At 40.0% G+C, this 70,853-nt stretch overlaps 4 protein-coding genes across 11 annotated transcripts in view; 3 read left to right on the forward strand and 1 right to left on the reverse strand.

Annotated features, from left to right (window-relative positions):
* Positions 1-1,251: 1,251 nt before the first annotated feature.
* rap1ab (RAP1A, member of RAS oncogene family b) lies at positions 1,252-17,799 on the reverse strand. The gene is made up of 8 exons (XM_058373885.1): positions 17,564-17,799; positions 10,865-10,953; positions 9,446-9,514; positions 9,270-9,326; positions 7,819-7,959; positions 5,788-5,931; positions 4,814-4,948; positions 1,252-2,258 (listed from the first exon to the last, which is right to left on the reverse strand). The coding sequence occupies exons 2-7, from the start codon at positions 10,919-10,921 to the stop codon at positions 4,859-4,861; spliced, it is 558 nt and encodes a 185-aa protein (XP_058229868.1). The 5' UTR covers positions 10,922-10,953; positions 17,564-17,799; the 3' UTR covers positions 1,252-2,258; positions 4,814-4,858.
* Positions 17,800-19,247: 1,448 nt separating this feature from the next.
* On the forward strand, positions 19,248-36,488 carry pank4 (pantothenate kinase 4 (inactive)). Its single transcript, XM_058373535.1, has 19 exons — positions 19,248-19,407; positions 22,278-22,372; positions 22,492-22,703; positions 22,782-22,965; positions 23,804-23,896; positions 23,975-24,128; positions 25,093-25,274; positions 25,840-25,921; positions 25,998-26,098; positions 27,077-27,232; positions 28,356-28,468; positions 29,032-29,119; positions 29,695-29,846; positions 29,961-30,016; positions 31,091-31,140; positions 32,559-32,663; positions 32,773-32,873; positions 33,027-33,095; positions 33,653-36,488. Exons 1-19 carry the CDS (start codon positions 19,290-19,292, stop codon positions 33,879-33,881), a joined length of 2,340 nt encoding a protein of 779 aa, XP_058229518.1. The 5' UTR covers positions 19,248-19,289; the 3' UTR covers positions 33,882-36,488.
* Positions 36,489-39,270: 2,782 nt separating this feature from the next.
* On the forward strand, positions 39,271-59,928 carry draxina (dorsal inhibitory axon guidance protein a). Of its 7 annotated transcripts, none has more exons than XM_058372910.1 (8): positions 39,271-39,430; positions 50,469-50,582; positions 50,670-50,871; positions 51,246-51,421; positions 56,535-56,655; positions 57,829-57,921; positions 58,034-58,123; positions 58,955-59,928. In XM_058372910.1, exons 2-8 carry the CDS (start codon positions 50,490-50,492, stop codon positions 59,065-59,067), a joined length of 888 nt encoding a protein of 295 aa, XP_058228893.1. In that variant the 5' UTR covers positions 39,271-39,430; positions 50,469-50,489; the 3' UTR covers positions 59,068-59,928. The 7 variants fall into 7 exon arrangements, with proteins under 7 accessions (XP_058228893.1, XP_058228888.1, XP_058228892.1 ...); XM_058372911.1 differs by having other exon boundaries at positions 39,279-39,430; positions 50,472-50,582; XM_058372907.1 differs by adding an exon at positions 47,221-47,344 and having other exon boundaries at positions 39,287-39,430; positions 50,469-50,871.
* Positions 59,929-66,960: 7,032 nt separating this feature from the next.
* Positions 66,961-70,853, forward strand: part of agtrap (angiotensin II receptor-associated protein) — a 12,750-nt gene continuing 8,857 nt past the window's right edge. Inside the window, exons 1-4 of one of the 2 annotated variants that reach the window (XM_058373831.1) lie at positions 66,961-67,117; positions 68,112-68,146; positions 69,190-69,298; positions 70,149-70,344. In XM_058373831.1, coding sequence (XP_058229814.1) covers positions 67,091-67,117; positions 68,112-68,146; positions 69,190-69,298; positions 70,149-70,344 — 367 coding nt within the window. In that variant the 5' untranslated portion in view covers positions 66,961-67,090. The remainder of the gene's footprint in view (positions 67,118-68,111; positions 68,147-69,189; positions 69,299-70,148; positions 70,345-70,853) is intronic. The other variant, XM_058373830.1, reaches the window with a different exon arrangement.

The raw sequence follows: 70,853 nt of genomic DNA on the forward strand, positions 1-70,853 counted from the left end.
GTAAGCGCTCATGAGTAGCTATGGCAGGTTATAAAACTTAATCAAATTCCATAACACATTATAACTGTTCAGAAGAACTTGTATAAACGCTCCTAAGAAGTTCTGTTTCCTTGCAAACTCTTAAGCGTATGAAAATATAATGAATACATAACGCATCACATCTGTTCATAAGTACAATGCAGTCACTGTTGTTATAATGTGCTATAACACAGTGTCTGCATCATAGCCCTCAGTAAAAAAAAAAAAAAATGATGCCAGAACCTGCAAAGCATATTAATATGCATTCTTCATTCATACTGTTCATAAGAACGGACTTTATAATGCATTATGTCACATGACATATGAAGGCATGTACACATGCACTATAATGTAATATTTTATGCATTTTTACTCATGAATATTAATCCAAGTGTATGTAAGGAATGATAAGGTTTTATTTTATGTTTGAAATGTATTTATAATGCATTATGATGCAAGATTTGTCTTTTTTTTGCAAGTTTCCTGGTGATTGCTGTATCAGAGACATGGACATTCTCAAGGAGACTTTCCAGTATTTCTTTCATGCAGACCTGCTCAAGTACACTATGTTCCCAAAAGTTTTGGGACACCCCTCCAAATCATTGAATTCAGGGGTTGGACTCGGCCCCTTAGTTCCAGTGAAAGGAACTCTTAATGCTTCAGCTTCATACCAAGACATTTTGGACAATTTCATGCTCCCAACTCTGTGGGAACAGTTTGGGGATGACCCCTTCCTGTTCCAACATGACTGCACACCAGTGACCAAAGCAAGGTCCATAAAGACATGGATGATTGGTGTGGAGGAACTTGACAAGTCTTGACCTCAACCTGATGAATTAGCGCGGAGACTGTGAGCCAGACCTTCTTGTCCAACATCAGTGCCTGACCTCACAAATGTGCTTCTAGAGGAACGGTCAAAAAATTCCCATAAACACTCTCCTAAACCTTGTGGAAAGCCTTCCCAGAAGAGTTGAAGCTGTTATAGCTGCAAAGGGCCGGACAACTCCATATTACATTCCTGTGCATGTAAAGGCAGGCATAGTGTATAATAACACTATCTCCACGTCATTGATTATTTTCATTATATCAGCACGCCCCCAAGTGTTTCGTTCCGTACATATCACCCAGCTCGAATTATGTTCAAATATTATGTTCATGTTCAATTATGTTCATACGTGCATCTTCAAAAAGACATTTAAGAGACCAGAGATTACAAAAATGAGCAAATTCTGATACAGTGAAAACATACTAAAATTTAATCAACCTTAAAAGCCAGAACACCTTCTGACAGAAATACATGAGAAGGAATAAAGGAGATATAGCACAATATATTTAAAACTCAAAAAAAAGACCTACAAATCCGTCTGGTATTGTACCCATTTTTTCCCCCCAGTCTGTAAAAAAGCCGCAAAAGTCTTACACGTCCGAAAAATAGAATATTAGAATATGTTTATGGAAGGAGCTACGAAAGCCGAGTGACTGGAGTACAAAAACGGTCACAGGTCAGGGTTAGGTCCTTATTGATGAGAAGGGTGTGTAATTACGTACAGCTCACGAACCTTCGTCTATAAACTTGAACATGAATGGCTTTGTGAATGAAAATACTTCGAAAGAGTCAACACTGGAACTTCATTTACAACATCTACATCATTTACTCATGCTGATGCTGAGATTAAAATAATAATATTATTAATAAGAAGAAGAAGAAGAAGAAGAAGAAAAAGAAGAAAGAGGGATAATTAGTTCCTGAAATGCGACTGGAAATCGTTTTAAAAGACAAAAAAAAATAAAGAGTTAAATCTTTAGGTATTGAAATATTAGGAGATCAAATTATGGGTCACAGTTATGCAGTTATTTCCTTCCAAATCCCCCTAAAAATCTTTTCTTTGCCGTCGGAGGATGAAGCCTTTTTCCCCGTATAAAGTCCTTACTTTGATACCAAGTCATTTGTGGGTTCTCTAGTGGTTAAAGTTGGTTTGGTTTCAACGTGAAATGGAAGTGTGTTTATTGTTGGATTTGTATTTTGTACGGAAGATATCATGCTGGGCGTTCCTGAGGAATACTGATGGATGAACGTTTCTCCTCAGACGTTCAGGAATCAAAAAACAAACAAAAAAAAACAAAAACATCGACTCCACATGATTTCTTCGAGTTCAGTTCAGCTGGATCCGTAGATTCGCTCGCTGAGGATGGCAAAACCCTTCCAAACAGGGCAACACGGGGTTCTTCATTACAGCGTTCTGCAGGTGGAGAAAGTACAAAAACATGTGGAATGAGAGTTTATTTGACATCAGTTCTCAAGTCATTTCATACACTTATATTGCCAAAAGTTTTGGGACACCCCTCCAAATCATTGAGTTCAGGTGTTGTTTTTCAGGGGTTGGGCTCAGGCCCTTGGTTCCAGTGAAAGGAACTCTTAATGCTTCAGCTTCATACCAAGACATTTTGGACAATTTCATGCTCCCAACTTTGTGGGAACAGTTTGGGGACGACCCCTACCTGTTCCAACATGACTGCACACCAGTGCACAAAGCAAGGTCCATAAAGACATGGATGAGTGAGTTCGGTGTGGAGGAACTTGACTGGCCTTCACAGAGTCCTGACCTCAACCCCACAGAACACCTTTGGGATGAATTAGAGCGGAGACTGTGAGCCAGGCCAAAACTGTGACGTTTACATGAACTTTGAACATGCCTTTACATGAACATGAATGTAATATGGAGTTTAGGAGTGTGTTTATGGGAATTTTTGACCATTCTTCTAGAAGCAAATTTGTGAGGTCAGGCACTGATGTTGGACGAGAAGGTCTGGCTCGCAGTCTCCACTCTAATTCATCCCAAAGGTGTTCTATGGGGTTGAGGTCTGGAAGGTTCTGAAGTTCCTCCACACCAAACTCACTCATCCATGACCTTGCTTTGTGCACTGGTGGGCAGTGGTGGAACAGGAAGGGGTCATCCCCAAACTGTTCTCACAAAGTTAAAAGCATGAAATTGTCCAAAATGTCTTGCTATGCTGAAGCATTAAGAGTTCCTTTCACTGGATCTAAGGGGCCGAGCCCAACCCCTGAATTCAATGATTTGGAGAGGTGTCCCAAAACTTTTGGCAATATAGTGCATGTTGAATGGTTAACACACATTTTGTTCTATTAATAAGCAACAATCTGGAAGACTGTTTGAAACCGTGATGTGAACATCCTGCATTACACTGTGCATGTGCTGCCATCTTCTGGACATTATAGGAAAATATCTGTTTGCCTGGAGTACAGCACTGACGTTTACAAACCCCACAGTTTCACCAGTTTGTTTGTTTATTTATTTATTTTTCATTTATCTTATGCAGAAGCCCTAAACTGAAGCATCAAATCTTTTTCTGATTGCTATCTTATTGTACGTTATTGTAAGTTATTAGTTTGACTTGGTATCTCATTATTTTCACCTTGTGTCATTTATTCGCACCATTATCTCATTAATTTGACCTAGCAAAGTCATTACTTTGAATTGGTATCCAAAATAATGACATAGCAATATATTCCACCCACACACAAACACCTTGCAGTTCAGGACTTCTGCAATCTAACAACAAAACAATCATAAGGCAGAACGTATTGATTGATTTTAATAATTTTTTGCTCATTTGAATCATGTACCGATTGCAAACTGTAACACTGTGTCAGGAACAGTTCCCTGCCAGGCCCGGAGATGGCGCTGGCAGGTGAAGCTTGCTTCTTCTTGTGTATGTTGTACTACACCCGTCCCATTGTTCCCCTTCCTGCTGTATCACCTGTTCCACATTTACCTTAATGTCTAGGGATCTTTGTGTACCTGTCCTTTGTCTGTCATTGTAATCTGCCCTTTGGTTTTTGTGTTTGTTGTTCGTTTTGTCCATTTTTCTAGTGTTATCGGTCCATATGACGGACCGCTCATATACTGTTTATTATATTTAGTCTTGTTTTACATTTCGTTTTAGTCTTGTCTTACCCCCATTAATAAAGCAGTGCTTTGTTTAATCCTGGGTCTGATTTTTCATGGTGTGCGGGAGCACGCGGTTCGCACGGAGATCCAGGTTCGAGCCCCACGTGGTGCGGGGGACCCGGCTATTACACACTAAATGCCTTGTTAGATTCATGTCATCAGTTTGTGCTCAACTATACACTGAAGTCTGTTATGGCTACAACTGACACCCCCTGAAATTATGCTAATTCTTTTCTCAGAAAATGTTTTTTAGTTGCATCAGATTTGGAGACTAAACTAAAGCTGCTTATTCTTTTAAAAAACTAAATGTAACATTATAATATACACCGATCAGGCATAACGTTGTGAGCAGTGAGAGGTGAAGTGAATAATCGTGGGTGGGATATATTAGGCAGCAAGGGAACATTTTGTCCTCAAAGTTGATGTGTTAGAAGCAGGAAAAATGGACAAGGATTTGAAGCTTTGAGCGAGTTTGATGAAGGGCTAAATTGTGATGGCTAGACGACTGGATCAGAGCATCTCCAAAACTGTTCTGGGTCTGCAGTGGTCAGTATCTATCAAAAGTATCCTTTAAGTCCTGTAAGTATCCTTTAAATCCATGGAGGCCCCACCTCGCAACTTACAGGACTTAAAGGATCTGCTGCTAAAATCTTGGTGCCAGATACCACAGCACACCTTCAGGGATCTAGTGGAGTCCATGCCTCGACGGGTCAGGACTGTTTTGGCAGCAAATATTGGACCAACACAATATTAAGCAGATGGTCATAATGTTACGCCTGATTGGTGTATACGCACAGTATGAAGGACAGCTGAGGTTAATGTACCTGGCTCTGAGGTGCTGTAGGGAGGAGGAGGAGGGGGAGGAGACACTACAGGAGCACACAGTTGGATTTCTTCTTCGCTTTCTTCTTTTCCACTGGCGTTTTTCTATTTATCTGTCTGACCAAGTCATAGAAGATCTACAAGAAGAGGAAATGACACAGTTACGAAGACGCTTAAGCTGATTAAACAGATTAGATGTTGGGTAACACTTCGCTAAAGGGTAGGGTTCATTAGGGATACGTTAAACCTACATAAGCCTTAAGCTGCGCAGTATTCGGATATGTGTCAGCTGCCGTTCGAAATAAACATGACATGCTCGCTCTAACTCAGGGAAATATACATAACCCTGTCGTTACAGTGTCATAGCATTGTTATAAGCATTCATTAAAATCTTAAATGCAGAAATATGAAACATATCTAATATGAAACAAAAATGCACATAACTGTCATTACATAATCATCTCTGAGGCAGCAAAAGATAATATGCAATCTGTCACTTAATGCAGGTGATCAATGGTGCATAAAGGCAAAAGACAACAGGAATAAACCTTTATAACAGTTTATGCCACCATTTCTGCATACTTGAAGGGTGGACATCGCCTCCTAGTGGACGATGTATAGCATAAACTATTTGTTAGCCGATTCCAGACCAATAATTTTGGCCAACGTATTCCAGTCTTTAGTTATCAGTTGATAAATCACTTAATGTGTATATTTTCAACAAATATATGAAACATCCAGAAATGCATTACTTAATGTTCTGCTGACTAGCAAATATCAGCTAGCTAAACTTTTTAAGGTACTATTCGGTTTGTCTAAAGCCCTTAAAATAATATGAGTGACTATGCAGTGAATGTGTGATAAACGAATTCTGCTCTATAGTATTAAGCCTTGTGTAGGCGGCATATGGTTGGTTTCCTTGACTCTCGTCTCTCTTATATAGTCATCACGTTAGCCTATGAACACCAGGGCTTACGTCGAGGACGTTGATCTTCGATTTTGCCGAGGACTCTAAAAAGGCACAGTGGTTCCACTGCCGAGCCAGATTCTGTCCCTGCTCCTTTCCCACCACTCGCTCATCCTCCAGATCGCACTTGTTACCAACCAGAATCATCGGCACCTGCGTAAGAGATGGACAAGGACACATGAATTAGTCGATTCTAATAGTTTATGTTAAAAAAGAATGACACGCAAATGAGTCGATTCCAATTGTTTACGTTAATGTTCTTTCAATCTCTAAGGAACATCTGTAGATCTTTTTTCATTGAATTAAATGTGAATAGTTCTGCGGTTCGGAAACCACGCCTCTGCCATGAGAACTAGTTTCAGCAGCCAAATCTAGATCAGTGTTTATCAGTAACATAATCTGTGTTGCGTTATCTAGCTAAACACACAAGATTGGCAGGCGTGATGTCTTTACACTAAAGCCACGGAGGTTAATCAGAGGCATCACCGACTATCCTCTTTACGGACGGCGCCATAAACGCCTTTGATAATAAACTTTACACAAACATTGGAGTTTTATAATTCAAGGCTCATTTAAGTGAACAAGAATGACATGTCAGGTTCGGGTTGTGTGACAAAATGAAAGGGCTTCCTAGCACTGTCTATACAGGATAAAATCTACTTCCTGTCTGCAAATTTGCGTAATGGCTTCGATATCTGCATACGATGTGCGAGTGTGGGACGATTCAGGATAAATACAGTCATGAAGAATCATCGAGCATACTAGGGATACTCACTTTTATGACTAGGAGGCATTTATTTTACAGGAATGCCACATGAAGGCGCTACTGTAGCTCTGAGTGTCCTCTGAGCTGAGTGAACAGAGCGCCTCTCTTCTCCTCAATAAAAAAGGGTCCTCACCATATTTGGACTGGCTGCATATGAGACTATTTCAAATCCAAACAGTCGGGAAGCACTGTGCCGTTCCCCCGGGGGAAAGCTGACGGGAGCCACATCAGCGAGAGCAGCTCAGGATTTTACACAGGAATTCCCGACTCTGACCGGGTTTCCATCCGCATTCGCACTTTCAGGCTCTCTGGTCATAAAAATTCCAAACCATTTCTAGATTTCGGAGTTTGTTTACCCTATGAAGCTTTTCAGCCTTTCCCTGCTTAATTTTCTTTATTTTTAACAATCTATAACAGTCTTAAAAATGACAAACATATACATTAAGGAGACTGCGATCATGCAGAGAAATACATATTCCACTCATCATAAATTTTTTTTTAAATATTTTCTAGATTGGTGTAAGAACTGTTGATTTTTTTTTAATTATTACAAAATAATAAAATATTATTAAAGAAAATATTTTATCATTTTTTTAAATAATGATTTTTATTTTAAGTCTTTTTTTTTTTTTAAATAAGACTAATTTTTTTGCTCCCTTTTGAAAGGGTTTAACTTGGATTACAGTGGTGAATTTGATTTAAATCAACTCAAATTATTTTAATTAAATTCAATTTTTTGACTGCTAATTGGCTGGAATTCTATCAAGTGAATCGGTGCTGTTTAATCTTCATTCATTTTCTCTGTAGCCTTTATTTATTGACTTTTCTTTTTTTACAATAAATAAATACATTTTCTGTTTCAGTACAAAACAGACTGGACCCAGAGTTAAACCTTACAGTCATGTGTTGCCATGAGAAGGTTTTAACCACAAACAAAACATTAACATATTCTATATAATTTCCACAAAATACACACCCTCATATGAAGGCTATACCACAGGGTTTGCATGAGAAGGAGAGGAATCATTACATACCGCAGCATCTCTAAAGGATCCGGGGCGTTATCCTCGACTCTCGCTACATTCTCGTCACACATGTCCAAAAAAGGGCATCCTTTAACTGCCAAGGCACGAGGACGAGTAAAAGGCTTAGGGGTTTGGCTCGCTCGCTCGCTATACATGCCACTTACCAATCGTTACACATTCTGGGGTCTGATTACGGGGATATTTGAGCAGATGTGTGTTGTTCAAATGCTCCCTGATGAGTTTACTTACGTCTTCCGTATCCTTTACTCGCAGGATCTGTTCTCGGAGATCCTGCAGGTCGTTAAATGTGGACTGCGCTGTGATGGAGTAGACCAGAGCGAAGCCCTGGCCGTTCTTCATGTACAGGTCTCTCATCGCCGTGAACTGCTCCTGTTACAGGAAAAGAAAAAAAAACTGTATATAAACCACTTTGAAAACCTCAGACTAGAACACTCTCCAGTGTAAAGATGACTGATAAATATTAAAATTCCTTTAACACTGCATTCCATTTACAAATGTACATAAACTCTGAAATATTATGAGCCTGAAATGTTTAACTGTCACAGAACAAATAAACGGGAATATTATACTCAATATAAACACTCTGAGATTAGTTTGGATTTATTTATCCGCAGTAATTTCCTGTCGTTTATTCTTTACCCTTTTTAATTCAAGAAGGCTGAATCCAAACTGGCTTCTTGTGCACTACATAATGTATAACATATGTAGTGCATTAAATCCGTAATAAATTGTATACAACCGTTTCAAAAGACTTTGGGCAATGAAAGGAAATGATGGGATGTTCAACTTTTAACTGGTTTCTGATTAGGATCACAAGTTCAAGCTATCCATGCTTAGTCGGGCTTTCCGGGTGGGAGGGGCACGAGCCCTGGCATTGGTCTCTTTCCTGTCAATCACAGTGACTGTAGCTAATGATAGGCTTCTGAGTTCATATAAGCAGAAGATGGGAGATAGCACTTGCTTCAGTCTTGTGACACAACATCTCTGAAAGATGGGCTTGGATGTCTTTAAATGTTTTTGAGGAAATCCAAGTTAATCTCCATGGCTGGTGGCTGCAGTGTGATAGGAGAGAGCTGGACGGTGGGCGGGACTTGGCCAAAAGGCAAAACACTGAAGAAAATCTATAGGCTATAGAAGAATGTGTGTAGATTTGTTACATAACAAATTTGTGTCACCATGATTACAAACTGAAACCTTTAATCTGGCACTGAATTTTACAACGTCAGCAAAAATGATTTCCCCTTTTGTTCCTCTCTACTGTACTGTCTGCAATTTGTTAGATATCCTGGACCCTAGAGTTTCTTTAACCTGAATCTAGAAGCCTCTAAAATGCTGTTTTTATTTTAAATCATTTCCAGTGGTTATTTCCAGCTTATTTTATTATATAAAACTAAGACGGTGAAACACATCTCTTCTACCAGAATCAAGCCTTGGCTGATAAATTACCAGTGTCAGCTCCTTTTAGACGAATACACAGTAAAGGAAGCGATGCTGTATGGATATTCACATGTTTAGCCCTGTTTCCTGCACTAATGTCACCCCAATAGACTTCAGCTCCATGTGGTTGAGAGTCATTACTCTGAGCTAACCACATCCGCTACACACACAAAAAAAAAAACCCTGCTGAAATTAGTTTTCGCCGAAATGAAGAAGCCGGAATGGAGTTCAGTGCCACTTACCGTGCCGGCTGTGTCCAGAATCTCCAGCATGCACTGCTGCCCGTCCACTTCCACTTGCTGAATGGAGAAGAAAGAGAAGAGAAAGTTAATGACACGTTAGAGAGAAAAGAAAATAGTGGGGAAAATAAAAAAATAAAAATCAAGCCTTAAGTAGTGAGCAGAGACGCACAAACTACCTTTCTGTACGAGTCTTCTATTGTGGGATCATACTTCTCGACAAAGATGCCCTGGACAAACTGTACTGTCTGTGAAAAAGAAAGTTAATAAAAAAAAATATGAAACTTGTCATCAATCACAACACAAACCATCTTTCGGTTTTGAATCCCAGGCTGGGAAAGGTCTTCTAAACGGATTAAAAAGTGCTTGCGGATGCGATGTTATAGGAACTCGATCAATAATGGAGTTGAGTGATGAAGCGGGCTTAATGTTCCTACAACGGCACATCCTGAAGTGTTGCTTTCCTCCTACATCACAGCAACTTACTAACAACTTTCCATCCGTTTATCATTACATTTATATATACACTGATCAGGCACAACATTCAAAACACTGATGATCTCCTCACCATGGCACCTGTTAGTGGGTGCGATATATTAGGCAGGAAGTGAACATTTTGTCCTCAGAGTTGATGTGTTAGAAGCAGGAAAAATGGGCAAGAGTAAGGATTTGTTTGAGTTTGATGAAGGGCCAGATTGTAATGGCGGATAGACGACTGGATCAGAGCATCTCCAAAACTGCAGCTCTTGTGGGGTGTTCCCGGACTGCAGTGGTCAGTATCCATCAAAAGTGGTCCAAGGAAGGAAGAGTGGTGAACCGGCGACAGGCTCATGGGCGACCAAGGCTCATTGATGGACGTGGGGAGAGAAGGCTGGCCCGTGTGATCCGAATTGCTGAAGAAGTTAATGCTGGTTCTGATAGAAAGGTGTCAGAATACACAGTGCATGACGGGTCAGGGCTGTTTTGGCAGCAAAAGGGGGACCAACACAATATTAGGCAGGTGGTCATAATGTTATGCCTGATCTGTGGTGAAAAACTTTCCCGTTATCACCGTTATGCTACAGCAGCTACAAATAGTCCCTCCGGGATTTCACGGATTTGCGATCATAGAAATCGGCGTACTTCTGACTGACGAATTACCACTTAGGATGTGATGCAACATTACTATATAGTTTACATAAACGTTTTTTAACGACTTTTCAAACCCGCAATAAGAGACGTTTCCTTGTTACGTGCCGCTCCATGGTGCTACTGTTTAGCTAGCTGTTTTTTTTTTTTATGTAAGGCTATAGGAAGTGTTTATCAGGGTTAGAAGGCTGTGTTTATCCTTCGTATTAGAGAGTCACCTTTTGAATAGCATTAATGGATGTTTTAATGAAAATATGTATCTGTCTCTGTATGCAACTCTCATCTAAATAAAAACAAACACGTACACTCGATTAGCACGCTCTCATTAAAACTTCACTCTAATGACCTGAGTTAATCATTAATCAGCCATGCAGTTCCTGGAAAATAATCAGCTTCATGGTGGGAACAGTAATCCTCAAGCAGCGTTGTTGATTATTTTCCTTTAACAACATGCAGTGTGTTTTACTCACCAGTGCGGACTTGCCCACACCTCCAGAGCCCAACACCACAAGCTTGTATTCACGCATGGCAGGATCACGTCACCAATCAGCTCAGCGGTCTAGAAGAGACGAGAGACAGAGAAGACTGAGATCAGGAAATGTGTGTGTGTGTGTGTGTGTGTGTGTGTGATCACTATGGGATCGTCCTGGAGCAGAGCCCAGGGGTGGGGAAGAGTGTGAGCATGACCTCGCAAACACAAAGCAGCTGTGGATTTGGAGACAGAGTTGTGTGGAGCGGTGCTGTCCCTATGACATCACTTCATTAACAGCTCATAACTGCTCATATCACGCTGACTGGAACGCCAACGTTGACGGCTCAGACCTCTGGCAGTAACGCACAAGTGCAAAAACTCGTACCAGGTTTAACCGGCTGCGCTGAAGGTAGCTCGAAGGTAATATTTAAGCAACCTTCTCTTGAGTTAACAACAATATGAGGATGTGGCCAAAGCTGCAACAGTAAGATTCCATATTTCTGAGATTAATTCTTCCATCTTTGGATGTTTATCAGCAGTTACTTGGTTGCTAATCACATGAGGAATATATTAGAGATTACCTGGTACACATCACTACACGTTTAAAAGGAATGAAACAGGGAAAGTGTGAAGAGGACGACATGGTGACTTTTGACTTCTGTACTCTGGTGGTAACCGCTGGCTCTAATTCATTAATGATATAAGAAGCATAATCATACTCTATATTGCCAAAAGTTTTGGGACGTCTGCCTTTACATGCACATGAATGTAATATGGAGTTGTCCTGCCCTTTACAGCTATAACAGCTTCAACTCTTCTGGGAAGGCTTTCCACAAGGTTTAGGAGTGTGTTTATGGGAATTTTTGACCATTCCTCTAGAAGTGCATTTGTGAGGTCAGGCACTGATGTTGGACGTGAAGGGCCTGGCTCACAGTCTCCGCATTAATTCATCTCAAAGTTGTTGAGGTCAGGACTTTGTGCAGACCAGTCAAGTTCTTTCACACCAAACTCATCATCCATGTCTTTATGGACCTTGCTTTGTGCACTGGTGTGCGGTCATGTTGGAACAAGAAGGGGTCATCCCCAAACTGTTCCCACAAAGTTGGGAGCATGTCTTGGTATGAAGCTGAAGCATTAAGAGTTCCTTTCACTGGAACTAAGTGGCCGAGCCCAACCCCTGAATTCAATGATTTGGAGGGGTGTCCCAAAACTTTTGCTAATATAGTGTATATTTCCTACACAAATCTCTCATAAATCCAGTTTGGATTCTGTAACTGATCTAGTAGATACATGCACAATATTCTTAAATGCAAGCTGAATATAAATCAGAGCAGAGTCCACTCTCTCGCTCACGCCTGTTAAAGCGAGTATGGGTGAGAAATACTTTTTCCATGTAAGGCTGGAGAGCAGGGAGAGGCCGGCTGTTGCGAGGCTCCGTTAACACACAGGATAAAAACTCCCTTTAGGGAGAGCGAAGCTGCTGCTATTCTCACATCTCAATCATTTATTTTAAGGACCATACAATGCACAGTCCTGTAAACTCAGCTAACGGAGTTGATTTGAAATGAGCGGTGATTCTAATAACATCAAGTGTTAGGCTGTATGTGCTTTCCCAAAATAACGCAACTCAACTCAGCAAGAAGGTCAGAGGTCAGCAGAAAGAGCGTGTGTTGAAGCACTGCCAGCTCTGACAGCCAAACCAAACAGCTTTTGTTTTAAACTAATCTTGAGTTTCCTGCCCATTTTCTCCTAAAAACAAGACACTTGGCCACAAATTTTGAAAGACTTTCCAAAGATAATACGATCACCGATGATAGCACTCGGCTCGCAAAATGCTCCGGCACACGAGGGGAAATCATCGGTTCTGCAAAGGAAGGAGGCTGCAACGGAGCTTGACCGTCCACTGACCACCTGGAAATGGCCTTGTGGTTGTTGGTTGCAGGTATGGTTTTCTCAATTAAGTCAAATGAAGTTAAAGTAACGTTGTGAACAAAGACAGGTGATGACGAAGCAGCGTGAGAAATTTATGCTCTGCTGCTCATCATCAGCATCCAGACACTCAAATTTGATCTAGGTTTGTTTGGGGGCGGGACTTAGTAATATCGCAGGTTTGCTATCACGCAGAGTTCATTCTGATCTGCAATTCCATGTGTCAAGATTGTTTGCAAAATGGTGATCTGTTTAAGTGTTTAACATGGATGCAGAACACTGTGTCACTGTGCAGAACATGTCACTAGCCATGCAGAAGCCTCTCAGAACACAGAACGAGAAGTCTGACTTGTTATATCAGTGACCATGACGACTTTTTCTCCGGAATCAAAAAAGCAGAAGCAGTAAAATAACATGACAAATTGAACCAATCAGGTTACACGACATGCAGCACAGAGACCGGTTATCTTCAACACCTGACGCGGATCGTACCACAGCGCACCTGAAGCGAAGTGGGTATGGGTATGTGGTAGCTTAGTGGTTAAGGTGTAGGGCTACTGATCAGAAGGTTGTCAGTTTGAATCCCAGATCCACCAAGCTGCCACTGAGCATGACCTTTAACCCTCAACTGCCCAGTTCTATAAAAATTGTAAGTCGCGCTAGACAAGGGTGTCTTCCAAGCGCCAGAAATGTAAATATGACACCAACAGGAGGACGACGACACATAATGATGGAAAAAACCCACCCTCCTAAGTAAATCTTTATTACCTCAATCTGACTTGTGTCTGTTTAAGAGAGACCGTTTTTTTGCACGAGTCTTCCTGTTTTTGAGGTTTACCTGTTTGACTTGTGGTAAACCCTCAGTATTTACTCTGGTGATATCTTCTCTTGATTGTTGACTTTGACACAGACTTACACCTATAGAGGTTTTCTCCATCTGACCGACTTTTGTGGTCCAACTCACAAGCGTTTGCTGTTCCTGAGCTCATTAGTGTGTTTGTTCTTTATAAGAATGTACCAAATAGTTGATTTGGGCACATTAAATGTTTTTGCCTTCTCTCTCTCTCGGTCTCTCTATGGTTTGTTTTGATTTTTCAGCTTAATTCTGGCTTACGTCCCTGGCAGTGAAAGCTCTGTGGACTTCACGTTGAGAGTTAACAGCAATAAATTCCAAACTCTACGCTTGAAATCAGCTCTGGAACTCGTGAGAGAATTAATGAAGGGACGGTAAAGGAAGTGGACAATTTCTGCTCCCTTAAAAAGGCGAGGACTAGATAGATACACATACTGTTATAATTCCAACACCGTGCCTCGGATATGGATTTATATACACTATATTTCCAAAAGTTTTGGGACACCCCTCCAAATCATTGAATTCAGGTGTTGTTTTTCAGGGGTTGGGCTTGACCCCTTAGTTCCAGTGAAAGGAACTCTTAATGCTTCAGCTTCATACCAAGACATTTTGGACAATTTCATGCTCCCAACTTTGTGGGATGACCCCTTCCTGTTCCAACATGACCGCACACCAGTGCACAAATCAAGGTCCATAAAGACATGGATGAGTGAGTTTGGTGTGGAGGAACTTGACTGGCCTACACAGAGTCCTGACCTCAACACCACAGAACACCTTTGGGATGAATTAGAGTGGAGACTGTGAGCCAGACCTTTTTGTCCTACATCAGTGCCTAACCTCACAAATGCGCTTCTAGTGGAATGGTCAAAAATTCCCATAAACACACTCCTAAACCTTGTGGAAAACATTCCCAGAAGAGTTGAAGCTGTTATAGCTCTATAGGGCGGGACAACTCCATATTACATTACATGTGCATGCAAAGGCAGACGTCCCAAAACTTTTGCCAGTCCACATTAAACCTGAAAGTCATTTTATCTCTAATATACTGTAGTAAAGGTAAAACACTACCTCCATCACCTCACACAACACTAAACCTCAGAACTTCTCCCCTATGAACATTATCTCTATTGTTATCATTTGTTCTCTTTTTGTTTTTATTAACTAAAAACAATCAGTTGAACCGATCGCTGATGGCCGCTAGTCTGCTTCCTCTAAAAATTTCTTCCTCGTAGCATTTCACAGAGTTTGTTCCTACCCCCCACGCACCCACCCACCATCATGACTTTTAGCTGGAATTTATTAATTCTGAGATATGACTGAATGACCAAAGTAAGCGCATCACTGTTCGAAGGCATGCTGGTTTAAAAGGTCAGAAATTCTCAGTAACCTCATCAGCAAAACATTTACTGTAACCTTGCCTACGTGTTAAAGATAACAAATCTATGCTCCTCCCACAACAGAAACAAAAATAAATAAATAAATAAAATAAAATAAAACAAACTTAAAAGGATGAATAATATAAAATAAAATATTATTAAAAATATATTTATATAAATTGTAAAAATAAAAATATACAATAATCCGAAATTTATAGATGATTAAAAGGAAGAAAAAATAGATTAAATAAAAAAATCGAGAGCTGGGAAATCAAGTGTCAATTTTGGATTTCCCCTGAAAAGTTTCCACTGAGTCAGTCCGAATTTGTCCTGATGTGTCAATTAGAGAAACCAAAGCAGCGATTCGTCAGAGTCCTTAAGTCAGCCGAAACCCTGAGGTCTACGTTCTAGAAACGTGGTTGCATTTCCGTTTTTCTTTTTCCTTTTTAAAGTGACAGAAGAGGTGTATTTCATCACCCTGTGACTTGTGTACATGGAATCTCATGCTTTTTGCTCATATCTCAAAATCTTTTCTTATTCTGATGTTAAGACTATCCGGGTCTGCTTATGAGGATCTCGCCCCCTGTACGCCGTAATAATAAATAAAAACTCTTTCCATTCCTGTCAGTAGAAGTGGATCTATATGCAGCCTAAACACTTTCACAAACTGAAACTAAACCACGTGTGGAGCACATTGTATATACACCACTGTGAGAGGTCTGTTCAACAGGTCAGGGGTGCCAATACTTTTGTCAATGAAGCAAGGAAAGCTTATTAATACTGATTATAGTGTAAAGGGTTTTTTTTCCTTCTGGAGATTTCTGGCATTTGGCAGATGCCCTTATTCTGAGTCACAATTCATCTCAATTTATACAAAGCAATTAAGGGCCTTTCTCAGGGGCCCAGCATGGTGGAGCTGAGATTTTACAACCTTCTGATTTCTGTCTTTCTTTCTTTACTCTCGCTCTCTCTTTCCTTCTCTTTCTTTGCTCACTTTCCGTCTTTCCTCTCTCATGTCCTTTCTTTATTCTCTCTCATGTCCTTTCTTTATTCTCTCTCTTTCTTCTGGTGTCCTTTCTTTCTTTCCTTCACACTCTCATGTCCTTTCTTTCTTTCATTCATTCATTCATTCATTCATTCATTCATTCTTTCTTTCACTCTCTAATGTCCTTTCTTTCCTCTCTCATTCTTTCTTTTTTTTTCTTCACTCTCTCATGTCCTTTCTCTCTCTCTCTCTTCTGGTGTCCTTTCTTTCTTTCTTTCTTTCCTTCTTCCTTCACACTCTCATGTCCTTTCTTTCATTCATTCTTTCTTTCTTTCCTCTCTAATGTCCTTTCTTTCCTCTCTCATTCTTTCTTTTTTTTTCTTCACTCTCATGTCCTTTCTCTCTCTCTCTCTCTCTCTCTCTCTCTCTTCTGGTGTCCTTTCTTTCTTTCTTTCTTTCCTTCACACTCATGTCCTTTCTTTCTTTCTTTCTTTCTTTCTTTCTTTCTTCACTCTCTAATGTCTTTTCTTTCTTTCCTCTCTCATTCTTTCTTTTTTCTTCACTCTCTCATGTCCTTTCTCTCTCTCTTTCTCTCTGGTGTCCTTTCTTTCTTTCTTTCCTTCAACTCTCTCATGTCCTTTCTTTCTATACTCTCTAAAGTCCTTTCTTTCTTTCTTTCTTTCTTTCTTTCTTTCCTTCACACTCATGTCCTTTCTTTCACTCTCTCATGTCCTTTCTTTCTTTCTTTCTTTCTTCACTCTCTAATGTCTTTTCTTTCTTTCCTCTCTCATTCTTTCTTTTTTCTTCACTCTCTCATGTCCTTTCTCTCTCTCTTTCTCTCTGGTGTCCTTTCTTTCTTTCCTTCAACTCTCTCATGTCCTTTCTTTCTATACTCTCTAAAGTCCTTTCTTTCTTTCCTTCTTTCTTTCTTTCTTTCTTTCACTCTCTCTCGTGTCCTTTCTTTCTTTTTTCACTCTCTCATTTTCTTTCTTTCTTTCTTTCTTTCTTTCTGCCTTCCTTCCCTCTTTCATCATTCAGAAAGTTTTCTTCAGGACCAAACTGCTCTCCTCTCTGTCAGACGATCAGCTGAGATTCTTTCTCTCGTTAGTTAGTAAAAGAGACAGAGAGCAGAAGTCAGACCCCGGTGATGGTAGGGGTGTGTAAAGCTGCAGTAATGTAAGTGAACAGGTGACTGATGATCTTAAAAATGTCACCCAGAGAGAAAGCTAATGTCTGACAGCTCCATGTCGTCCAAGTTAGAGAAGTGTCCAAGAGCAACTTCCCGGTTTATTTAACCAGCTCAGTCAGATCGGGGCGAAATGTTTAGTGAGGAAAACAAACATCGAAAAGTAAACATTTTAGAGACTTAACTAGCCAAACAGCACAGCTAAAAGAACTTAGAGCTACTAACACAGCTAACTAGACTCTGTTGTTAACATAACAAGGCGTTTACATGATACAGAGAAAGATTCCAGCAACTGGATCCTGTGAAGTAAAGCAAGCTAAGGCGAGTTAGTGAGTTAGTGAGTTAGTTAGCTAGTTAGCTTTACCTACCCTGCTATCCAGCTCAGAATTCTCCTCGTCTCAGATTAAACCGTATAAAAACAAATTCCTTACTATAAAGACGCAACTCATTCCATATATATATATATATATATATATATATAGTAAAATAATATAGGTTTTGTAAAAAGCAGAAGTGTTTAAAATGAAATTTCTACACAAAGCAGCTCCGCTCTCCCAAAGCCGTCTGTCACACTCAGCGGCTCTAACGGTCCCTTTTAGCCGACATTAAACCTCACCACTTCCGGTACTGCAGAATTCTGGGAGTCCGTGTCTGCAATACAACCCTATGCACTACCTAGTGCCCTTGGACATGCCCCCTTGCATTATGGGGATTAGGATGGGGCAGCATGAGGCGGGGTGGTGAGGGTTGGTGTTGCAGGAAAATAATCAGCGCTGTGGTGACGAGTTACTGAGAGGGTCTAAAGCCGAGTTTCGGTTACTGCGCATGCGTGAAGTGTTTTATTGCTCTTATACCACAGCCACCAATAATGAATGAATAATTACAAGTGTTATTTATTAAACCTTTCTTTCTTTCTTTCTTTCTTTCTGTCTTATACTCTCTCTTTCTGTCTGTCTGTCTGTCTAGATAGATAGACAGAATAAACCTACATATATCTCTCTCATATACATATACTTGAGCAAGGCCCTTAACCCTCTCTGCTCCAGGGGCGCCGTATCATGGCTGACCCTGCGCTCTGACCCCAACCTCCAAGGATGGGATATGCGAAGAAGGAATTTCACTGTGCTGTAATGTATATGTGACAAATAAAGGCTGTTTCGTTTCGTTTTTCGTTTACATATTCTCTCTCTCTCTCTCTCTCTCTCTCACGCGTGCTCTCTCCCTCTGTCTCACTCTTGTGTTCTTCACTCTCTCATTTTCTTTCTTTCTTTCTTTCTTTCTTTCTTTCTTTCTTTCTATCTATCTATCTATCTATCTATCTATCTAGATACACAGATTAAACCTACATACATCTTTCTCTCATATACATATTCTCTCTCTCTCACTCTTATGTCCTTCACTCTCTCATTTTCTTTCTTTCTTTCTTTCTTTCTTTCTTTCTTTCTTTCTTTCTTTCTTTCTTTCTATCTATCTATCTATCTATCTATCTATCTATCTATCTATCTATCTGTCTGCCTTGATACACAGATTAAACCTACATACATCTTTCTCTCATATACATATTCTCTCTCTCACTCTCTCTCTCTCTCTCTCTCTCTTATGTCCTTCACTTTCTTTCTTTCTTTCTTTCTTTCTTTCTTTCTATCTATCTATCTATCTATCTGTCTAGATACACAGATTAAACCTACATACATCTTTCTCTCATATACATATTCTCTCTCACTCTTGTGCCCTTCAATCTTTCTTTCTTTCTTTCTTTCTTTCTTTCTTTCTTTCTTTCTTTCTTTCTTTCTTTCTTTCTTTCTTTCTAGAGCAACAGCTGGCACACATGTTGCATCAGGTCAGAAATGTATCACACTTTTAAAACTTTCATTAGCGTAGTTTTCCTCGTGACTTTTATTTTGACCATTTGAGCGCGTGCTTGGAATGCTAGGTTTCAGAACACGGTCCCGAACTGCACACTAGCGTACTAAAAAGTGCTGTATGCCGCTACGTCACTGCTGCTGGGGCGACCCGAATGCGCACTATTTCTGCGTACTACTTAGTAGGCTAGAATGCAGTTTGCGCTTGTTGGTCAAAACAAGTGTGTGGAAGATGGCGACGGACGGAGGCACTGACAGCGGCTCGCACAGCATGGATAAAAGCATAACCCTTCCTCCGGATGAAATCTTTCGGAATTTGGAAAATGCCAAGAGATTCGCGATAGATATAGGTATTTAACCGAATTCTTTTATGTACTTTTCTGTCAAACATTAGCCACTTGCTAGCTGCTAAGTGACTAGCTGAAGGTTAGCTAACGTTACAGAACTTGACAGTTAGAGCCAAAGCTTTTCCTAAAGCTTTTCTAATAAAGTGCTCACTTATATCCACTTCGTCTTGTTGAAATTAAATAATAATAATAACAACGTATGTATTTTTGGATGTTTGTTCAGGTAATAAAGCATGTCCTTTAACGTTAGCTAGCTAGGCTCGTGAGAATATGTAATAGGAAAACAATTTAGAGAATAGAAAACTTTACTCTGAACCGTATTAAGCATGCCTTTTGGAGGAAACAGTTATACTGTTTGTATATTTTAATGGTCATTTAGTGGTCGGCTGTGTGTTTTTTATTTTTTTATTTAATTTTTGCTATTTTCGTAAGAGGTTAGTGGTTTTTGTCCCGCGCTGACGTCACAGGGCGACACCTCCAGCGCAGTTACAATGGAAACGGATTTAAAGCGTCTTAAGAGCGCGAGCTTCTCCAACACCATGCTCAGGAGAGATCCAGGGGATGAAGAGCATAGACATTAGGTTCAAAATGTCCCAGAATGCATTGCAGCTTGTAATTCCTGTGGTCTCTGTGGCGGATAAACAGATACTCTTTTGAGTCAGTTGCCCCCCCCCCATTAGAGAACATTCTGGAATGCCTCATGCTTTGTCAAAATGTGACTTAAAGCGTCTTAAATATTCTGTAAATTTGTCATATCCCATATATATTTGTCATAACATTAATTAGAAAGAAGCCAGTATGAATCTGTTATCTGCACTATATTAGCAAAAGTTTTGGGACACCCCTCCAAATTCAGGTGTTGTTTTTCAAGGATGGGGCTTGACCCCCTCAGTACCAGTGAAAGGAACTCTTAATGCTTCAGCATACCAAGACAATTTTATGCTTTGTGGGAACAGTTTGCGGATGACCCCTTCCTGTTCCAACATGAGTGCACACCAGTGCACAAAGCAAGGTCCATGAAGACATGGATGAGCGAGTTTGGAGGAATGTGGAGGAACTTGACTGGCCTGCACAGAGTCCTGACCTCAACCTGGTAGAACAGCGGAGACTGAGAGCCAGACCTTCTCGTCTGACATCGGTGCCTGACCTCACAAATGCACTTCTAGAGGAATGGTCAAAAATTCCCATAAACACACTCCTAAACCTTTGTGGAAAGCCTTCCCAGAAGAGTTGAAGATGCAAAGGGGCGGAACAACTCTGTATGACGTTCATGTGCATGTGAAGGCAGACGTCCAAAACCTTTGGCAAACATAGTGCATAAGCTCCGAAACAATGTCAGTTGAGGAGATATGTGATCTATTTGATGACCTCATTCTACTTTTCAGATTTTCTATCCAATCAAAAGCTCGCTAGAATCGGAAATGTCCCGCCTCCTCAGCCCTCAGCTTCAGATGTCACGCCCTTGGCAGACAAAATTGGAAAAAACTTCAGGAAGTCATTATCTGATTGGTTGAATATTACAGGATTTCCAGGAGACATGGCTTTTTTTTGTAACGTTCCATTTGGAAACAAAGCCATAGTGACGCTCTACTTCCTTCGTGGAAGAAGGAAGCCGTCGTGTTTACGACTGAGACAATGAGCGTTTATAAGGATCAGATTTTCCAAATGATGTGAAGTAGAGACTTTCTTAAATGAACGATCTGTGCTTGCAAGGCGGTCTGTTTTTGTAAGGACGTTGGCCCCTACACGTGACTCTGAACAAAAGGACCTGTGATTGGTTGCTTTACATGTCAATCACATGCCCTCTCAGGTGGTCCTTGGCCAATAAATTAATTCTGCTGTCAGTCTGAAGCTCTGGCAGGTGAGACTAAGTACGGCTTAGCCTGGGCTGAGGGGGTGAGGTAAGCTAAATGTGATTGGCTTTTTAAAAAAGGGGGGCAGAGCCACTTGATATGCCCTGGTCATACTCTGACTTTCTGTTTCAGTGAAAATAACATCAGCATGTCCAATAACGAAGACATTTTTTAATAAACTATATTTTCTTCAAAACTTGGTGGCTGAAGGCTTTTATTCATTTGCAGTTTCAATATTATGAAAATCCCCGTCTCTTCGCCTCACACACTTCCCGTCTGGAACAATAATTTCCCATCAGCTGGGAATAATTTCCCATCTGGATGCCTTATAAACAAACAAAACTTTGGCACTTGATTTAGAAAAGCTTTTCTTTTCTGGACGTTTGTGCGTCAGTTATAGGTCCCAAATGACATACTACACACTTCACCCCTTCACACCATGCACTATGTACTCTGTCCTCTAGTGCAGGGGTCACAAATCTTATCTGCAAGGGGAGTGCAGGGTTTCATTCCAACCCGAGTAGAAGCCACACCTGAGTCTACAGAAAGCCAAGGTCAGTTGATTAAACAGGTGGAATCAGGTGTCCTGCTTGATTGGAGTGAACACCTGCACTTTACGGATAAGGTTTGCGAACCTTGGTCTAGCGTATGGGCTCATTTAAAAGCATCGTCGGCCATCCTGAAATAATTTCTCATCCAGCGTCAGCGCCTGGTAGCCCCGCCCCTCTTTTGCTATGTAAAGCTGCGAGCGCTGAGTGCATGAAGTGTCCAAGATTCCACAATTGGGACTAATATTAGAGTCTGTGAATAATGTATACTCTGGGGACATTTTAGCTTGTAATTGGTTTGTTTTTGTTTTCCCCTGGCTTGTTGATATTGCATTATTGTGTTCTTACTGGCATAGTACAAAAAAGCAACTTGTAATTCCCTGCCTATAACTGGTAGAAAGCCCCCTGAGAGCCTAAAGCGTTTATATGGATTTATATTCACGTCAAAGTGACAGTATTTTTCCTTCACCAGGCGGCTCACTGACAAAACTGGCGTATTACTCCACTGTACAGCACAAAGTAGCCAAAGTGAGATCATTCGATCATACGGCCAAGACCAGCATTCAGGTACGATCTCTACACGAGGTTCTTCATGGTGTATTAATAGAAGCGTATATGTATATATCGGTGTTTTTTTTTTTTTATTATTATTATCATATCTGGTGTCTGTTATTACGTCTGCGTAGAACGAAGCAGATGGAGACCCGCTGTACGAGATCTCGGTCCAGGAGGAGATCACGGCTCGGCTCCACTTCATCAAGTTCGAGAACCGCTACATCGAAACCTGCCTGGATTTCATCAAAGACCACCTGGTGAACACGGAAACCAAAGTTATCAAGGCTACCGGAGGAGGAGCGTACAAGTTTAAAGACCTGATTGAGAAGAAGTTAAAACTGAAGTGCGTGGGAATTAAAACACACACACACACAACAAGCTGTGTGGAGTTTCTGTGTTTATTTTCTGTTTCTCATCACAGAGTGGACAAAGAGGACGAGATGTCGTGTCTAATCAAGGGCTGTAATTTCGTGTTGAAGAACATCCCTCACGAGGCTTTTGTGTACGCCAAGCACGCCGACCCGGAGTTCCGCTTCCAGAACACACACCCGGACATCTTCCCTTATCTCCTGGTTAATATCGGCTCCGGCGTTTCCATCGTCAAGGTAACGGCTGAAACCTCCGTCTTGCGTGGACTTTAAACGGCATTAAGCTCAGATAAGGGGTAGAAGTGTTCAGGGACACACGTGACCGTTTGTATAGATGTACACACACACACACACACACACACACAAACTTATTCTATTTGAATAAAAGTTATCCAAACATTTAGCCTTATTCAACAAAACGTTTAGGAAAGCTGCGTTTGTGGAAGCCGTAAGATTTTCCTCCAGATTTATGAAAGTTTCAGAAATGCTGACTTATTTTTTGTTTCCATACTCATGCACAAAAGGACAGATCTAGGTCTGAAAGTCTGAAAAAGAGTGAGAAGTGGAAGGATTCTGGCTCAGTTCTATGCCCAAAAAATTCATAAAATGAATAATATTATTAAATTAATAATAATAATAATAATTTCAACAACAATAATAATATTAATAATAATAATGATGATGATAATTTAATAATAATAATAATAATATTAACAATAATAGTTCAATCAAATGAGGTGTGTGTTTATGGCTTACGGCCCATCCTCTGTTCATACGTCGCCATTTCTTTTCTTGGAATTTAATGATTTGTTTTTAATTTATGGGTTTGTGTTTATTTTTTATGCATAAGCATACACGCGCACACAGGAATAGGATACGGACATTTTGTACAGGATTTTTGAGGCATGATGGCATTTGGCAAAGTCTTGCTACTCAAGGATTGCAGTTTTTCAATATTTAAAAGGTATAGAGACAGAACAAATAGAAATGCATGGAGAAATGCATGAAATGTGATCTGATCTAGAGCTGTGTTTGCGTAATATGATGTGATTTAATAATTCTACACACTCGGAAGGTGGAATCAGAGGACAAATTCGAGCGCATCGGTGGAAGCTCCATCGGCGGCGGGACGTTCTGGGGTCTCGGAGCTTTGCTTACAAAAACCAAGGTTAGTGCGTGTTCGTTAGTACGCAGTTTCACCCAAGGAGCTATTTTCCACCCGATTAACTGTTAAATCTTGGTACAGAGATTCGACGAGCTTTTGCAGTTGGCCTCGAAGGGACAGCACACCAGCGTGGACATGTTGGTTAAGGACATTTACGGAGGAGCGTCCCTCTCTCTGGGACTGCCGGGATACCTTATAGCGAGCAGCTTTGGGAAATCTGCCACCACCGATAAAGGTGACGTGTAGAAAGCAGCAGAATGAGGTTTAGTGTAATAATCATCACAGGGACATTTTTACTTTTGCAAACAGAGCCCATGACCTTTCACCCACTTATCAAGCCTCGTTCTCATCACTGTTCCAGTTATGAAATGAAGCAAAAGGTCTTTGTTTCATACGAACACTGAGTTTTTAGCTTTAGAGGAAAATATCTTGTAGGCAAATGTAATTAATTTCTTCTATATATTTGGTTGTTTTTAAAGAAATATATGATTTTTATGCTTATTTATAATACTTTTATGTGACAATTTAACCAATGAGGTTATAATAAATAAAATAAAAGTTTACAAAACCTATTTTTAGATCATTTTTATTAAACGTATTTTCCTAATTTCAAGCTTGACATAGTCTTTTTTTTTTTTTTTTCATTTTAAGCATTTATTTCTTAAAACTCAATAGAAATAAGAAAATGTAAAGCTTGAAGTTAATAAGATTGTCTACCAATTGTTTTAATCTTAAAATAAGAAATATTTCTGATCGATTATACTATAGTCAATATGTTTTTCATGCCTTTTTTTGCATATTTCAGGATTTTACAGTTAATGCTCGTGTATTTATTTATCAACAAATGAGAAATATTAGAATATCTGTAGTTTATTTAAGATATCTTTACTTATGGTCATATCTGTGGTAAAAAAAAAATAGTAGTAGTATGTGGAACAGTTCATGCTGCATGCTAAAATGTGCTAAAAACAACCCTAATTTTTAATCATTTTTAATATTTAATTTAATTAATTATTTAATGTAATATTTGTAATATATATTTTTGTATTTTTTTTAGTCATTTATTATTATTATTATTATTATTATTAATGTATTTTTTATTTTTATTTTTTTTCACATTAATATTGATAAGTTTCATGTGTAGGTGTTGCCGTTCATGCAGCAGGTCATGTGTCGTACATATTTGTTTGCGTGTTTAGAATTCTCCAAAGAAGACATGGCTAAGAGCCTGCTGCACATGATCAGTAACGATATCGGTCAGCTGGCCTGCCTCTACGCCCGACTGCACAACCTCACCCGAGTTTACTTCGGGGGATTCTTCATCAGAGGACACCCAGTGACCATGCACACCATCACCTACAGCATCAACTTCTTCTCTAAGGTACCTGATTAATACACACACATGTACACAGGCTTGGCTCATTTGATACTTTTCGTCAAGTGCAACAGTTTACATACCCTCAAGACAAACATGATAATCACAAGTGAGAAGACTCACAGGGCTTTACTGGTGTAGGACATTTTATCCATGATGAGGTTATGTGATGTTTCCTGTCATTACCAGCACATCACAGAGCGTTTTTATTCCTTTTCCATCACAACTATTTGCCAGTGATTTACTTATTAATGAACCACATAATCCTCTTAACCTGACGTCTCGCAGAAAACTGCTCTCCTTTGTGTTTTAAGACATTAGCTCGTTCTTCTCATTTGTTTATTCAAATCAGCCTTATATAAAGTCTACCGTTGCTCAGATTGCTGAAGAAGTTAATGCTGGTTCTGATGGGAAGCTGTCAGAATGCACAGTGCATGACGGGTCAGGGCCAAAGGGGGACCAACACGATATAAGGCGGGTTATGCCTGGTCCGTGTACTTGTATAATGCCGGTTAATAATTTTTGCTGTAAAAATGTTTTATTTCATTTGACGTTGGTTATTCTGTTCCAGGGCGAAGTGCAGGCTTTGTTTCTAAGACATGAAGGATATCTGGGTGCTATCGGGGCTTTCCTGAAGGGTGCAGAAGAAGACAGTAAGTTGTTCAGACACCTGGACTAACACTAAACACACTGGAGACACTTTAGGTGAGTTTTATCGTCTCTGTTCAGATCCGAATCAGTACAGCTGGGGGGAAAACTACGCCGGCAGTTCCGGCCTCATGAGCGTGTCCCCGGATCTGAATCCCATGCAGCGAGCACGAAGCGGCACAGTAAGTCAACCTTCATACAATCACTGGATCTAACGTTGTCTTCTTCTTCTTCCATTTTTGGATTATTATTATCATTAGCATTTGATTTTTGTAAATTCCATCCATTTTTTTTTTTTCTTTTTTTGTTTTGGGTCTCTCCTGACATCTTTATTTTTTCTCCCATTCATCCGTACATCTCTCTCTCTCGTCTTAAATCCGTTCACACCAGTTTCCTGTAAGTACAAATCCAATCGATGAGTGATGCATCTCTGGCTTTACGCTTCTTAAAGAATTTAGTCTTTAATTCTCCTTCTCTATCCTTCCAGCAGTAGGACGTGTTTAGATGTCTGTGTTGGTGTATAAATGTGTGTTTGTAACTAAAGCAGGCTGTAAATCCGACTGAAGTGCAATAGAAGTGGATGCGCCCCCTTTCTTGAGAATGGCTGCTACGAGGAATGGATATCAGCAGGGAGAATTTTGAGAGCAGTATCAGCAAGAAAAATGTAGAACTTTATTAGGAATATCAAAAAAATTGCTTTTTGGTAGATTAGGGAGTACTCTTATTGTCTGCATCTGTATTTTATGTAGAAAAGAATTATAATTATTCTGGATTTTCAGTAAGTGATGCTGTCAAAATGTCTCCCTTCAGTCGTGGTTTTATCATCCAGACTGTGCTGATGCTCTGAATCTAATATTTGTGCTACGATGCTCCTGTCTCTCTCTCGCTCTGTCTCACACTCTCTCTGTCTGTCTGTCTGTCTCTCTCTCTGTCTCTCTCTCTCTCTCTGTCTCCCTCACACTCTCTCTCTCTGTCTCCCTCACTCTCCCTCACACTCTCTCTCTCTCTCTCTCTCTCTCTCTCTCTCTGTCTCTCTCTCTCTCTCTCTGTCTCTCTCTCTCTCTCTGTCTCCCTCACTCTCACTCCCTCTAACTCCCTCTTCCTCTCTCTCTCTCTCTCTCTCTCTCTCACTCTCTCTCTCTCCCTCATCATTTCTGCAGTTTGACATGTTGGAGATGGATCGTTTAGAGAGGCAGCTGGTGAACTTGCCGCTCCTGCAGGACCCTTCATCTTACATCCCTGACACCGTGGACCTCACAGAGGACGCTCTGGCTAGAGAATACTGGCTCTACTGTTTCGAGGAAGCGCTGGACGGGGTGAGGCTTCACACCCATGCCTTAAATCAACTCTGTTATGTCCAGAAAGTCCCTGTCTGTTAAGTCCATGCTCAATTGCTGATATTCAGTTCAGTATGTTGTTTAAAGGTGGCTTGAAACGGGACATCAGTGAATCAGCCTGGTCTGTACTTGACACATGATTTTGCACAGTATCACAAGCACCATTGTTCACACACTCTCTGTGTGTTTTATATACATCCGGAAGATTCATAAGCGACAGTCACTTGACCCGTCCCGTCCTTCAGGTTTCCAGATCGAGCTGTAAAATGTGTAGCAGTTTTATGCATAGTGATGTTAAACACTCCGTCTCTCTAAAACTTTCCAGTGTCCTCGTGATCGTTGTCATTGAGCTGTGTGTCAAATCTCCCATAATATGCCAAAAGTCTAACATTTCACAACGTGGCTTGTTTTTTAATGTGTCTCTCAGTAACATTTCACAATATTGGTACTAAAAACCTGTTTTCTGTATTTCTTTGTAAAGTAAATAAGAGGAGATTCAGATTTTCTCTTGCAATCCGTTTGTAATTAATTTTTTTTATTGGGACATTTTTAATAGAAAATTATCTTTCAATTATCATTAAATTAGACTATGTCTTTGTATATGTTTTATTTTCCTAATAATAAACACACACAGCGTAGGTGTTTTTTTCCACAGCCCATTAAATTAATTAAACACACGTTTTAATAAGTAGAAACTTTTTAGTGGTTTAATTAATTAATTTATTTTTGGGTCACATGACTGCCATCTCTTGTTTGCATACCTGCTGTTAGACCTAAACACCTGTCTTGTGCGACTGTTTACTTGAACATTGCGTAATAATGTAGTAATTATATAAAAGCTTACATTAATACTGTGGTAAGTTTATACATGTATGTAATAGAAGCTTGTGGCATTAGGCTGCATTGTGGATGCATGAAATGTAGCTGATGAAAATGACAAAAATACTAATAACTAATAAGATCATGTAGAAGTACGTAAAGAAACCGTAACTGACCTGTAATAATGCTGAGGGCACAAGAATAAGAAATCACTTGTGTATAGTGATCTAAATTGGTTTATGGTGCCAGCACCATTTATTTATTTGTTTATTTATTTGCACAGGTGGTGAAGCGAGCCGTGGCCAGTCAGAAAGACCAGCCTGAGGCCACAGAGAGGGCAGAGAAGTTCCGCCAGAAATACAGACACAAGCTGCAGACATTGCGCCATCAGCCATTGTGAGAATACGTCAGTCTTCTCACACACACACACACAGAATTACTATGACGTCTAATAGTACATTTATACACTGAACAGACATAACATTATGAGCAGTGAGAGGTGAAGTGAATAAGACTGATGATCTCCTCATCATGGCACCTGTTAGTGGGTGGGATATATTAGGCAGCAAGTGACCATTTTGTCCTCAAAGTCGATGTGTTAGAAGCAGGAAAAATGGACAAGCGTAAGGATTTGAGCGAGTTTGATGAAGGGACAAATTGTGATGGCTAGACCACTGGATCAGAGCATCTCCAAAACTGCAGCTCTTGTGGGGTGTTCCCGGTGTGCAGTGGTCAGTATCTATCAAAAGTGGTCCAAGGCAGCAAGAGGGGGACCAACACAATATTAGGCAGGTGGTCATAAAGTTATGCCTGGTCAGTGTACAGTTACACTTTATGCAAATGTTTTCTTCAGTTTCAGCCACAGCTCCTGAATAGAATTATGCATAGATATGAGAACATGTCATTTGTTCATTCCTGTACACACTCTGACCCAGCACTTCTTCTTTTCTTTCCTCAAGCGCTTACGGTTCGCTCACTGTTCGGAGTCTGCTCGACACCAGGGAGCACTGTCTGAACGAGTTCAACTTTCCTGACCCCTATTCTAAGGTTTGAATTAAAGTTTGAGTAAATAATCAGTGATTAAACAGAGAAAAGGCAGCTATAAGTATTTTGAATATCTTTAAACATTATACATGAAGACGAAGTCCTGACCACACTCCTAAACCTTGTGGAAAGCCTTCCCAGAAGAGTTGAAGCTGTTATAGCTGCAAAGGGGCGGGACAACTCCATATTACATTCATGTGCATGTAAAGACAGATGTCCCAAAACTTTTGGCAATATAGAGTATGAGAGGTTTGTTTATTTAATAATAATAATGGAAGGAGTCTCCAGTTCCAGTGGATTGTACTATCTGTTTTTTTTTTTAACCTGAACTCATAGATAGATAAAGGTTTCCTGTTTGTAGTTGCTATAACATAATAATAAATTAATAAATAATTAACATGGCCATGATAACAACTTAAAGAAGGATGGGTTTATGCACAAATAAAACACGTGATCGTTATATAACAGGTTATGCTTGCACTACATGACTGACATCTTCCATTTAGTCATATTTTATTCTTCACTTTAAGTTGTATATTTATTGTTATAAACTTATCTCACGCTTCCCGTGCCCACAGATCAAGCAGAAGGAGAACGACATGGCGCTGAAGTACTACCAGAAGGTGGTGCAGTCCCTGGAGGAGCTGAGCTGGGAGCAGAAGCAGTTCGCTCTGGTCCGAGGCCTGCTGGCGGGCAACGTGTTCGACTGGGGAGCCAAAGCTGTGTCCGAGTGAGCGATATGTAAAAGTATACGAGTGAGAGCAGTGGTGGATTTTTTTTTTTTGTTTAAAAAATCTTTTAAAGATGAAAAGTGCAAGTTCTGATCCGTCAACCTGTTTCACAGCATTCTGGAAACCAATCCGCAGTTCGGGTTCGAACAGGCAAAGCAGCAGCTGCAAGGTGAGAAATGAGATTTAACACAGACGACGGTTCAGTGGCTTGGATTGATTATAAAATGTATTTTTGGTCCAAATATATAGTATATGTAGTATCTTTATACAGAACTGTGCAAACTCTTTTATGAAGAGTTTATTAATGCTGTACAAAGTAGGTATGACACAATCCTATGATACAGGTTGGTCAATGTCCTGCTAAAGCATCTACTTTCACCATTTTTGTTTCTAACAGAATTGTACCTTTAATCAGTCACATTTGGTGCTCTTCATGCACATACACTATATTGCCAAAAGTTTTGGGACACCCCTCCAAATCATTGAGTTCAGGGGTTGGGCTCGGCCCCTTAGTTCCAGTGAAAGGAACTCTTAATGCTTCAGCTTCATACCAAGACATTTTGGACAATTTCATGCTCCCACCTTTGTGGGAACAGTTTGGGGGATGACCCCTTCCTGTTCCAACATGACTGCACACCAGCGCACAAAGCAAGGTCCATAAAGACATGGATGAGTGAGTTTGGTGTGGAGGAAGTTTACAGAGTCCTGACCTCAACCTGATAGAACACCTTTGGGATGAATTAATGCGGAGACTGTGAGACAGGCCTTCTCGTTCAACATCAGTGCCTGACCTCACAAATGCGCTTCTAGAGGAATGGTCAAAAATTCCCATAAACACTCTCCTAAACCTTGTGGAAAGCCTTCCCAGAAGAGTTGAAGCTGTTATAGCTGCAAAGGACGGGACAACTCCATATTACATTCATGTGCATGTAAAGGCAGACGTCCCAAAACTTTTGGCAATATAGTGTATAATTTGGTTCCTTGATTCTAAGGATTTATTTATTTTTTAATCAGACATTAATTGACATTGCAATAATTATGCGGATCAAAAATGAAAGTGTAATTTGTTAAAAATTGATTTTAAAAATCTTTCAGACATTTAGATAAATTTTAAAAATGAAATTAAAAGATACGGAAAAAATTCTGACTGTCAAGATTTTTATTCACTGTGGATAAGAATTTATATAAATCGATAAATTAAGGAAATGCCATTTTCTTCCTTTCCTTCCCTTTCCTTTTCCAGAGCGTCCTTGGCTTGTAGATGCTTATAACCAATGGATTGAAAGGCTGAAGGTGAGAAACCTGCTTTATCACAGATGCATGTGTTTGAGGTTTTGTCACACAGAGGCTTGGTTGGAATCCATATGCGGATGTTTATTAGTAAATCCACAAAAGAACTAGCAAAAAATCCAAATTGGCAGATGAGGAAAAACAGGCAAACATTCGTAAACACAGAAACGGGGTGAATATCGAGGAAAGCAAACGATAAACGGCTCGGAATTGCAACAATTGCTAACGATACTTTGCACTGATAGTAGCGTAAGCATGGCTTATAATGTCTGAGAACCCGGAAGTAACCGTGAGGGTCAGTATTATTCGGGCAACAGCTCTCTCTGGCGGTTCACTGAGGGTGGTGCAGATGGAGATGCTACAGGTTTGCACTTGAGCTTACAAGCTGCTTTAAATATTTTTTTTCTTATCCACCGGCACACATTTTACATATCAGACCTGGCTACTATTTTCAGAAAAGTCAAGGGCTTTGGGGAAATTGTTTTCCAAGCTGGGAAGCAAATGAGAAAAAGAAACAATGTCCTGGCGGAAAAATGAGTCTTGATAGTTAGAATACACTATATTGCCAAAAGTTTTGGGACGTCTGCCTTTACAGGCACATGAATGTAATATGGAGTTGGCCCGCCCATTACAGCTATAACAGCTTCAACTCTTCTGGGAAGGCTTTCCACGAGGATGTTGGACGAGAGGGCCTGGCTCTCAGTCTCCGCCCTAATTCATCCCAAAGGTCTTCTGTCAGGTTGAGGTCAGGACACCAAACTCACTCATCCATGTCTTTATGGACCTTGCTTTGTGCACTGGTGCGCGGTCATGTTGGAACAGGAAGGGGTCATCCCCAAACTGTTCCCACAAAGTTGGGAGCATGAAATTGTCCAAAATGTCTTGGTATGAAGCTGAAGCATTAAGAGTTCCTCTCACTGGAACTAAGGGGCCGAGCCCAAGCCCTGAAAAACAACCCCTGAATTCAATGATTTGGAGGGGTGTCCCAAAACTTTTGGCAATATAGTGTGTATTGCGTAGAAAATACATCTGTATTTTTAACGTAACAAAAGTCAGTTTTGGGGACTAATATAGTAGTGATATCACACTACTGTAGATTCTGTGGAGTCTGATATGGTTAGTTAATTAGTTGATATTCCTTACTGTGGGTAAGAGCGGTGTTATGAAGGTTGTGTGTAAATGTTTGCACCAGATTTACAGAAAAGTATCAGAAAACTTTTATTTATTAATAATAATAATAAAAAACGAGTGCTTAATCTTCCATTTGTGTGATGTATGAAGCGCTTTTTTCAGTTATCACAAAAAGCCTGCTGTAAAAGTACACTTAATAACACACTCTATAGTAAAAGCACACTCTATAGTCTGTTTCATTAAACCTGCCATATGATTAAACACAATGTCTCTGTCTTTTTGTGTTACAGGGTCCTCCTCATAAATGTGCGCTGTTTTTTGTAGATAATAGTGGAGTGGACATCATTCTAGGAGTTTTCCCCTTTGTAAGAGAACTCCTTATTCGAGGCACAGAGGTGTGTCCCTGGTGTACACACACACACACACACACACACACACACAGTTACAGCAACTTGGTTGTGTGTGTTCATATATAGTTAGAATTACAGATTTATGGTTTCTCAGGTTGTTCTTGCGAGTAACTCGAGTCCTGCGCTAAACGACGTGACCAACAGCGAGCTGCAGATCGTCACGGAGAGAATAGCTGCCATGGATCCTGTCATTCAGTAAGTGTCCTCTCTCTCTCCCTCTCTCTCCCTCTCTCTCTCTCTGTATCTCTCTCTGTATCTCTCTCCCTCACATACACACACCAGGGTTTAGACGTGGGCATGTATAAACCGTGTTTGTATTCTCATCTTTGCTGTGTTGTGTGTTTTTAGAGCCGGAGTAAAAGAGGACAGACTGACGTTAGTTCAGAGTGGATCCAGTTCTCCCTGTTTGGACTTGAGGTGAGAGGACAGCTAGGCGATGCACACCTGACCCACATCGTCCATTTTATTTCTGTACATTTAGTATACACTGATCTGGAATAACATTATGACCACTGAGAGGTGAAGTGAATAACACTGATGATCTCCTCATCATGGCCCCTGTTAGTGGGTGGGATATATTAGGCAGCAAGTCAACATTTTGTCCTCAAAGTTGATGTTAGAAGCAGGGAAAATGGACAAGCGTAAGGATTTGAGCGAGTTTGACGAAGGGCCAAATTGTGATGGCTAGACCACTGGATCAGAGCATCTCCAAAACTGCAGCTCTTGTGGGGTGTTCCCGGTCTGCAGTGGTCAGTATCTATCAAAAGTGGTCCAAGGAAGGAACAGTGGTGAACCGGAGACAGGGTCATGAGCGGCCAAGGCTTGTTGATGCACGTGGGGAGCGAAGGCTGGCTGTATTTCTTTTAAAAGCAATTCTCTGCCGAGAAATATCAACGTTCTTTCACACTAGCCAAAGTGCTTTGTGATTTTTATACTAAACACATCATGCATGCTCCTGTTCTGTGTCCCTCCAGTCGACTGGACAAAGTCCTGGCCACGGTGGTGCGCGAGCGCGGCACGGACCTGGTGATCATCGAAGGCATGGGCCGCGCCATCCACACCAACTACTACGCCATGCTGAACTGTGAAAGCCTCAAGCTGGCCGTCATCAAGAACTCGTGGCTGGCCGAGCGGCTCGGCGGCAAGATCTTTAGTGTGGTCTTTAAGTACGAAGTTCCTTCCAAAGCTCAGGGGCAACATTAACACACGCACACTCGTCTCATGTCAGGAGGATAGGATTAGGATTAGGATTAGTATTAGGATACGGCACAGTGAGACCTCCAGGGCGTGTCGTCACGTTTGTGCCTCTGTGCCACTTCTTTGAGATTGACACGATGATTGTATACACAATGATGGAATCTTTTTTAAAAAAAAAAAATAAATAAATAAATAAAAATCCCGGATAATAATAATAATAATAATAACAATAAGCGTGTCCCACTCATCGCATGTTCACGTCTGCTCGGAAATCTAGTGCTTCTCAAACAGCCGGGTTACCCGGGGTTGATATTTCGGGGGAGTTGGGGTGGGAGTTTGTCTCAGTGGTGTTAAGCAAACGTAAAAAAAAAAAAAACGCTCTATGGTCAGTTATTTTCCTGAAGCACAGATTATAAAATATTAACAGGCTTCGTAGTACACCGTTGTAGCGTTTTGGGCGGAGCTTCCTGAGCAGGTCGATCTCCTTTCTCTGTTCAGACGTTCAGTCGTTTGAAGCATGAAAGCGGTGGAACATTACAGGGCTTGTTTTTGTTTTTTTATTTGGGGGGGGGGGGTAGATAACATTTAACGTAACGTAACGTATACGTATGTGCCTTGAGTCAGTACGGTGATCTGTTTGAAATGACGATGCACCACAAAAAGTGTGTGTGTGTGTGTGTGTGTGTGATTCTTCAGTCAGAACAGCAGTATTTATCCAACTTTAAAGGAATACTCCAGGATGCTTCTTCTCTCCGCAGCACATCTGTAGATAATAATGTTTACCTGCATTGAAGAGGGGAAAAAACAAAAACAAACTCGCTTTAAATGGACATCAATCAGCACACGTGAATTCCGATCAGCGATTCACTCACACACAGACTTGTATAGCGGAGAAGCAACATCATTTAAGGCTCGATTATGATCTTATTCAACTTATTAACCTTGTCCATATGACAAATTTGACATCTGAGCTCATTCATCCTTTATAAAAAGGAGTCTCCAGTGTCTAAGAGAAAAAAGGCAAGAATGACAACTTGCCTTATAGATATGCCACAGCATTACACATGGCTCAAAATGGAGGAATAATTTGCACTAGACTGTCTGTAATAAAATACAGAAGGTTTTGTGAAGGCTTTCTACAGTTGAGCAAAAGTTTTGTATCCCCTTAGGACAATTAGGAGAAAGCACAAACACGACAAACAGAGCCGAAAAACAAATTAGAAAATATAAAATTAAATATCTGCTGATAATGTGCCTGTTCGCACTCTCTGTGACTTGTATCTCTTTATAAATTGTTGTGGTCTAGAAATATACATATTTTCCATTATTTATCTTCATTAGAAGAAGAAGAAGAAGCCTTTATTTTCCCACACATATACATTACAGTTCCTCCATGAAACTTTAAGAGGGGTGAAAACTTTTGCCGTCGATAGGAAGCTTCACATAACGGTTTATTAACTGCTTCAACATGTGCCCCAACATCTGCCCCTGGATGTCTGGTTTTTGATGGTGTTTTTTTTCCTTCTTCACTACAGGAAAAAAATAGTACAGATGCTTTGAATAGAGGTTTGAGAAGCGCTGGAGTATTCCTTAAATTCATTCTTTTCACTCACTGCCATTCAGGAATAGCTGTTGTGCTACAATGAATAAAAAGGAAAAGAAAGACATTTTAAAATAGAACGTTTCCACAGTATGGAAGCTGCGCTACCACTAGCTCCCACGAGGTGTCAGTATTGCATCGTTATCAAAATCCCGCTCTATCCATCACTGTAGCCGCGATTCAGGTTTTTTTTTTTTTATTTCTACGCATCAGCTTATAGTTTTCCTAAGAATTTTTTTTTGAGCGAATGTTTTGTTTATCCACGTGTTGAGCTGTTCAGGGTCTCGTTCGTCTCACGAGACAAGGACGCACACTTCAACGGATAAATTCAGCCCTGAGGATTTCATTTTGCACACAATTATTATAATACAAGGGCTGCTGTGGACCTGCCTGCAAGTTCAGAGCAGGAATCATCTCTGTTGTGTGAGGACAGGAGGAGGAAACTTGGGTTATGAAAGCATCAATCATGTCCGGGATTTAATTTCAGTCAGTCGATTTTTCTTGCTGTATTTTTGTTTGTTTTTTTATTTTAAATAGTTAATCAGTGTTTGATTTATTTATATATATATATATATATATATATATATATATATATATATATAATGTGTTATGTAAATCAGGTAGGAAGTCAAGTCGTGATGGCAATAACGTAGAGAGAGAAGTTGCACAAAATGAGAATGTATGAATCATTCAGTCAGAGGAGTTAGTCTACAAATCAGACCAAAGCTGTTAGTATCGTTCCTCTCGATTACTCCACCCCCCCACCCCACCATCACCCCCCACCCCAAAAAAACCCCTCCATGTGTCCAAATTCATCTTTGTATCATGATTTTTTTTTTTGTAAAGTCGTGCATATGTAAATACAATGTAAGTCTGTGTACATAAGTGTCGCGTTCGTTCTGGCGTTTTCTGAGATGCACAGTATTTTAGCTAAAAGAAATATAATCTACGTTCTCTTGACAATCACATGGAATTCAATGTTAAATATATTTTGCAACGTCTTCACTCAGTAACTTGTGTCCTGTTGTTTTTTGTTTTCCTTTACTTGCATGTTCAGACAGCAGGGAAATATATATATATATATATCTTCTAAACTATTTGCTAAAAATATCAGGATTATTATTCTGTGATTTTTATTATTATCAAAGTGCAATACATAAAAGATTTAATAGAATAAAATAATTAATGATGCTTCCTCCAGTTGATTTTTTTCTCCAAAAGTCCTGGTCCTGGGGGTAAGTAAAAAAATATATATAAATATAAAATAAATATTTAAAAAAATAAATTTATATTGATGGTGTGTTTTATGTATGTGATGTTTAAATCCCAGTTATTTTTTTTCAGCACTTGTGTGTAAAATTTATTTTGGGGGAGGGGCGGGGCTACACATGAAGTACACTAAACTTTTTGGACCAATCAGGTCCAAGATTAAAGGATGACCATATAGTACTTAATTTTACAGACTTGTACTTGGACAAATCTGTTACCTAGCCACCTTTCTGATCTAGCTAAAGGTCTTCAGGATGACATGGGGGTGTTTCCAAATTTGCATAATCGTGCATATTCATAAGTTCTGTCATGTATTTATGAGGGGTGAAGATGCAGAGGGTGTGCTTATGGATTAAAATGACAGGTTTAAGAATACATGAACACTCGGCGTGCCTCAAGGTGTCGTTCATGTACGTTTAAAACTATTTCAGATGATTTATAATAACTTCAGGGACTTACTAACTTATTCCCGCACTCTCTGTGAGCCTTAAGGGATACTTTAATTATTGTATTATTCTAATTGTCATTATAAATTTAATACTAAGACTCTTTGTAGTGATTTTTTAATAACTTTTGAGACATTTTTACATTTCAAAGTGTGTGTGTGTGTGAGAGAGAGAGCAGACCAGGAGCTTAGCAGTTCAGAGTGTGTGTGTGTGTGTGTGTGTTGCTGATAAAGCAGGGCTGCAGGCAGGGGGTCCGTCACAAACCCCGCTGATCTCCGGAGTTCTCGCCGAACCCCTGCTGCTCTCCTCCACTCACTGCTTTTATTTCTTCAACAAAGTTTCTGGCAACTTTAGTAAGATGTGATGATAAAATGGGGGCGAGTTTTATTGTACAATGAGCCGAGTCTACAGAGAATGGAGAGGGAAAAAAAAGTGTTCTTCAAAGGCTTCTTTATATAGAAAACTCTTTCTGAAAACGGGAACAGTGTTTGGAAAAAAAAAAATAACACATTATAGATTTGACCTGTTTTTCTTGAGCTTGGCTTTCTTATGCTGTGCTGTATTTGACTGAAATAATGAATAAATTCCCTCCATCTTGGAACTCCTACTCAAGCGACAAATCGATATGGCTGATCAGAGCAACATGTAGTGTCTATACAAAGTATTTCTTTTAGAAGAACAACCGAGATCAAGAAGCCTTTATTATCGCCATATATACACTATATTGCCAAAAGTTTTGGGACACCCCTCCAATTCATTGAATTCAGGTGTTGTTTTTCAGGGGTTGGGCTCGGCCCCTTAGTTCCAGTGAAAGGAACTCTTAATGCTTCAGCTTCATGCTAAGACATTTTGGACAATTTCATTGCTCCCAACTTTGTGGGAACAGTTTGGGGATGACCCCTTCCTGTTCCAACATGACCGCACACCAGTGCACAAAGCAAGGTCCATAAAGACATGGATGAGTGAGTTTGGTGTGAAAGAACTTGACTGGCCTGCACAGAGTCCTGACCTCAACACCTTTGAGATGAATTAATGCGGAGACTGAGAGCCAGACCTTCTCGTCCAACATCAGTGCCTGACCTCACAAATGCGCTTCTAGAGGAAAAATTCCCATAAACACACTCCTAAACCTTGTGGAAAGCCTTCCCAGAAGAGTTGAAGCTGTTATAGCTGCAAAGGGGCGGGACAACTCCATATTACATTCATGTGCATGTAAAGGCAGACGTCACAGTTTTGGCCTGGCTCACAGTGTCCGCTCTAATTCATCCCAAAGGTGTTCTGTGGTGTTGAGGTCAGGACTCTGCAGGCCAGTCAAGTTCCTCCACACCAAACTCACTCATCCATGTCTTTATGGACCTTGCTTTGTGCACTGGTGTGCAGTCATGTTGGAACAGAGCTTCCACCAGCTTCCAAAGTTGGGAGCATGAAATTGTCCAAAATGTCTTGGTATGAAGCCGAAGCATTAAGAGTTGGACTTTGGGGACTTTGGAGGAAACCGGAGAACCTGGAGGAACCCTGAAGCACATGTAAACACCAGACACCCACACTCAATGGAGTCAGGAATCATTGGTCAAGCGCAAAATACAAGTGTAACACACAAGCTCTGAAATGCTGTTTGGACGACATTCTTCCTGGGGACAAAAAAACAATAAGATTGATTGATTGTTTAATTAATTAATTAATTAAAAATATAAAAATAAAATAAACACCAAATGTCATTAGAATTGTGTTTTGTAGTTTAATGACTCCAAAAACCAGAGTAAAAATATCTAAGAGGCGACACGCATGTTATTCTCGTTTGGGGGTGCCAAAACTTTTGAAACCGGATCCTAAAATCTTGCCCTTATTAAAAAATTAATTAAACGGGAGAAAAAGGTTTACATAAAATAACAGGTTAAAGATTGAAAAGATCGCCACGTTTTTGCGCAGTTTCCTGAAAGGTGCCCGTACTTTTGGACTCGTGGAGGTAGGACGCCGTTTCACGGTGGTTGCTAGGCTACCGCGACGCTGACATCAGACCTCTCTCTTGCGCGCGCGCACACAAACGCGCCCCCACCGTTCCGCCTGCGCCGGTGCACGCGCGTCCAGTCTCGGTTCTCTTTTCGCACTCGCAGCTGTGCGTCGGTGCTCTCGCGCGCTCTCTCGTCCTCCGTCTCTTCTTCATCCGTCTCTCTCTTTATGAGCCGCGACTCCTGGGACTTTTCTTTTATTCCCCCCTCATCTCCGTTAACGGCACGCGGGTGAGATGCGTTTATTGTTCCCCTCTTTACGCTTTGTTGGAGGTTCCGTTAGATGTGAACCGGGTGAAATGTTTCTACCGGACGCGGGTTTACTCTCGTTACCTGCACATGCTCACGCGCTGCTGTCCTTTTGTCTGCTTGTAGTGACAAAACTTTTGCGGTTTGTTGAATTACCGGCGCTGATTAACGGCAGATTTCCGTTATTCCGCTCATTCACCGTGTTAAAGTTGTGCTTTAAAAACGTGAGTGTGTTTTAGAAATGTAGATATGTAAGAAAAAAAAACAAACGAAACTTGTCATTTAGTAATTATTTAAATTGTTATTATAATCATTATTTATTTGTCTAGCTGGCTACTTATTTATTGGTTTATTTGTTTGTTGGCTGATTTGACGAGTCTTCAAGATAGATGGATGGATGGATGGATGGATGGATATATGGATAGAAGGATAGATAGATAGACACTTTATTCATCCCAATGGGAAATTTACAACTTCCAGCAGTATCCACAAACATAGGTCATAAGGTAATAAATAAAAAATAAAACATAAATATTAATATATATATATATATATATTAAAAAATACTAAATACTAGAAATTTAAAGGTACAACAGATAATAAGGTAATAGATGCGAGATAAGAGTTTATTCTATAAATTACTCCTGAGATCTTAGTGTCTCGTTTTTTCTTTTCCTTTTTTTTGATAATAATAATAATAATAATAATAATAATAATAATAATAATAATTATTATTATTATTATTATTATTATTATACATTTCCAGTGATTTTATAATAAAGGAAGAAATTTGAAATTTATTTTATAATATTGTTCATCTGAATTATATTAGTAGAGTTCTGTGCTTGCGTCTCAGGTAGAACCCTTAAAGGTTCTGTTTAGAATCCTACTACAGACCTTTACTTCTAGGCTGTTTTTTATTTTTATTGTTTTGCTAATTGATGTCATTTATCGCATTTTATAGATCACATGATGCCATGCTGACACCCACATGTGTCATTTATTTCAGGGATTTGAAATATTGTGCATCTTCACGTTTATAGCTTCGGAGAAAACATTTGATCAGGTGTGAGATGGACCCTGAGTTAACCCTTTATTACTTTTATTAACAAACCCTTATTAACACCCTCAAACATCTATCTATCTATCTATCTATCTATCTATCTATCTATCTATCTATCTATCTATCTATCTATCTCTCTATCTCTCTATCTATCTATCTATCTATCTATCTATCTATCTATCTATCTATCTATCTATCCAGTATTTAGATAATATATAGTACAACATGTTTTAATATATAATATCAATAACTGATAATACTTGACTTTAATGAACAGTGGATTTTTAGCCTTGGTGCTGAGCAATATTTAACTTAATTTCACCAAAAAAGCCGAAAAACACAAGATTTAAAGCACAAAATGTATTCTGAGATATTTTCCTGATATCTCTGAAGCAGACATGTTCCCGTAGGTGTAATTTCCTAGGTCTAAAGATGATGTGTACCGAATGTGCTTTGTTATTTTACATGTTTGGATGAGTTAATGGGAAAAACTCCTTTTAATATTGACTCGAACATTTACAGCGCAGCAGCTCCGCCATTTCTACCGACATCACCAGAGAGATCATTTGTTCCTGCTTTTATTTTCAGGCTTCCCGGGAACTTTCATCATGGCCTCTGAGGCTCTCTTCAGAGTGCACGTTTTTATTGTTTATTTTATTGTTGTTTAAATGCGGTTTAACTGAGACCATCTGCCACTAAAAGCTGTGGCTTTCCAAGATCTTGGCCAAGACAAATGTTGAGGGGAAAGGGGGTGGGGTGGAGTCTCATGGTGTGTTCGGGGTTGTTTCATTGGGGTTTCATACAGGTGGCCCAACATGGCAGCAATTTTCAGCTCATAAAGCGACAAAATTCCCCAGTTTATGGATTCTTTAAAGTCACAATGTGTTCTTCAGACCTTTCAGCGGTGTCTCAAGTGGTTAAGCATTTGAGTTGTTCATCAGAAGATCAGGGTTCAAGCCCCAGCACTGCCAAGCTGCCACTTTTGAGCCCTTGAACAAGGCTCTTAACCCTCACTGCTCTAGAGGTGCTGTATTATGGCTGACCCAGCACTCTAAACGCAAGCTCCAAAGTTGGGATATGTGAAGAAAGAATTTCACAATGCTCTCACAGTGCTTCTGTTCTTTCCAAAGAAGAACAAACCAGTGTTCGTTTTGTTGGAGGTCGAAAACCAGTTGGTGATAAAAAAAAAAAAAATGTGATGATGAAATGTCCAAAAATGTGAACGGAAAATGTCAGAAATGATTGATTAGACAGGAATTTCCCAAATTTGATTGTCATTCAACATTCATTCATCCATCTTCTGTAAGCACATTATCCTGCTCAGGGTCACGGTGGGGGTGGAGTCTATCCTGGATACGCTGGTCATGATGCAGCAATACAACCTGGACACACACACACACACACCGTGCATTTTGGAGATTGAAGGAAACTAAAGAACCCTTGAGAAACCCTTGTAGACCCTGGAAGAATATATAAAACTCTAAAGCACCTGAGCTCAGGGTCAAACCTTTGCACCGTTCCACACACACACACACAGACACATACAATGCATTTTGGAGATTGGTGGAGACTAAAGAACCCTTAAGAAACCATTGTGGACCCTGAATAAAACTCAATACCTGAGCTCAGGGTCAAACCTTTGGACCGTTGAACACACACACAATGCATTTTGGAGATTGGAGGAAGCTAAAGAACCCTTAAGAAACCCTTGTAGACGCCGGAAGAACGTGTAAAACTCAACACCTGAGCTCAGGGTCAAATCTTTGGACCGTTGAACACATACACACACACAAAAGGAAATTTCACATCACTAGTCCACCTACTGACAATGTTTAAAGGAAACTAGAGAAGCTTTAAGAAGTCCTTGCAGACCCTGGAAGAACGTGTAAAACTCAGCACCTGAGTTCAGGGTCAAACTGTTTGACCGTTAGACACACACAAACACACACACTACTGGAAATTTAGCTTCTCTGACATTGTTTTGGGGTCTTTGGGAGGTTAGAGGAAACTCCAGAACCCTAAAGAAACCTATGTAGACCCTGGAAGAACGTGTAAATCTCAACTCTGAATCAAAGACCCTGGATCTGTGAGGGGGCAAATTTGTGGATTTAAAAGAAATTGCAGCACCAACTGTACACTGACCATGATCTGACCTGATGCTGATTTATTAGTTTGAGAGCAGCGATATTCCCATCATGGCACCTCGGTCATTTGTGGTTATTGATTCCTCCTCTGACCTTCAGTAACCCTGATGGAAGTTTAACATCCCTTTATGGTAACTGCTTCATCGGTTAAGCGAGAAATGATGTGTTGCATTTTTACGAGGGATCAGTAATTAAATGGTTTGGTTTAAACAGATACGGACAGAGACGACTGCTTTCAGAGGATTCGGCTTGACCAATACCTGAGGTTAGTTATAGTCGACTTGAGCTGTTTGGGTAAAGAGATAGCAACGTGGCACAGCATGCAGCGTTCAAAAACACTAAACGTTGATAAAAACTTAAACACTTCAATTGTTGCTACCTAGCGCTCCTTGGTTGCGATTTCCTACACAGGTCTAATCAGGTTTCTTTTTCTCCCACAAATAAGCTAATAGATTGCTTGTTCTCTCTAAATTGGCTATAGCTGTGATGGACTGAGTGTCTTGCATGTCATCATGCTTCATGCCCGGTATTCCTGGGATAGGTGACGTTTCCTGACGGTCCTGAACCCAGCATAAAGGATGACTAAATAAGGAATGTTTTATAATGTTGGCTCTGGACTCTTTCTGGCTGTTGATTAGCGAAACCTGCGTCTGTGTGTGTGTGTGTGTGTGTGTTCCCCCGCTGTTAGTGTACGCCGCACTCCGCCACAGCGCTCCATCTGATTGCGGGATCCCACCAGGCGGCTGTGACACGGTGTCATTTGATCTCGCTTTACATCTGTTGTAACAAATATCCCACCTCTTTCTTTCTGTCTCTGTCGTTTTCTCGCTCCTCGTCTTGTCTCTCTTCCCGATCGTCTTGGCAACAGAAGGGCTCCTTATGGCAATTTTGACACCTAAGCTGTTCCCCAAGGGCTTTGAATCTTTCGACACGTTCTGTGCTGGCAAAAGTCGAAGCAAGCGGTGTGAAATTCCCGATTATAGTCCGCGGAGACGCGACAGCTCTATTTTCTCATCAGTCTAATAACCTTAACGGTCGAATCTGAGCGTTTTGCAGAATGTGATTTCGATCACATCAGAAGGATGAGGCGTAACGTCGACCTCAAGAGTTTCTCGATTTTAAGCGACACAAAAGCTGTGGAAAATCTGGCAAATATGAAAGAGTTCATTCGGTTTGTTTTAATGAGTAAGAGTTTAGAAACTGTTGGTGGGGCCTCACAGAGTTTCCGATTAGAAAGAGTTCCATGCAACGACCACAATTTACACTTAAAGGTTCTACAGGGTTTGCCGTGTAAAGAAGGTAGAACTTCTTAGTGAAATGAAAAATTATCCAAAGAAACACAAAAGGAAGTATTTTTACATAGACTACAATAATATTTTAGACAAAACAAAACACACATTTCCATTCTTAGTTCTTTAAATCGTAAAGTGATTCTACATTGAACCTCTAGGTTTGAACCAAAAAAGACCCCAAAAATCTTCCATCTTACCACTTTAAAAGGTTCTGGTTTGTTCCATTGGATGACCCCTTAATAAACTCTATATAAAACCTCGTCTCATTTCCTCTGAGAACTTCAAGTACCTTTAACGCTTTAACGTTCTAGTTGTAGACTCCAGAACCTAGCGTTTACTGTCTCCAAGCTAGAACCCTTTAGGAAGTACCTTTAAGAAATGTCAAACAGTCTGTTTTCTAACACAGTCTTCTAAACCACATTGTATCACTCTTACAATGGATTTTTCTGGGATGGTTCTAGATGCTCTATTTTGGATCTTTCTACTTTCCATAGACTGACGTTAAAACAAAACCCTTTAGAGTTCTAGATTTAACCTTTTTCCCCTCTGCATTGTTTCCTGGTTCCATCTACCAACCCCAAGTGATGTGTTCTTATAGTGGAAACCATTCAAAACAACAAATTATTTTAATTCCTTTTAATACATTTTTAAAATCTAGGCCTTTTATTAAATCTGGGGAAATTCTTAAAAGTGCTAAGAGGAACCCTGGACTTAAACCGGAACCCTTTTAGATAGTTAAGACCTTTAACCCCTTAGGAAACCCTAGAACAAGCATATTTCTTAGAACTAGGTATATATATATAATTCAAATCACATAATCTAGTCACATATCCAAAGAACCAGTGAGGAAAAACTTATACAATAAAATTTATATTTTGTATGCATATATTTTTAATATATTTATTTTATATATATATAATATATTTTTTGTTATTTATTTAATTAATTTATTTTTAATTTTTTTCTGGACTTTCCTGTCTAGTAATAAAATGAAACAATTAATAAAACAATTTTATCTATGGAATTTTTTTACTTTTCTTTTTTTATTTATTTATTTTTTTAATGGATTTAGCCAGGAAATATATATATACTGTGATATTATTTTTTAATTTTTTATTTATTGTTTTATTTTTTGCTAGGACCATCTTAACTATTAGGCAGAAAGAGAGTGCAAGAGAGAGAAAAAATATTCAACAAGATGCTCACTCAATCATTTCGCTATTATTTTTGTGCTGTGATGCTTTAGGAAAATCGACCTCAAGTGCATTTTTTAAAAACAGAGCCAGAACCCAGAACCCTGTGAAGGTTCCACTGACACACTTGATACATATCATATCTTTCCTAACTCTATCAGCACTTTTGAGCATCCTGCTTTTGTGGTGGTCCGCTCGGTGCATTCGTCACGCTTGTCCACTCAGTGTAGCCGATCTGTTGACTGTGAAATTGGCCCTCTGCCGAAGCATGTTGCCTCTTTATCTCTCGGAGAAGAAGACTCTGAAATTTGCTCTTCGCTGAGTGCTTAAAAAAAAATAAATGTTCGGGAGTGGGGAGGAAGGGGGATGGTGGCTTCTAGTTCGATCAAAGCGGAGAAAAGAATACGGCTCTACCCGAGCTGTTAGATTAAATAGTAGAGTTACACAAGATACTATCTCTTATATAACAAAAAAAAATAAAGTAGTCCAAATATTCTTCAAGAACCATTGGTTCTAATGCGTCCAGGATGCAAGTCCAAGACGTTAGACTAGATTAATATCACTTCTACTGTTAGATGACCTCACTTTTCATCCCACATATAACATCTCTACTGGATTTCCCTCTGAGGAACCCTTAAAGGTCTTATGTAGAACCCGAGTAGAAATGTTACAGGAATCATCTGAAGATTTCCAGGCAGATTTCAGCATGTATGTCACATAACTATATAAACTTGTAGAAATAAGGGTTCTCTGGACAACTAATGGTTCTGGATTTGAAACAAAGTAAGTGTAAAGGTTCTAGGTTCTTTACACTGATGTGTTTCTTGGTTTAAGCCTGCTTGTAGTTCTCCAGACTAGAACCATTTCAGGATCCTAAGACCCCTTAACTGTTTAAGAACTGTCAATGAATAATGTTTACTAGAATTCTTTTTCAACAACCATTTTGGGTGATTTACATAGGGGGAAAAACACTTGGCTGATGGTTCTAGCTAAGTGAAAGTCTTGAATCTACTCCAGACTGATAAACCAAAGGAAACTTGAAGGTTCTAGGTTCTTCATGTTGGTTATTTAGAGAGGCTTCCAAATATGTTCCTTACTTCCAAGGAAAAGATCAAATTTTTGGTCGTCTTCCTGTGGAAACCCTGAAAGGTTGGAGACCCTACGCTTGGATTGTTTACTTTTATCTCAAATTGGAACCCTTTTAGAATGCTAAGCACCTTTAGCTATATAAGGAAACATCAATGAATCCTTTATTATGGCCTCCTAGTGGTCCAGTGGCAGGATCATGCTCGCTCATTGCCATCGACTGGGTTCGATTCCTGGGCAGGGCACCACCCCAGCCACTAAAGAGATAACTCTCAGTGCTGGACCCAAGCCCGTGTAAAAAATCGGAGGGTTGTGACAGGAAGGGCATCCGGCGTAAAACCTGTGCCAAATCATGCGGATCGAATGATCTGCTACAAAACAGTGGACCCTGCCATTGCATGGGACAAACGCTAGGAAAAAATAATGAGTCCCAAGCCCGCAAAGATATTTCAACATATAAAGCATCTAATGGCAATTTTTGAATAATCGAAAACCTTTAACGGTTCTTTAGCAGTTTCTCTTCAATGTTTTAATGTTTAGCTTTCGTTTTTTGTTTTACAACAGATCGTATTCTAACACAGAATGGCAAGAACCCTTTAACACACAAAGATTCCCTTAAGAATTTCTGGAATCTGTGATCGTTATATATCCAAAGAACCGACAATGAACACTTTTTTTTACAACTGGATGTATGATTTTGGATTTATTTGTGATATTGTGATCAAAACCCTCTCCTTTGGTAGTTCACCAAACTATGTAGAAGACCCTTTATGGATTGTTTTTCTAGATGGAACAGTGTACTGTTAGAAGATTATTGGTTGCTGGTTAGAACGTTCTGGTGTACTTTCTGGAAACTTCTTTATAAGCACATCTCAGGACTGGAAACTGTAACTTAGTGGAGTTTCAAATGTGAAATCCAGGTTGTTGTTTTTTTTTTGGAACCTCCTGTGTTCAATCAGGACCATCTTTCTTTATTATGTGTTTTCTGTCCTAGTGTCAGCTTCTTTTTAACCGAAGAACTCAATGGACTGCAGCAGATGCCGAGCTCCCATGCTGTGTGACGTTCTCAGCGGGAGTCAAAGCCCCATAGCTCACGTTTTGATCTTCGTGCACTATAGGTATCACTGGGTTCATGCGTCTCACATCTCTTTTGCACTCTGTTGTCATATAATTCTTTTCCCCCCCGAGCCGAAGCAACACAGCGTCGTATCCTAACACGACCCGCGTAGACTGTATATCACCATTTATTATTTATTTAGCAGAATAAGTTCACTTTTTGTTTTTTTGTTTTTTTTTTACTGAATTTCCGTCAAACCTCCCGCGCTTTGTTGAATAACGCATGAAATCTGCTGCTGCTGCCTGCTGAGCTTTACAATCTGGTCGAAGTGTGTCAGCAAAGAATAGATGGGATTTTTTGGGTCTTATATGCTGCAATCCTGAATAACACACTCACATACCCACCCACACAGACACACACAACAGTTTTTAGATGTTCAAGGAGCTTTTAGCCTTGACGTGAATAACAGAAATACGCTAGATATACTCAAAGTCCTTGTATTTTGTTGTGTGACTGCGGCGGTGTATTGCTCAGATGCTTGGTTTCATTTTTCATAACTCAAGGTACAGCTAGTGGTCGCTAAATTATGAATGACACTTCAGAACATGTTGAAGGGTCCAAAACATAGAGTCTAAAATAAATAAATAAATTAATTAATTAATAAATATTTCAGAATTCTTTACAAGTCTCAGTGCAAAGAACGGTCCTTTCTTACTTCTTTAACTACTTAATAAAGTGATAAAATTTGTATGCCAATATAACATACATCAACTAAAAAATTATTGGCACCCGTGAAGTTTATACCAAAAAAAAAACATTGTGTAGTAATACATTTTTTTAATTCATTTATTTCTCTTCAGTAAGTAAGTAAACGATGGTCATTATGGATCCCTTGAGCCTGGGATCGCTACAAACAAAGCAGGATGGGACACTAGGGCACCATTTACACCTTCATTCACTACCTTTTGGAATTTCCTTCAGATACTCTGGTTTTCTCCTACCTCAAAATAAATTTAAAAAATGCTTGGGAGATGTATCAGAGAGAGTAAATTTCCTGTATTTAGGGACAAGTGTGTTGTTATGTGTATCTGTTGTACTGTAGTGGACTGGATCTGGATCACTGTGACCAGGATAAAGTACAAATGAACGTCAATGTGTGTAATAAGTCCACGTTAAAAGGTAATAATGCATTTTTTCACGATCAGCTGATCTTTCCGGAAATATCCGGAAGGACGCCAGATTAGTTCTAGTTGAAATGCTTTAAACTTTAAAGAGTTTCATTTGTCGTTGTTTTTACATGCGTATAATTAATTCCGCTGTTAGTTATAGGTCTTTGTCCTACTATTGATTTTGCCATTTGCGCAGAAAGTCATGGGCGTTACCTTTGTGCCCTGTAGTTCTGAAAAACTACAGCTGCTGCAGCTGGCAGAAGACAAATATGGACACTCAGCTTGTATTCCCATAAGAAACTCTGGCAACCGCATTGCAAAATTTCCCCCGGCGCCATTCATACTCGCTTTCTCATATGCAATTTCCTGCTCTTTGCTGAGTACCGATGAGTTCTTAAATAGCCCTCAAAAGACACCCCTGGGTACCTGTCCTCTATACACATCTCTCCACACCGGGTAGATGAATGTGTGTGAGTGTGCAGTGGAGAAAAAGCTGGTCTATCTATCGACCCGCAGCCCAGCAGCAACTCAATACACCACTGCTATTGATTTCCTGTACGTAGCCCCGGCCGCCTCCCCACAACAGAGTGGCCAAACCAGCAAGCTGATAAAATGATGGATATTTTTTGCCGCTGTTGGAGGAAGAATTTATAGAACAATACGTGCTATACTCGGGCTGAATTTCGAATTCGTAAGCTGGGGAAGGTTTTATATTCGTGTCTGGGCAATTTCACATCACGCACAAATTCCCTTTCAATAACCGAGACGAATCTGAACGGCAGCTTCGCAATAGAAATTAAAAGCCAATAACGATGCGAGAATGGCACCGCTCCGTGAATAGCACCCATTTCGATTGCATAACCTCCTGGGGGGAGGTTCAGAAATATTCTCAGATGCTACTCCTAGCAAGTTATTATTATAGCAAACAAATTCACAGTAGCAGGACTTTTTAGAAGTTTGAGAAGCAGTGGGAACAAAAGACAGGAACGTGTGGGATCTTAAGGAGCAGCTTTTAAAGGATGAGAGCGGAGATGTGTACTTGATGTAGAAAGAGTGGATATACATTAAGGCTTTGTTTCTATGCAATTTACCTTGTTTATGCAGTGGTGGTTCAAGTGATTAAGGCTCTGGGTTGTTGATCGGCGGATCAGGGTTCAAGCTCCAGCACCACCAAGCTCTACTGTTGGGCAACTGAGGAAGGTATTTAACCCTCCCTGCTCCAGGGGTGTTGTATCATAGCTGCCCCTGTGCTCTGACCCCAACTTCCTCAGCTGGGATATGTGAAGAAAAGAATTCCACTGTGCTATAATGTATGTGTGGTAATGATAAAGGCTTATTACCGTTGGTTTTCTTCTTATTTTACTCTGTTTTATATATATATCTTCAGTAATGGCAAATCAAATACTACAATATCAGACTCTATAGTCCTTGTAAAATTCACGTAAGATAACCATGGTAACCAGGGCTATGTTAGTTAGCTATTAAAATTGTTCACTGGCTTTTGTGACAATTTCCAGCTGTTTCTGTTTAGCTGGTTTAACTTCTTCTTCTACTTTTCCCTTTTGTGAAACTGGCCAATTAATTGCTTGCCAAAGAAAGAATTTGGGAGAATTTTTAGAGCGATTTCTCGGTCATTTTTATTACTAATTGTTTATTAAGAAGAATATCGGTTCTACACTGACGTTTTTGGGCACTGGAAGTTCTCAAAGTAGACATTTTTATTACATTGGTTAGCATACTACATTGTAATATTGCAATTTCCACTGCAAATTAGGAATGCTGACACATGCCAGGGTAAGACTGGCCCAAGCCACTATTCATCGTTAAATTCAATCATGTGAATGTCTAAGTCTAGGTACGACAATTCAGTGAAACCAAATCCATGTTTGTAATGTTCTGGATACACATATTCACCTAAATTCATCCAAATACACCACTTAGAGCTTTTTATTTTAAGCAGATAATCCATGCTATGAATTTACTCCAATTAATATCCCAATATGTGTCTCTAACCAGCAGGAGGCACTGTGAGTGAAAATGAAGTCCCTCAGCTGGTGCATACCCTTCACCCTTCTTCTCGCATCCCTCACCCTTCCCTCACAAAGTGCAGAGAATCCTGGAAGGAAAAAGGTAAAGGATCCTGAGGCATCGTCATTTCATGGAGGCAGCTGGAGGAGGCAAGGTTCACGAGGCGTGTTTTCCCATAAATCTTTCCAGCCTGAAGATGACGGAGTGGGTCTGGAGGGTCTGAGCCCGGTCCGTCTGGAAATAGGGCCAGGAGATTGGGATAGGGAAAGAGGCATAAGGCACACGAGAGGGCCCAAGCAGCATCAAGGAGGAGAGTTCCAGCGCAAAGGCAGGAAAAATGGCCAAGTGGAGGGCAAGAAACATGGACGCAAGGACAAAGCACATGGCCAAGGTGTCTAGAGATTCAACTTGTGCACTGATTAATGAATGCATACATGTTAATGAAAGGCAGAGGGGTTATAAGGATACGTAGGGGTCATAACCCATAGCTAACTTAAAACAAATGGTGAAAATAGAACTGATTCCAAATAACTAGCATTAGATGTCCAGTGTCAGAGGCTAGAATGATACCAAATATTCTAGGAAAATATACCAATATAATGTAATGTACTGTTCTTTAAAGTCCACTTGAAACCTGTGGAATTTAAATAACATTTAAGTGACATCACAAGGTGTCTCAACATGGACCTAAATCCAGTTTTTTTCCATTTAATGTCTAAACACAATCATGCATCATGTGCATTGATAACTCCCTTCCTCTTTCAGGGTTCTTCCATGACACTGGATTTGGCTCTTCGATGAGAGATGTTGACGAAACCTATGCCCGCTTGTCCAATCGTGAAGCTGCTGCACTCGCAGAAGGCCCCGCCTCTCGCATACCGGTAGCCACAGCAATGCCTGAGCATCCACCGACTCGCGCCCCGACCTCCACTAAACCACAGGTATCAATTCGGCCAAACTGCCCCTGAAAGGTTTTCATTTCAATGGGTTTTTGAGCTTTAGGAGGGATTTATCCCTGTTCATTGTCGCACTACTGAGGTTTGTGTTTCTGCATGAATGCGTTATCTGTTGAATAGAGAAGAACAGAAAATTGTGAAATGTGTATTTTAAAGGGGTTCTTTTAAAGAGTTTCAGTTTTCTGTTTCATCTTTTTTTTTTTTTTTTACCTTCCTTGTCATTGCTTTGCTTTTCATGACATAAAACAAACAGATCAGAATGAGTTGGTCATGTACTGAAACGTATGGTTATAAAGATGGCCTCCAGAGTACTAGCTAAATAAGAGAAGGTTATAAACACAGGATAAGAGCCAGTCTTTCTCTCTACCTACTACTGGGCATTCAGCATTTTGTCTCAGATATACAAAGTAGTACATTTGCACACGGTGAACATTTCTTCAAAAGAAATAGCACAGAGGTGGCGAAAGCTATTTTGTTTTGCCACTTGACATTTTGCACTAAAAGTTTTTCCAGTGACTTCTCCATTATAAAACATGGTGGAGAACACATTTAAGTAGCTGAAGAAAAAAAAGCACAGTAGTGTTCGGGGTGTTCTGTAAATATGCTTGGCTAGTTTCATCATTGCAGGTGCACCACACGTGAGGGACCTGATTGTGTAGATTTATTTGGCTGTGGCGCAGCACCTCTGCTTCTTTATTACTGCACGTGGGACCCTCTTTGCTGCTCATAACGTGGGCCAAATGAGCTCAGTGCATGCTGGGATGGAGGTGGGGGGAAGGGGTGAGCGCCAAACAACACCAGTGCTGGGGAGAGAGGTGTCGCTTGCTTGCTCACTCGCTCGCTCACTTGCTTGTCCGTCGATCCTCCTCCTCCTCCACCACCACCACCTCCTCCTCATAACCATCTGTTCTCTTTTCTCCTCCACTGGCTTGTTTTCAAGTGTGTGCTTCCTGTCGCTTTCCCCAATTAAGCTTGTTGTCGTTTGTGTATCCAAAATCAAGCTCATGTTTGGTTACCATGGCACGTTTAGCTTCCTTTCTACATGCAACACTAGAGTAGGGATGACAAACACATTCATTACCACAAACAGAGAGGAAAAGAGATTTATTCAAATGATATATTGTTCTACTTATTATCTTAGCATTCTATGTGGAATTTCACTTCCCACATCTGATGGATAATGTCTCGGCACAACAGTTTACCTCGTTAAGCAATTTGTCTTTTCACTGCTTTTTTATGGTTTTAATGCAAATAACTCCTTTACCATAACTACATAGCTATGTATTCACACTAACCTCTTTCTTTCTGCTGCTTTTATTCTTCCATGAATGTGTTCTAGATTTTTCCTAAAAGAAAGCCCCAACCAGGGCCACCCAACATTATTATTATTTTTTTATTGAAATCACTTTAAAATCCTCTCAGAAATCCTGTCAGGTTAGCTTATGTTAGCTCTCTGGCTATCTTTAAAAGCATTTGTGAATGTAAACTAAAATCCTCTCAGAAATCATGTCAGATTAGCTTATGTTAGCTATCAGGCTACCTTTAAAAGCATTTGTGAAAATCACTTTAAAGTCCTCTCAGAAATCCTGTCAGGTTAGCTCTCTGGCTACCTTTAAAAACATTTGTAAATATAAACTAAAATCCTCTCAGAAATCCCGTCAAGTTAGCTCATCTCAGCCACCTAGCTAGTCAAATATTTTTGTATTACGACTTTAAAATCCTCTCAGAAATCCAGTCAGGTTAGCTAATGTCAGCTAGCTACTGATAAATATGTCTTCCTAAATTCCTGTCAGACATTCAGCCGGGTTATCTCAGTTAGCGGGCTAATGTTTTTAGTAAGGATTAAAAATATATGGATATCAAAAAATCCTGTCAGGGATAGGGTGGGTTAGGGGTTAGCAGAAAACATTAGCTAATATGACTAAAATTCCTCTCAGATATCATGTCAGTTGGTGTCTATTAATCCTTTTCTCTTCTAAAAATAGTTTTTTTTCCCCACCAATTAGCCTGAAATACTTTCTTAATAGTATTCGAATGACTTTTGAAACTAAATTCACTGAGAAATATCGCACGTGAGTATATACCCCACAAAAATGCCCTACAATTCTCATAGAAGTTTTGTTTTAAAGCTGAAGGCTGTTCTGGAGAACCATTAAGGCCTGCTGATTTCTGTTTAACATGCTGTGTACAAGCAGGCATGAGCTCTTAGAACGTTACACTAGAAAACTAGTCCCTGGGGGGACTGATATGTTCGTATAGATATGGGCTCCGTGCCTCGAATTTGCAGTCTTAATTTAGCTTCGATCTCTGCTGCCATACAGATAAAGAGCCCAGAGCAACACAGCTCCCTGTAATTAATTAAACTTGTCTGGAGTGCGAGTGCTTTTAAAGTCTCCCTGAACATGGAGTTGTACACTATACAATGTGGTCTGTGTAGAATAATAAATTGTCTCGATCATAAATGCCCCAAAACTGTATAGGAGATTATTTAATGACAAATTGTAGTCAGTTTAGCTCCACCTCGAAACCAGTTTTATACAGATGTAGTACAGAGATGCTATCGATCTAAACATTAGCTATACAGTAAAACCTCGGCATACAAATCCCCTTCCTTATGAATTTTCGCCATGAGAATTGAAATTTTAAAAGACATTTACATCGCGATACGAAGCATTTTTGGCATACAAATGAACCAAAACGAATGGCGGCTAAGTTCAAAACTTGTTTGTGTCAGTAAACAGCCAACCGAAGCGAGTTTACGAATTTTACGAAATTTTTTTCAGTCAGCGAAAGCTATTTGGAAAGAGTTAACTTATGATACCAAGGTTGCCTTCAGCATGCATTCAAAAGCTAGATGATTTTTTGGGCGTTTTTTTTGTTGACAGATTGGTGGCGTGGGTGGTCTATTCTATTTTTAGCCCAAGCTTGGTGGCACGACTTCCTGTGAGGACCACTGACATGGAATGCTTGGCTTGGGTCAGTTCTTTGTAAGCAGCCATACGGTTTACATACGCCTCGTATTGGTCATATTGGCCATATTTTTTGGGTGGCTGGAACGGATTATCTGCATTTACGTTATTTCTTATGAGAAAATTCGTTTCGCAATACAAATTTTCAACTTAAAAACTCACTTCCAGAACCAACTAAATTCATATACCCAGGTTCTACTGTATAATCGAAACCTCATCCGAGAGATTATTTTAAAAAATCACATTTTAACAGCAGATTTTAGTTGAGAAATCATATTTGTTACAACAAATATTAAATCAAATCATAAACTGCAATTTTGTATAAGACCATGAATGAAAATAAAATAAGCTCAGAGTAAATGCACCATAAAGATCATATATAGTAATCTACAAGAGTCAAAATATCGTAATCTGTAAATAGAAAAGCATTCTGGACAGCAGATTTTGGTAGCCGGCCAGCTAAGACAAGCAAAAATGACAGGATTTCTGAGGAAAAAGTGTTTCTGAGAGGATTTTAAATCAACATTAAAAATATCGTCACGTCAGCTAAGTTATGTGATTTGACCTGACAGAATTTCTGTAAGAATTCAGTCTTGCTACCAGAAATAGCAAGCTAGCTAACATGAAATACCTGACTGGATGCTACGTCATATATTGTTCATAAATTTGTCTTTGCTAGTTAGACAGTTAGCTAACCTGAGCTAACGTGGTAACATTTCCATAATGGTCCTAAATGTTTATAATCTTCAGTGAATGTAACCGGATTTCTCTGAGAATCTTTTTATTCCAGAATATTCACTGCTGAAACTAGCCGGCTAGCTAATGGGAGCTAATGTGACAGGATTTCTGACAGGATTTTAACTCATGTTTAATGTTTATATTCGTTACTGCTAATTTTAGAGCAACTAGCAGGAATATGCTAACTCGATCGGATTTCTAAGAAGTTTTTTTCAAATGGTGTGTGTGTGTGAGAGAGAGAGAGAGAGAGAGAGAGACTGTCTGTCTGTCTGTCTGTGAGCTACATTAAATGAAGTGCAACACAGAGTGACTCACAAAGTGCTTTTAGATTTTAAAACAATTTTAGATTTTCTTTTGCTTTTAAACAACAGTTTTTTATGGCACATACACAGGAGTGAGAGAGAGAGAGAGACAGACAGAGAGAGAGAGAGAGAGAGAGAGAGAGAGCTGTGAACACCTGTGCCAGGTCTGACATTTAAAAAAAGCAGCCAGGTTTTCACAAGTCTGTAACAAATTCAAGTTTTTCCTCTCAGGAACAAAACAACAAAAAATTCAATTAACACTTCGATATAGAGAAAGAAAACATGATTCCACTTGCATCTTAAAATATTATGATGAAAAACTATGACTCTTGCTGTTTTATCATACCGTCATGTAAGGAATAAAACACTGAGGTGGTGTCATTTGTGCTGATATTCTTCTTCTTCTTTCGGCTTTTCCCTTCAGGGGTCAAATCATCTCTCTCCACCTGTCCCTATCTTCTGCATCCTCAACACATGCACCCACTAGCTTCATATCCTCATTTATTACATCCTCTTTGGTCTGCCTCTTTGCCTCCTGCCTGGCAGCTCCATGTCCAACATTCTCCTACCAATATACTCACTCTCCCTCCTCTGAACATGTCCAAACCATCTTAATCTGGCCTCTCCCTAACTTTGTCCCCCAAACGTCTAACATGAGCCGTCCCTCTGATGTACTCGTTCCTAATCCTGTCCAACCGTGTCCCTCCCAAAGAGAACCTCAACATCTTTAGCTCTGCTACCTCCAGCTCTGGCTCCTGTATCTTCCTCAGTGACACCGTCTCTAAATCATACAGCATGGCCGGTCTCACCACTGTCTTGTACACCTTCCCCTTGATTCTCTGTGATATTTTTCTGTGAAGCAGAATTTACCCTGGTGACTCCTTCTATAAATACTAAATAAATATCCTTGAGCACAGAAAAGCTTTAACATATCAATTCATACACATTTTCCTTTGTTCACTCATATCTGCTTTTATAAAATATTAATCAACAGTGTCTGACCAATCAGATTTGAGCATTTCATAGCACATTAGTGTATATAATAATGTAACTTGCGTGTGTGTGTGTGTGTGTGTGTGTTGCGCATAGAAGGCAGGTCAAGGAAAAGCTCAAGATGAAGTGTTTCCTACTTTGGACATGGCGCTTTTTGACTGGACAGACTATGAGGACATGAGGCCTGAGGACAGCTGGCCACCCAACAAGAAAAAAGGTACAACACTGTTTTCAAACCTTCACTGCTAATGCTAGCCCACAGACCACGTCCAAGAGGATTTTTAGTCACGTTTGTGATACTTTTTACCACCATAGCTGTAAAAATAAATGCTGAACTGATCTAAGTAGTTAAGCTAACCTGACAGGATTTTATTTTGTTTGTTAAGATATATTTCCATGTCACTTTATAAAACTGCTAACACTAGCAGGATGATCGAAATGAGCTCTGGATTTCTGAGAGGATATTAAATTCCTGTCTATAAATGTTCCTAATCTGCTTCAATAAAACTAAGCAGTATTCAGAAACTGTTGTATACAGTATAAAACTAGCTAGCTAGCATGCGCTAACTTGACAGAGTTAATGGATTTCTGAGAGGATTTTTGTTTCTTGTTAATACATGTTCATAACTGTCAATGCAACGATGATCCAAATAGCTAATCTCGGCTGAGCATCAGGATATCAGGAATATATTTCATGACTGAAGCTAGCTGGCGGGTTTACATGAGCAAACCTGTCAGGATTTCAGGATTTTCATGATATAAATGTTTATAAGAATGGTAAACAGATGCTAATTATATTCACAACTAGCTAGCTAACAGGAGCTAATCTGACAGGATTTCTGAGAGGATTTAAATTTGTGCTTAAAGCTTCTTTGAAAAAGTTTACTGTGAAAAAAGCATGTTAATTAGAAGGTATATTTAAGAGATATAGATTCTAAAGTATGTTATAATTAAAGTTAACTGCTAAAAAACTTAGTTCAGAGAATTGTTTCCTATGCTTCAGTTAAGTAGGTGTGTAGACAGAGCTTGAAGCGGTAGCTAGCTGCAGTTTCACCCAGAGAAAGAGGGCTAAGTGAGTGAGAAAGACCTCGGCAGTCGATACTGAGTTCACCGCAGAAGCTCTAAATAATCGTATAACGTTAATTATGTAAAAATAGGTTGACGGGCTCTTTAATAATCAAATCTTCTCGTTTTCCCGAGTGCCGTGCTCGCATGAAGAGATCGATAAAAATATTTTAATGACTCCAGGTCAATGCGACTGTAAGCAGGTTGAAAGCGGATACGTATTCATCTTTCATAATGTCGTTATCGATTCGTGAATCCGGCATCTTGCTGAAGAAGACGGTGGTGTTTCATTGTCCTTTCCTCTTGTTGATCTTTTTCTACAAAGACAAGCGGCGCAGCAAGAACATGAGCAGTGGCAACACTACCGTGCCCACAGATGATGTCGAACCATGTGACCATCATCTCGACTGCCTGCCTGGTCAGTGCATCCACAAAACCGACCAATCAGCAGCAAGACTCATTATATAGCCGCCTGGACAGGGTTTTATTTCATCTAAAGCTGTCTCTCTACTTTTATTTTCTATTTTCAGGGTCTTGTTGTGATCTCAGACATCACGAGTGCAGCCCATATAACCGTGGTCTGAACAACAAGTGCTACGATGACTGCATGTGTAAAGAAGGTGAGCGTTAGTAATGAGTCTTTGGGTCGGATCTTTTAGCCGAACGTCACGGATTTGTAAGCCTTTCGTGTTTGGTAATGGTGTTACACTTGTACGCTTCAATTTAATCAAAATGCTGCCAGGGAAACCTCATTTTAACATCTGAGCTGTTTAATATTCCAAATTCAAGCATCGTCACTAACCGTGGCTTTCATCAGACATACATGCTCTATGTCATTTATTATTTGGAAAGTTCTTGCTAGTCAGAATATTGCAAAATTTGTTTGTTTAGAAAGAAAAGAGCAGTTTAGGAGACGAAAATAGTCAACTGCAGTATATTTAACCTCCGGCAAAGAGCCGGGAGGTTAGGCATTGCTGTTTACTTCTTTCGGAAATGAAAATATAAATATTTCTTTCAAAAATAAACAAATGATAGTACTAGAAAAGAATTACTATTCTAAAATAAATGTCTATACCACAAATACTCAAATACTGATACCTGGAAGTTATGGAGTATGGTATGGAGATGTGATTTAATTGTGACACAAATTAGATGTTATACAACAAACCAACGAATTTAATTTGGCCAGTGGTTAAGGCTCAAGTGGTTAAGGCTCTGGGTTGTTAATCGCAGGATCAGGGTTCAAGCACTACCAAGCTCCACTGTTGGGCAATTGAGCAAGGCCCTTAACCTTCTCCGCTCCAGGGGTACTGTATCATAGCTGACCCTGTGCTCTGACCCCTAACTCCCTCAGCTGGGATATACGAAGCAAAAGAATTCCACTGTGCTGTATTGTGGATCTAATGAACTGGTTTAAATGAATGTTCACTCGGAATATCACCATTTTCCAGGTCTCCGTTGCTACGCCAAATTCCACCGCAAACGAAGGGTGACCCGGAAACGTGGCCGCTGCGTGGAACCCGATTCGGCCAACAGCGAGCAAGGAGCCTTCATCACGATCTGACGAGAGAGATGGATAGAGAGAGAAAGACGGAGAAAGAAAAGCCCATCATGACCCTACAACCCTGTACCTCCTTCTAAAAGACTTCAGATGGACTGAATCTGAATGGAAAAATTTAGCGAGTTAAAAAAATATACGAATCTGACCAACTCGCTTGGGTGTTAAAGTGCACTGTGTTCCAACGTCACTCACACTGTACATATGATTTTGTGTCTAAACTGGACAGGAAGTTGTTTTTGTTAACTGAGAATGCTGAAAACCTTTTGCTGTAATAATTACATTGGTGTGTAAAAAATTTTATTTTTTATCATTTTTTTTTTTTACTTATGCTGCACCTACTTGTCATTGTAAAATACCAAGAATATGTTGAGTTCAGAACCATGGTCAATTTATGTAATATTTCTTACAATTAAATGATTATAAAAATAATTATCGGAATATTTCGACCCTTTGTAAACATTTGAATTGATTTTTATAAAAATTAATTCATTTAATTTCAGGAGTAATTTGCCATTCGTTTTTTTTGTTAGGAAATAAATGCCTGAATAAAGGAGAAAAATTAACAATATTATTTTGATGTCATAATAAGATGACGTAAATTGATCAGTGTTTATTGTATGTTTAATGTACTGCAGTGTAGGAAAAAGAGAACGGTGTATAAAAGGATAGATGCGTAATTTTCTTCTTCCTTCAGTGATATGTTTTGCCTTCATGGCTTTATTTTAATGCAGGGCTTTTTTTTCTTTTTCTTTTTTTAGGTGACCATCTGGACATTATTTGGTCCGTTGAATACAGCTCAAACGTATTCTGTGTGGGTTTTTTTTTCTAACTTCAATGTCCTAATTAAACTAACGCAATTAACAACACCTTGGTTTTCCTTTTTTTTAATGCATGGTATATAACTGTTGTTTAGAGTAATAATAGTTTCATATGTTTTCTCTTAAAGCTCAAGGATCTCTAAACACACACACACACACACACACACTTTCACATGCTCATTCACATCTAGGGGCAAATTAGCATAACCAATTCGACTAGCAGCATGTGTTTGAGAGGTGAAAGCAAATCTGAGAAGCTGGAGGAAAACCGTACAGACATTGTAAGTCATCTCTCTGGTTTGTTTGTGCTTCTCCTTTAAAATCATGGTATTGTTTATATTAACATGCAACGACTCAGTTTTACTAGTCTATTATTATTATTGTTGTTTTTTTGAAAGTGGGAGGGACTTACACTGTTGTCTGTCAATCACAGTGACAGTATCCACTTGTAGGTGTCCATAATAATTATAATTATAATTATAATATATATATATATATATATATATATATATATATATATATATTATATAGTATCATACAGGCAAATAGACACAACAACACAAACAATCACACAGACCCGGCATAACATTATGACCACCTGCCTAATATTGGATTGGTCCCTGACCCGTCCTGCACTGTGTATTCTGACACCTTTCTATCAGAACCAGCATTAACTTCTTCAGCAACAGTAGCTCGTCTGTTGGATCGGATCACATGGGTCAGCCTTCTCTCCCCACGTGCATCAATGAACCTTGGCTGTCCATGACCCTGTCCCCGGTTCACCACTGTTCCTTCTTTGGACCACTTTTGATAGATACTGACCACTGCAGACCGGGAACACCCCACAAGAGCTACAGTTTTGGAGATGCTCTGATCCAGTGGTCTAGCCATCACAATTTGTCCCTTCATCAAACTCGCTCAAATCCTTACGCTTGTCCATTTTTCCTGCTTCGAACACATCAACTTCAAGGACAAAATGTTGACTTGCTGCCTAATATATCCCACCCACTAACAGGTGCCATGATGAGGAGATCATCGGTCTTATTCACTTCACTGCTCATAATGTTATATCTGATTGGTGTATACAGTAGGCATTAACTGTTAGGTGATGATCCAAAGTGCTAAAGAAATAAATGCTGTGATATAAAAGTTGAGGTAATATTTTGAGATTGAATTTCAAAGTTAAGAAGTTAAAACAGTGATATGCTGAATATCTGAGAGTCTCTTGTACGTGGAAGAGGGCAGATTGCTTTTTCCCATGAGTGTGTTTAGCTGCCCTGTGATACAGCATGGCTAGCCATTAGGAAATGATGAGGTTTTCACGTGTCTTAAAGGAAGCATGGTGTTTTAGGCAATGGTGTGGGTGAGAATTGTCTGATTCCCCCTATAAACAATGGGACAATTATTTAAAAAAGGTCTACTTGGATTGTTCTGTTAGAGGGAAACTGACTGACCCCTTAAAAGTCTGTTCAGTTAAATATGGGTCAGATATCTGGGTCAGAGCACAGAATCAGCCATGACACAACAATCCTGGAGCAAAGAGGGTTAAGGGTCCCAGTGGCAGGTTGGAGGTGCTGGAGCTTAAAATTCTGACCTGATCAATAACCCAGAGTCTTAAGAATGGGGCCAGATGCATCTCCATCATGCAAACCATGTGATTATAGAGATCAAGCTCTAGGATAAGAGATGGCAAAATCAAGTGTGGGCAAAAACGTTCTCTTTTTTTGAGCTGCAAACGGATCTATTAGATCTCTGACCAAGAAATGCTTTTCTTCCTGTGTATTTCAGAACATTTAAAGCCAGTCTTCTTTCTGTTAAATGTGAAGATTTTCTAATTTCTTGTGGGAAGAAGCTTAAAAATGGTCCCTCTCTTCACTTTCCCACTTTCGTCACGCTTTCATTACAATCTTGTACGTAACAATTAGGTCAACTTCACTCTCTTTGTCTCTGGCTTTCTCTCTCACACACACACACACACACACTATTCCATCCTGTGTCCACCCTGGCCACATAAATCTCACTCCAAGCTCCTCTTTCTCCTTCTCTCTCACTGAGCCGAGCGCAAACCCGGCACGATCGATACCTCTAAGTGTTTACAAGAACAATATTAGCTTGCACCCTGGTCAATATTTTCACACACAAAAAAAAGACATCCATGTGCAAATGATACGCACATTCTCCTGGACTTCTCTAATTGCACAGAGAAGCTGTTGAACTGTTGCTATGCCTTCGTCTCTGATGTATTTTTAATCTCTTCGGTCCGTGCTGCATTGTGCCTGGTGCTGGAGACAGGCCAGGACAGTGATAGATCACACACACACACACACATATGCACTGGGTTCACCTGGGACCTGCTTTGACTGTAAAGCACACTATAAAGCATGAAAGAGAAAGAAAGAGAAGGACTTTCTGGACGAGTGACATTGTGGACGTGTCTAACAGGTTTTTAAAACTATGTGAGAAGGCAGTAAACACTGTGGCCTTGGTGTATAGACGCATTTAAATCAGGATAGGGTTAACAGAAATCCTCATATGTGTTGGGATAAAATCATCTTTGCATGAATGGAGTTTTATTCATTGATTTGTTTTTCAGCCCCCTTGATTGTTCGACTCTCGCCGTCAATCACTTGGATGAAACAAATCATGACAAAACACAATGGACAGACTGTATCCCCTAGGGATGAGATTACTTAGCCGGGGGTGACAAGAGGTCAAAGGTCACCATCTGCCAGTCGTGTGCCACACACCAGGGTGCGAGCCAAATCTCCCCCTGATTTGCCTTTATGTCCTACAGCGCTAACAAACCCGTGTGTGGTTCTTCCAATCAGAGCTGTCACTGTATGGCTCCGGCGCAGGTGGCTCATTCAATACGCTGCGTGATCCTGCTTTACATTTCAAGTGCCATTCTGATGGATCTGCTGCCCTCATTTAATCGTTTATTAAATAAGATTATTTATTGTTATCATATAGATGACAGGATATAATAGGGATTTGTCTTGGTTTGGTCTGACACACCCGGCTGGGCCTCGGTGCCTCCGTGTGCTCCGACTATATCTAATAATACGGACGCAGTGCAGAAATTAAGTTGTCACGCTTGATATTTCACACAGGACTAGTCATTGCTGTTGCAGGGATCCTGGGATGTAATATAAAACGTCGATTGCGGTGCAATTCAGCAGACTCATAACTTCAAGTACAGGCGGCCAATTCCTACCTATAAAGATGATCCTCACCAATATGAGCTGAAATTCCCTGAACACTGGGAAACCACACACACACACACACACACACAATAGGCTAAGGCAACAGACAGACTAAAGAATTATGGTTTCTTTTCATTGTTAAGGGTTCTTGAGATTTATTTAAAAGATAAGATTAAAGATTTTTGCTTTATTGTATTTAAAAATACAGGGTTATTGGTTAGGATTTTTTTCCAATGTTGACCACAGTCCTTTGTGCAGTTTTTTGGGTTGTAAAGAACATGAAGAAGGGAAAAGGGAGCAGAGAGTAGGGAGTAGTAGGGAGTATGGAGCAGGGTATAGGGAGTGGTAGGGAGCAGGGAATAGAGAGAAGTATGGAGCAGGGAATAGGGAAAAGTAGGTAGCAGGGAATATGGAGTAGGCAGTAGTAGAGAGTAGGGAATATGGAGTAGTAGGGAGTAGGGAGCAGGGAATAGTGGGAAGAAGGGAGTAGGGAGCAGGGAATAGGGAGAAGAAGGGAGCAGGGAATAGGAAGTAGGTAGCAGGGAGTGGAGAATAGTGGGAAGTAAGGAGTAGGTAACAGGGAATAGAGAGTAGTAGGGAGTAGGGAGAAGGGAATAGAGAGTAGTAGGGAGTAGGGAGAAGGGAATAGGGAGAAGTAGGGAATAGGGAGAAGTAGGGAATAGAGAGTAGTAGGGAGTAGGGAATAGGGAGAAGTAGGGAATAGAGAGTAGTAGGGAGTAGGGAATAGGGAGAAGTAGGGAATAGAGAGTAGTAGGGAGAAGGGAATAGAGAGTAGTAGGGAGTAGGGAGAAGGGAATAGGGAGAAGTAGGGAATAGAGAGTAGTAGGGAGTAGGGAATAGGGAGAAGTAGGGAATAGAGAGTAGTAGGGAGAAGGGAATAGAGAGTAGTAGGGAGTAGGGAGAAGGGAATAGGGAGAAGTAGGGAATAGAGAGTAGTAGGGAGTAGGGAATAGGGAGAAGTAGGGAATAGAGAGTAGTAGGGAGAAGGGAATAGAGAGTAGTAGGGAGTAGGGAGAAGTAGGGAATAGAGAGTAGTAGGGAGAAGGGAATAGAGAGTAGTAGGGAGTAGGGAATAGGGAGAAGTAGGGAATAGAGAGTAGTAGGGAGTAGGGAATAGGGAGAAGTAGGGAATAGAGAGTAGTAGGGAGAAGGGAATAGAGAGTAGTAGGGAGTAGGGAATAGGGAGAAGTAGGGAATAGAGAGTAGTAGGGAGAAGGGAATAGGGAGAAGTAGGGAATAGAGAGTAGTAGGGAGTAGGGAATAGGGAGAAGTAGGGAATAGAGAGTAGTAGGGAGTAGGGAATAGGGAGAAGTGGGGAATAGAGAGTAGTAGGGAGTAGGGAATAGGGAGAAGTAGGGAATAGAGAGTAGTAGGGAGTAGGGAATAGGGAGAAGTAGGGAATAGAGAGTAGTAGGGAGTAGGGAATAGGGAGAAGTAGGGAATAGAGAGTAGTAGGGAGTAGGGAGAAGGGAATAGGGAGAAGTAGGGAATAGGGAGAAGTAGGGAATAGAGAGTAGTAGGGAGTAGGGAATAGGGAGAAGTAGGGAATAGGGAGAAGTAGGGAATAGAGAGTAGTAGGGAGTAGGGAATAGGGAGAAGTAGGGAATAGGGAGAAGTAGGGAATAGGGAGAAGTAGGGAATAGAGAGTAGTAGGGAGTAGGGAATAGGGAGAAGTAGGGAATAGGGAGAAGTAGGGAATAGAGAGTAGTAGGGAGTAGGGAATAGGGAGAAGTAGGGAATAGGGAGAAGTAGGGAATAGAGAGTAGTAGGGAGTAGGGAGAAGGGAATAGGGAGAAGTAGGGAATAGGGAGAAGTAGGGAATAGAGAGTAGTAGGGAGTAGGGAATAGGGAGAAGTGGGGAATAGAGAGTAGTAGGGAGTAGGGAATAGGGAGAAGTAGGGAATAGAGAGTAGTAGGGAGTAGGGAGAAGGGAATAGGGAGAAGTAGGGAATAGGGAGAAGTAGGGAATAGAGAGTAGTAGGGAGTAGGGAATAGGGAGAAGTGGGGAATAGAGAGTAGTAGGGAGTAGGGAATAGGGAGAAGTGGGGAATAGAGAGTAGTAGGGAGTAGGGAATAGGGAGAAGTGGGGAATAGAGAGTAGTAGGGAGTAGGGAATAGGGAGAAGTAGGGAATAGGGAGAAGTAGGGAATAGAGAGTAGTAGGGAGTAGGGAGAAGGGAATAGGGAGAAGTAGGGAATAGGGAGAAGTAGGGAATAGAGAGTAGTAGGGAGTAGGGAATAGGGAGAAGTGGGGAATAGAGAGTAGTAGGGAGTAGGGAATAGGGAGAAGTAGGGAATAGGGAGAAGTAGGGAATAGAGAGTAGTAGGGAGTAGGGAATAGGGAGAAGTAGGGAATAGGGAGAAGTAGGGAATAGAGAGTAGTAGGGAGTAGGGAATAGGGAGAAGTAGGGAATAGGGAGAAGTAGGGAATAGGGAGAAGTAGGGAATAGAGAGTAGTAGGGAGTAGGGAATAGGGAGAAGTAGGGAATAGGGAGAAGTAGGGAATAGAGAGTAGTAGGGAGTAGGGAATAGGGAGAAGTAGGGAATAGAGAGTAGTAGGGAGTAGGGAATAGGGAGAAGTAGGGAATAGGGAGAAGTAGGGAATAGAGAGTAGTAGGGAGTAGGGAGTGGGGAATAGGGAGAAGTAGGGAATAGAGAGTAGTAGGGAGTAGGGAATAGGGAGAAGTAGGGAATAGAGAGTAGTAGGGAGTAGGGAGTAGGGAATAGGGAGAAGTAGGGAATAGGGAGTAGTAGGGAATAGAGAGGAGTAGGGAATAGGGAGAAGTAGGGAATAGGGAGTAGTAGGGAATAGGGAGAAATAGGGAATAGAGAGTAGTAGGGAGTAGGGAGTGGGGAGTAGGGAGAAGGGAATAGGGAGAAGTAGGGAATAGGGAGAAGTAGGGAATAGAGAGTAGTAGGGAGTAGGGAGAAGGGAATAGGGAGAAGTAGGGAATAGGGAGAAGTAGGGAATAGAGAGTAGTAGGGAGTAGGGAATAGGGAGAAGTAGGGAATAGGGAGAAGTAGGGAATAGAGAGTAGTAGGGAGTAGGGAATAGGGAGAAGTGGGGAATAGAGAGTAGTAGGGAATAGGGAGAAGTAGGGAATAAGGAGAAGTGGGGAATAGAGAGTAGTAGGGAGTAGGGAATAGGGAGAAGTAGGGAATAGGGAGAAGTAGGGAATAGAGAGTAGTAGGGAGTAGGGAATAGGGAGAAGTAGGGAATAGGGAGAAGTAGGGAATAGAGAGTAGTAGGGAGTAGGGAATAGGGAGAAGTAGGGAATAGAGAGTAGTAGGGAGTAGGGAATAGGGAGAAGTAGGGAATAGGGAGAAGTAGGGAATAGAGAGTAGTAGGGAATAGGGAGAAGTAGGGAATAGGGAGAAGTAGGGAATAGGGAATAGGGAGAAGTAGGGAATAGGGAGAAGTAGGGAATAGAGAGTAGTAGGGAGTAGGGAGTAGGGAATAGGGAGAAGTAGGGAATAGAGAGTAGTAGGGAGTAGGGAATAGGGAGAAGTAGGGAATAGAGAGTAGTAGGGAGTAGGGAATAGGGAGAAGTAGGGAATAGAGAGTAGTAGGGAGTAGGGAGTGGGGAATAGGGAGAAGTAGGGAATAGAGAGTAGTAGGGAGTAGGGAATAGGGAGAAGTAGGGAATAGAGAGTAGTAGGGAGTAGGGAATAGGGAGAAGTAGGGAATAGGGAGTAGTAGGGAATAGGGAGAAGTAGGGAATAGAGAGTAGTAGGGAGTAGGGAGTGGGGAATTAGAAGCTGTAGGGAGCAGGGAACACGGAGTAGGGAATAGTAACAGAGACAGGGAGAGTGACGTTGTTAGGAGTCACGTGATCAGAGTCATACCCCTGTCACATGTCGAATGTTTTGTGCCCCGTCAGAGGGCGGGGCCCCGCGCACCAAACTTCTGCACCCAACTTTTAAAGCTTAAAGTTTAGGATTTTTTACGCAGGCCTGAAGTAGATTTAGATTTCAGACACTTAAAATGGAAATTCCGGCCATAAACCTGAAGGTAATTTGACTGAATTTGTCACCTTTTATTACTTTCGCTCGCGCGCTGTTGGCTTTGTTTTTGTCGCGCGCACAAACTAAGTTCGTCGTCATCGTGCGAAATGTATTAAAATGTCGCTTTTAGTGACGTTAAAATCAGGTATTTTTTTAAATATTAAGAGGTCATTTGACTTGAGTTAATAATAACATGTCACCAGAAAGTGTCGTTTTTGTAACCTGCCTTCATTCCAGCTGCTTTAGTATTGTTTAGTTACTTAATCTTCCAGAAGGTTCTTTAAAGTTAATAACGAGGTTAGGGTTAAGTTTAGGTGTAAGATATAACCTCGACATTATGGAGTATTTACCCTGCTCTCATCAGGAAGGTGCAAAAGCTGGCTCACAAACCGATTGAGGAATAACTTCTTCCCTGTGGCTGATCAGATGAACACAATGCACTGCTGTTTTTATTTACTTACTTACTTACTAACTTATTTGCTTACTTTTTAGCTACATTGTTTATACAACACATAACATCATGCCTTCTTTGTAATATTGTTCATTTCATTCATTCTCTCTCACTCTCTCTCTCTCTCTGTCTTTTTCTGTCTCTCTCTCTCTCTCTCTCTCTCTGTCTCTCTGTCTTTTTCTGTCTCTCTCTCTCTCTCTGTCTCTGTCTCTGTCTCCTCTCTCTTTGTCTCTCTCTCTCTCTTTTTCATATCATACATCATACATATGTCATATATAACATCCCCATATTTAATATAGATATAATATAGGGATATATGTTATATTCACACACCCACTGTACATCCTGTTCATCCTATATATATATATATATATATATATATATATATATATATATATATATATATATATTATATAATCACCCACCATAGATGTTTATGTTTATAGTAAATATATCACTATGCATTAATGGAAGTCAATGGAAGTTCCTCACAGTGTGTGTATATATATATATATGTGTGTGTGTGTGTGTGTGTGTGTGTGTTTTTCAGGCCATCCTGGTGGTCCACTGGTTCCTAACAGTCTGGTGAGTGTGTAAAGTGGCTCCTGAGTGATTCTTCTCCTCACATACCCGAGGAATTTCTGCTGCTCTCTCTGTGTCTGTCTACATTTCGGCTAGTTTTCAGTTCAGCACAGATAGAAGACATGAAACTTCTGGTGGTTACAGGAGGCTTAGTCCTGTTCATTGCAGAATACAAGGCAGAATCCAGACATGATTGTCTGGTTTACGTGAGGAGGAAGTAAAGTAGTGCAAACGACTGCTGAAGACCTGATAGACTCGGGAATTTCAGACATATCTGTGATCTTACTTTTTATCCTTATTGCCTGGTCAGCTGTAGTGTAACTAATGACACTTTCATCTCTAATAGAAACTTGTTCACTGTGGTTGGGGTTCATGGGGTGCGTACTGAAACTAACCAAACAGTGTTGGCTTTAAGGGCCTGTGTGTTTAAAACTGAATTATAAATCTCTTTCAGAATACAGTGGCAGAAAATCTTTTTTATATAAAAAAGTCAAATTGTTATTAAAAATTAGAGTGAGAAAAAGAGGGAATTAATAGTAGATAAAAAAATAAAAATTAAATAAAAAAAATATATATGGAAACAATTTTCTTTCTTTCTTTCTTTCTTTCTTTCTTTCTTTCTTTCTTTCTTTCTTTCTTTCTTTCTTTCTTTCTTTTAATTCTATTTGTCACATACACAATCACACACACGGTACGAGATTTACTTTTTATGGCTGTCCTTGTTATATAAATAAGTCAAATTGTTATAAAAAATAGAGTTAAAAAAGAGAATTAATAGTATAAAATTTAAAAAAAATAGAAATTAAATAGAGTATATAAGGAAATATATGGAAATTAAAAAATAAATGACAATAAGAACTATATAGAAATAAGTGTAGAGAAAGTCGAGAAAATTGCAGTTGGAGGAAGAAAAAAAATGTCGGTTGTAGGTTTTAACATGGCAGTCCAGATGAAGTCCAGGCTCGAAGATGTTCTCCTGGTTCCTTATGAAGCAACTAGATCCTGAGTTGTGTTGTGTTGTGTAACGTGTGTTTGTGCAATCACAGCGGCTGCATCGGCTGGTTACCTCCTACTTACATCGCTACAAACTTCAGCGTTCTGGGTGTGGGAGTGTGGGCCATGGCTCAGAGAGACTCTGTAGACGCTGTACTGATGGTATGTCTCTGAGGAACCTGAACACATCTGTATCTGAACACATCTGTATTTAAGAAAAGTCTCAAAACAAATGACAAACATAAGTAAATTAGTCTTATCAAACATATCAAAATAATTTCTTTCTTTCTTTCTTTTCATTATTTTCCACCTTTCTTTTCAAATTTCTTCTTTTTTTTCTTCTTTTCTTTTAAGTTCTTTTCTTTTCAGTTTCTTTCTTTCTTTCTTTCTTTCTTTCTTTCTTTCTTTCTTTCTTTCTTTCTTTCTTTCTTTCTTTCTGTTTTTCAAGTTTCTTTTTTTCTTTCTTTCTTTTTAGTTTCCCCCCTTTCTTTCTTTCTTTCTTTCTTTCTTTCTTTCTTTCTTTCTTTCTTTCTTTCTTTCTTTCTTTCTTTCTTTCTTTCTTTCTTTCTGTTTTTCAAGTTTCTTTTTTTCTTTCTTTCTTTTTAGTTTCCCCCCTTTCTTTCTTTCTTTCTTTCTTTCTTTCTTTCTTTCTTTCTTTCTTTCTTTCTTTCTTTCTTTCTTTCTTTCTTTCTTTCTTTTCATTTTCTTCTTTTCATCTTTTTCTTTTCAATATTTCCCCCCTTTCTTTTCATTTCTTTCTTTCTTTCTTTCTTTCTTTCTTTCTTTCTTTCTTTCTTTCTTTCTTTCTTTCTTTCTTTCTTCTTTTCATTATTTTCCCCCTTTCTTTTCAAATTTCTTCTTTTTTTTCTTCTTTTAAGTTTTTTTCTTTTCAGTTTCTTTCTTTCTTTTTTTCTTTCTTTCTTTCAATAGATAGATAGATAGATAGATAGATAGATATTGTTAGGATATTTTAACTTTGCTTTTTATTCTTTCTTTCTGTTATCTCCTTCAGTTCCTGATCGGTCTGTTACTGACGATCATAATCGACATCCTCCACATCGCAATTTTTTACTCTGCAAACCAACCAACAGATCTGTTCCGCTTCAGCGTGGGCATGGCCATCCTCAGCCTCCTCCTCAAACCTTTGTCCTCCTTCTTCGTCTACCAGATGTACCGTGAGCGGGGTGGAGAATACAACATCAGCTTTGGTAAGTGCATGGCCCTGAGGTGTGCTTCCGTCCAGATGTTTGCAGATGTTTTTTTTTCTTCTAAAAGTTACCTGAGACGACTAAAACATCCAGAGACCAAATACTGCAACGAAAATGGAACTAATCACAAAAGCTGGTGCTTTATTGCATCTTTTCCACCTCAACCAAGCATTTTGATATTTTTATTTATTTATTTATTTTAGATTTTGATCAGACTTTGGGGTGTGTGTGTGCGCGAACTATAACTATGTGATGTGTTAAGATGCATGTGCTTGTCCTGTGGCGTCTCTTCAGCGTCGCTTCCAGCTGCGTTTCTTTGACCTACTTTGTTTTCTGGCCTTCCTCAATTTGCATTAAGACTTTGTAACACTGTACAGAAGCAGCTAGATGGATTGAGTCGAAAGGAACGTAAGTGAATTAGCGAGACAGTCACAAGACAGATGCCAGGCCTTAAGCTAACATTCCCCAGAGATCAAGGACCTAAATCGGTCCGTTTACTTCCTCCGGGG

The sequence above is a fragment of the Hemibagrus wyckioides genome, linkage group LG21 (genome assembly GCF_019097595.1).
Source record: "Hemibagrus wyckioides isolate EC202008001 linkage group LG21, SWU_Hwy_1.0, whole genome shotgun sequence".
In the NCBI taxonomy this organism is placed as follows: Eukaryota; Metazoa; Chordata; class Actinopteri; order Siluriformes; family Bagridae; genus Hemibagrus; species Hemibagrus wyckioides.

Excerpts from the sequence above, each read along its gene's own strand:
- pank4 (XM_058373535.1), top strand. The coding sequence starts at position 19,290 with ATGGCGACGGACGGAGGCACTGACAGCGGCTCGCACAGCATGGATAAA. Across the intron at positions 29,120-29,694 it reads TTCCTGACCCCTATTCTAAG|ATCAAGCAGAAGGAGAACGA; the intron begins GTTTGAATTAAA and ends CCGTGCCCACAG. Across the intron at positions 29,847-29,960 it reads GGAGCCAAAGCTGTGTCCGA|CATTCTGGAAACCAATCCGC; the intron begins GTGAGCGATATG and ends CCTGTTTCACAG.
- draxina (XM_058372905.1), top strand. The coding sequence starts at position 50,490 with ATGAAGTCCCTCAGCTGGTGCATACCCTTCACCCTTCTTCTCGCATCC. Across the intron at positions 51,422-56,534 it reads CGACCTCCACTAAACCACAG|AAGGCAGGTCAAGGAAAAGC; the intron begins GTATCAATTCGG and ends TGTTGCGCATAG. Across the intron at positions 58,124-58,954 it reads TGACTGCATGTGTAAAGAAG|GTCTCCGTTGCTACGCCAAA; the intron begins GTGAGCGTTAGT and ends ACCATTTTCCAG.
- rap1ab (XM_058373885.1), bottom strand. The coding sequence starts at position 10,921 with ATGCGTGAATACAAGCTTGTGGTGTTGGGCTCTGGAGGTGTGGGCAAG. Across the intron at positions 5,932-7,818 it reads GAGTAAAGGATACGGAAGAC|GTGCCGATGATTCTGGTTGG; the intron begins GTAAGTAAACTC and ends TCTCTTACGCAG. Across the intron at positions 4,949-5,787 it reads CGAAGATCAACGTCCTCGAC|ATCTTCTATGACTTGGTCAG; the intron begins GTAAGCCCTGGT and ends CTCTTCTTGTAG.